Source organism: Equus caballus, chromosome 1 (genome assembly GCF_041296265.1).
Source record: "Equus caballus isolate H_3958 breed thoroughbred chromosome 1, TB-T2T, whole genome shotgun sequence".
Lineage (NCBI taxonomy): Eukaryota > Metazoa > Chordata > Mammalia > Perissodactyla > Equidae > Equus > Equus caballus.
Genome location: NC_091684.1, coordinates 177,981,347 through 178,053,435, shown reverse-complemented (window position 1 = coordinate 178,053,435; position 72,089 = coordinate 177,981,347).

The following is a 72,089-nucleotide window of genomic DNA, read 5'->3' as shown; positions in this document are numbered from 1 at the left end:
TTATTGTCAAACTTCCCCAAATGAGATATTTTGAATTCAAATAATTAGTTGGTAAGTGGATCTTTGGTATTATCTGAAACCAGATGGGTTTCTTCATTCTCTTTCTTTTCTTTTCTCTTCTTTTTTGAGGAGGATTAGCCCTGAGCTAATATCTGTGCCAATCTTCCTCTATCTTATGTGAAACACCACCACAACATGGCTTGCTGAGCCGTGCTATGTCTGCTTCCAGGATCCACAGCCGTGAACCCCAGGCCGCTGAAGCAGAGCACGCAAACTTAACCGCTACACCACTGGGTGGCCCCTTGTTCCTTTTCTTATATTTTTTGCAACTAGTAAGAACCAGAGGCATACTCTCCTATTTAGAACAATAATTGGTTATATGACTGGAGAAGTATCTTTGTTTGTATCTTGGCTCAGCCCTACTTTTGTTCCAAACAAGTGTTGCTGAGAATGAAAGGTAGGGGTGGGGAGAAAGTTCTCTGTTCCTGACCTGTCAGACAGAGCCAAAAGATAGATTTCTGCTCCCTAGTACATTGCTTGGTTATTGTCCCAGACTGCTCTTAGAGGAGGGCGAAAACCACTCTCTGTCCACGGCCGTCTGTCATCATGGAGGAGTCTTCAAGATGACGAATCTATAAGTATGAGTGGAAACTGCACTGGTCAGTCATGGAGACACTCCAACTTAGATCCAAACACATTTGGACAAACAGATGAACTTCACTGCTGAACTGCCAGATTTCTTCCTTGTCCTGTACTATCTAAATCCAGACTTAAACGTCTGCATTGTATTTGATTAGAAGACATGAATGCTCTACATAAGACTCCTAGGTGAAATAGGCAAAATTCTGAGACTAATATTCAGTCCTAAGGAGATAACAAAGCAGGTTGCAAAGATCATGAAGCACAGACATTCCTCAGGATACTGTTTGTGATGCATTGTGAAATATTAATACTTTAACATATTTCAATTGGGGAGAAGAAATAAATACACTCAAGGAGCTTACAAAAATTAAGTGCAGGACTAATTAAGGCTAGCTTGACTGCTATTATTTCCTTTTACGTTGACTATAACCCCCACAGGCAGTAAGGGTGTCAGATGAATGTGCTTCTTAGGAAATGTGTGGTCATGTCTGATAAGCATAGGCAGCACAACATCATTTATTTTTATCAAAGCTCCCCGCAGGCAGGAAAAATTATGAGATAGAGATTACCATTTAATCTGGAAGAACTGGGATCTTTATTCAGCAGTACTTATAATTTACGTACTTGAATATTTTGCTATACTTACAACTTTGAAGCATAAAAATTGCTGCTGGTTTTCTTAGAGTACTGATGGTAGTAACAACTTACTCTTAAATAGACCTCTACTTTGAAACTGAATTCTTTATCTTAGTGATGAAAATATATTCTATCTCTGTACCAGTAGTGATCTGTGAAGCAACAAAATATAATGAATAGAAATGCATTCTACTTTCTCTTTTACTGGTTCATTTGCTCATTCAAAAACATCATCATCTTCTTCACACCATACATTCTGCCAGGACTTGAGGTTCTATAGCTTATATTAGTCAGCTTAAGAGAGGTTTTACCCCAATAACAAAGAACCACCAAAAATCTTAGATGCTTTTGATGACAAAGGCTTATTTGTTGCTTATATATCTTTTGAAGCTTGGCTTTGACTCTGCTCCATGTCAATCTTCATTTTGCAATTTAGGCTGAAGGAGCAGCCCCTGTCCACTCATTTTAGTATCATTGTAGTGGGAAAATAGCAATGGCAGAATCATGTGTTAGCTTTTAAAATTTCTGCTTGGGAGTGGCATATGTTATTGACTCACATTTCATTGACCAAATGAAGTCACGTCTACAAGCCAATTGCCAATGAGGTGGATAGAATAATCCTTCTGTGAAGAGCTCCTGAAAGCGAGGATCAGTGAATATTTTTGACAATAATACAGTTTACATCACTGCCTTTGGTAACTTACAATCTAGATGAAAAGCTGAGTTATGATACTTCTGTGCTAAAGGGCATGCAGCAAGCAGAGTTCTGTGTTAGCATCTATTAAGGTTCTTCTTCTTGCTCCCTTTTAAACATGGACAGTATGTGCCCTTTTGGTAAATTTGTATGTTTTTCTCATACTGAATTAAGGCATATATTTGCCAAAACAAAACCATTTTAAGCCACATTTTATGGTAAAAATACTGCATTTAGAAATGTCGATCAGATGAATAGTGACTTCTCCTTGGCCAGGCCATATTGACTGAGTGTTCAATCCAATTGGTTGTACAGATATTGACCTTGAGGATCACAGGATGAAAAAGGTCTGATTTAATGAAAAAATGACTGATTCAATAGTCACGTATCAATAAGGCCTCATGGTCATCCAATAACTGTAGATTTCCTTAAAAACCAAATGAAAAGGACAAAGAAATGGAAGGATATTGCAATTCTCATGAGGTCCTGCCCAGATCGTCATCAGGCCAGAGCTGGTTTGCTCTGGGTTCAGGCCTTTGTACCAGTCCATCCAATTCCAGGTGGATGGATACTTATCACACCTTCCAGCCTAAACCTCATCTGAGAATTCTCATGTAATTTCACTCAATATGAAATGCCTCTAACATCTGACAATATTTAACAATATTCAGTTGCCCAAAGGGGCCTGATTGTTAACTTGTCTGAAAACTTGCGATTCAGTTTAGTCATCTTCAGAATTTATACTGTCAGTAAGTGTATCAGATAAATAATTCAACTGCCAAGCAAAGATAGAATCTGAGAAAATGGTGGAATCTGCAAAACTTTCATTATCATGTTTAACATTTGATGAGCTCTAAAAACTGAATACAAAGTACAAAGATTCATTGGTTAATAAAGGCTATTTTTAAAACGAAGCATCATATAGTGCTTATACTTTGCTTGAAACTAAAATTTCAAGTGAAGTTCAGATTTTCTCTAGGAGGGGAAATTGAATGGACATTTTGATAAATGAAATGGATTAAATAGATTTAAAAAGTAATATTATATAGAGTGACCTGTGTTATAAATGAAGGAACTATGGACTGAAAGACAGGGGGCATGAACTATACTCAGGTTTTCCTTCAGTGAAATGTGCCATCAGAACAAATAAGTTGCTGAGACCAGGTATTCCTAATTTTGAAACTGAATGATTTGGATCAAGCTCCAGCAAATTTGCTGAAAATCATTTTCCTTCCTTCCTTCATTATTGAAATATAATTATTGAACTATTAAATATTTCAGACACAAAAGTAGGCATAGGTTAATGTATTAATGAATAAAACAATCATTGTCCCTCCTCTCAGCAGCTTGATATCAACTAATGGAAACAAAATAAATAAATTGTTGCAATGGGCACCGTGACAGAAAGAAAGCCCTGATATCTAGAAATCTATGTAGGTGGTGAGAGACGTCTTCTCTGAGGAAGTGTCAACCACCCAGCTCTAAAGAATGGGAATTGGGGACAAAGAGTGTTGCAGGTAGAAAAAGCAGCTGTGGCCATGTAAAGGGTTTGGATTTACTCAAGTGCAATGGAAATTCATTGATGAGTTTATAGGCAAGGGAGTGAGAGGTGGTAATTTATGTTTAAAATAATTGGATTGTCGGAAGAAGGAATTGTAGAAGGATCAGAGCACAGGCAGGGTGATACAATGAGGGCAATTGCACTGGTCCCAGAAAGACATGATGGGAAATTGGACTAGGGGTAGTGAAAGTAGAGGTCAAGGCAGGCAAATGGGTTTTAAATACATTTTGGAGGAAGAAGTGTCAGTACTTGCTGATGATTGGATGTGCGGAATGATGCAGAGGAAGGCATCAGGAGTGATTCTTAGCCCTCTGGCTTGAACTGGATGATTGTCAGAAGCCCAGGAAAGAAATCAGTGGGAGAGTATATAGTAATCAAGGAATCCATTTCAACCTGTTTCACGGAGATGATGGTGAGCCTTCCAATTGGAGATGCCAAGATGTAGTTGGATATTTGAGTTTGGAGCCCAGAAGAAAGCTCTGGGCTGGAGATAAAACATGATATTTAAAGCCGTAGGAATGAATCAGGTCATTAATGAAAGAAACACTAGCGAGTGAAGTGTGGAGAGTCTGGAACCATGCTCTGCAGTCATCAGGAAAACAAACAACTGAAAAAAGGAAGTCAAAAAAGTCACAGACAAATCGGGAGAGAGTACTGTCCTGGGAGCCAAAGGAAGATAGTATTTCAAGATAGAGGTAAACATTAATGAGGGGCAGATGAAATTAGAACAGAAAAGAAGCCTTCTTCTTAACAGCATAGACATCATTAGTAACCTTGGAATAAGTAGCTTTTCCATGGATGGGGAAAGGGAGTTACAGCCCAAACTGGAGTGGAATGACGAGTAAATGTAAGGCGAGGTAGTGGACATAGCAGGCATAAATAATTCTTGAAAAGTTGTTCTATAAAGGGACATAGGAAAAAGGGGCTATCTGGAAGGGAATATGAGACTCTAGGAGGATTCTTTTTGAGTAGGAAAGACAAGCACATCCATTGCTAATGGGAACAGTAAGGCAGAAGAGTTTGATGATGCGATTAACAAAGGGATGCTAAGCCTGTGAGAACTAGAGCAGATGGGGAGTTTGGTCTTCAGTAGATGGAAGACATTTCTTCAATAATAGGGAATGAGGGAAAGATGGAACAGATGTAGGGAAGTGGAGAATGAGAACATTTAGATTTTAACATTTAAGTATGATGCAGAATCATGACCTGAGAGGTAGGGCAGGTGTGGGACACAAATTTTGAGAGAGGAGAAATGTCTAGCAAGCTGCAGGAAGCATTTATATACGGATGTTCCTAGCATTTGGCAGAGGCTTGGTACACACTGTTGAACAAATAGATTAAAGCATGACATTTTAGTTATAAAAACAGATTCACAATTAATTTTCAGATGGAAAACTAAGAGAAATTTTTGCATATACCAGACAGTTCAAAAATACCTTTTGCAAAAATCTCTTAAAAATGCAACTACAAGAACCACACTTGCCAATTTGTTCCAGCCATGGCCTAGAGAATATATCATCAAGTCCTTAGGCAAGAAGAAAACAGTCAGCTTCTTCTAATAGCCAAAATCCTCTAATTCGTGTGACAAAAGCTGGTAAAGTCAAAAGTTTTGCTCAGTAGAAGTTTTGGATATTTGCACATCAGAAATGCCATAATTTTATGCAGATAACCATGGTAACCATATTTTATATGGATAAATGAGATGCTTATAACACTGGTCATTTTGTGTTTTTTAAATATATTTTTCCATTATCACCTTTAAGAAGTCCCTTTTACTGGTTCTGCTTGAGGCTGTTTTCCGAAACCATTTCCTCAGAAAGGCACTCTGAGTAAAAATGCTCTAAACCTCCTGGTAAGCCTCAGAGTATTGATTATCTTCTAATCTAGTTTTGACTTTGCCTTGAAACTTCAGCCGTAAAAGATTTAAAAGATTTTGCCCTTCACTAAAAGCCATCATCTGTAATCCTTGCACTCGCCCATTTCAGAATCCAGATGACTGAAAGTCACATTCAGTTACCTTTATAAACCCCCAAATCAAAGTTTCTAATATCAACACCTGCCTCCCTCATCACTCTTGCTTCTCAACTCCCAATTTATTGGTCATTCTTTACCAACCCTTTGCCACTTCCTGTCTGCAGGGTTTGAGTGGTCAGAGCAGCTAAGCAGGCTTCTGGAGTCAAACAGCTTTAAAAGTTCCACAAATTTCACACAGAAAATGGGAAAACGTAAAAACAGTGCATGTCAAAATGTCAGCCCATGTTGACAGTAAATCACTTAGCTAACATTTAGTTTGTCTTTGGCGCACTATGAGGAAGCACTAGCAGCTGCTGTGTGTGTGCGCGTGTGTGTGTGCGTGTGTGCATGTGGGTTTCAAAGTAATTTCTTAAGCCCTCAGAAAATGATGCGGTTTTCGCCTCCATTCTTCTTTTTTAACCTTTTACAAATAGCCCAAATAATGTATGGATGTACGATTTCACTGTCCTTTTCTCTCAAATGCAGGCAATAAAAGTTGATTTGCACTAACAAGCTAAAAGCTCTGAGTGCTACCAGACTGTGATGCATTCCAGGAGGGAGGGCAGCTATCAAATTCTATGATGGTAGAAAGCATTTTCCCAGTAGACGCCACAGAGATTTAGAATCCACGGCTGGGATCCAATCTATTGTTCAGAAGGCAGCCAGTGTGGAAGAAGATTCGACTGAAAATTGGTCCGAGTAGGGACAATCCTTTCTCTTGCTTTTGATCTCAGGGTGGTCCAGATGTACTGCAGCACCCACAATTCAAGCCCTCCCCACTGTCTTACATACTGTCTGCAAGGATTCTGGTTATGGTAGGTTCACAGCGTTAGGAGCAAGGCATAACAATGTTTGTGAGAAAATACATGCTAGACATATATATCCTAGAAATATCCTTTGTATATGCCACTGGCCGGGAGTTGGAATTTCTACCAGTTACAGAGAAAAGTTGAAAATATAGTCAAAGAGTATGGTAAAAATGAAAATATTTCCCTGATAATATGTATCTACCCTTCTCATTTATTTCACTGACAAATTAACTACATTTGAAAAGATGTTAATTTGAAAAGATGTTACTGCGGTCCTGCGTGGAATTGCAGTCTAGAAACACAAAGCTGCCAATTTGCTAAGGTAGATTTAGCCTCAAATAAGTATTTGCAATGCTTATTAAAAGGTGCAAGTATAACTGGGTAGTTTCAAATGTCAACCGATATATAGAATAGATATAGAACCACTATGTAACCATTGTGATTGTGCTGTTCAGGCAAACAAGAAGATTTCACAAGAAAGGATGGAGCTTTCGTGAAGAAAGGAATGTGTCTAGAAGGATGAACATAGTCCATATTGACAAACAGCCTACCCCATTTTTGCATCTTGGCCTTTCTCTCATCAAACAAAACCAGATGGACACAAGTGGACTATCACAATAAGTTTCAAAAAAGATGTTTGCCAAACCGTGAAGTCACTTCATACACTACAGGCAGGAAGCAGAGTGGTAGTGGTCTAAGAGCTTCGGCTTTGGAACCAAACGGTCCGCATGTTGAAATACCAGCTGCCATTTACATCTTGTGTAATTTGGGGGAAATTTATTTAACCTTGTAATATCTCACCCTCATTTTCTGTATTAAGGGACTGTTAATAGAATCCTTCCATGGACTTGTGAGGATTATATGATTTAAGGTACGCAAAGTTCTGGCTGGCGCAACTTTAGCACTCGATAGATGTTAGATGTTACTATTAAGTAATCACAAACACACATAAAAAAGAACAGCACATATGGTTTGGAAAATTTTTAGCTCCACAAATAAATATCATATTTTCATAATTGGTAAGCATTTACTAGTGGTAGCAGTAGTAGGGGTGAGAGTGGTGGCGGTGGGAATACTGGGTACCCTAGTGGGATTAGCAATGTCTTGGTATTGAGATGGAGATTTGTCTGCAGAGATTTACTGGAAAGTGCTTCCAGAAACACCACCTGTAATGGAGAGAGGGAGCCAGGATTTGGCAGAAGGAAATGTTGAGCTGTGATGGGCTGCAAGAGAGAATTCAGTCATCTCAGGGAGCTCTCTGAAGCTGCAAGGGCCCTTGAGAAACACCTCAGATTGCCTTGTATTGATGCAAGGGGGCTGGGGGCCTTTGAAGTTCCCCATCAGTGAGTCAGTGGATGCAGGCTGCTCCTGGGGAGGCACATAATCCTAGGCAAGGCAGCTCTCTTCAGCTTTAGCAATTTGGGGGGGTGGAAGTTCCTGGTGGCACACAACACAGCTTTGAATACAGTTCACTGTTGTTTTATAGAAGTTCAACAAATTTGGAAATGGCTTCTCCAGGATTCTGATTGGCCTCTTTTTCTGGGGAAAATTACAAAAAGAAAAAAGTTAGTACAGTCCCTGTCATAACAGTTGGTCTTGGGGCTACAGGTGATATTCATCATTCTTCCTATTCTGCCCGTTCTAGATTTCCTTTTCCCTTGACTAGCAACTCTTGATCTGATTCGTTTACCTGGTGATATGACCCTGGCCCTCAGCCCTCAGGTTTTTGGGACTAGTCATCATGGCCTTCTCAGGCTGTGGCTGCCACACTGTTCATTTAAAGTTGAAATTGTGTGGAAGAGTAGCAATCACCTGGGGCAAACATCATCTTTCCTTCTCTGCTAGGAAGATGGTTCTTTTCCTGCCTGCTGGCCTCTTGTCACAAAGAACCTAAAAGAATTGCTGGCAGAGTAGCTTCAAGCTTAATGGGACTTCTGCAATATTCCTTGGTGGAAGTGCCCCCACTCTAGAAAATAGGACTTCTGGTTCCTCTCAGCGTAGAAGTGTGGGGATGAGATAAAAGAAACCTTACAAGTGGATCATAGGGAGCGATGGTTAGTGAAGTCTTTGCTTTCTGGTACCTAATATTCCAGTCTTCTCCTTTCAGGCTTGTGATTAACCAGCCAGGCTATTTGTTACTACCCGTGGGTCCATGTGTTCTCACCTCAGGTGACTCATCTTTCCACAGAGAGTGGATAATCAGGAGGAGCTTCTCCCTTTCCACTGTCTTTCAGGAATATTCCTGACTGGGGCTAATGTACAGCAGCAGTAGCTCTTTTCAAACTTTCACATGTTCTTCCTTGTCAGCTAGCCATAAGTGTCCCCCTATGTAGCCTCAGGTGTGATCTGAGAAAGGGGCCACAGTGCAAAGTGGGTGGATAACATAGGGGGCTGGGCAAAATTGCTCTTGAATTCTGAGTCTGCTCAAGCTCATATGTGGTACTACTGAGTTACTCGGTGGAATAGGTACCCTTCTTGCCAGCACATGCATTATCACTTTGGTAAAAGGAGTGTCCTCTAGGCGCTTCCCTGGAATATAGTTGGCTGATGAGTTTTTCAGCTTTGCATAGTGTTACGGGCTAAATTGTGTTCACCCTGAAATCATATATGGAAGCCCTAATCCCAGTATCTCTGAATGTGACTGTATTTGGAGACAGGGTCTTTAAAGAGGTGATTGAGTTAAAAATGATGCCATTAGGGTGGGCCTTAATCCTATCTGACTGGTGTCCTTATAAAAAGAAAAGGTCGAGTGAAGACCCAGTGAGAAGGCAGCTGTCTGCAAGTCCAGGAGAGAGGTCCCAGGAGAAACCAAATCTGCCAACCTTGATCTTGGTCTTGTAGACTCTGGAACTGTGAGAAAATAAATTTGCTGTTTACACCACCCAGCCTGTGGCATTTTGTTGTGGCAAACTGATACAATGGTGCATCCATTCTACCATTTTCACCTCCTTCAGTCTTTTAACCCCAACTTCTCCTGTCTGGCATTTCTGCATTGGTGTAAGACATTGCTTTCCCCAAGATTTTAACAGCCAACCTTGCCGTGGGTTAGCATTATCTTCCAGGGTCCTTGCCGGAGTGTTGATTTCTGTATCACGAGAAAGTACTTCCATATCAACAAGCTCTTCTTTATTTAACTTTATGTTTTATCTTACATACTTTCCCATTTCCTTCCAGGACCTGTTGGCTTGACCCTGAAGCTCCTTTGGGTTGTCTTTCCTTTCCTAGAACAGCCCTGATTAAGTTTTGTTGTGACTTGACCTTAGTTGTTGATCTGCTGTCTAGGAGGGAAGGTGGGGTAGACAGCGGGCTGAGGGGGCATGCAGTTCAGGGGAAAGTAGGATATCTTGCAAGGCAGAGGACGCTAGATATCTTTAAGCAATGGAGGAGTACCCACCTTTAACCAGAAGGAGTTGTCCAGTTCGCAGGCTCACAGGGTTCAGAGGACTTTCAGATTTCAAGGTTTTCAAGTTCATTGATCACGTGTCTCCATCCCGATCTCGGGGTGTAGTTCCATATAACTACCTGATGACCTGTTGTAGCAGACTTGCCAGTGTTGCAAATTCAATATTTTCTGGAGCTCTGCTATATTAATAAATGTTATTAAATAAGTATTTATAAATAAAATGAATAAGCCTGATTTTTAACTAAAAAGGTCCTCTACTTTCACAATTTAAATTGGTGATTAGTCACCCTCAGTCTTTTGTGTCTTTCTCCAACACATCAATAGATGTCATATGAAAAATCCTTGTAATTTCTAGCTTTCTGAAACCTCTAAAACTACTGAGATCTTGCACCCGCCAGTGTATTCCATTCCTGTAAATCCCATTCCAGTTCGCCACCAATGGTTCTTTTAACAGTTATTCCCACTTCATGCCATGGGCCGTAAGCACTATACATATGAGTTGTGATTGTTCTTTATTGCCAGCTTGCTGGTAGGGGATCCAATTGCAAACTCTTATTTTAGATTGTCCTTAATAGAATCATTCAAGGCACCACTAGTTTCAGTCTGGGTTCCCTAGAAACAGTCTCTGAGATGGAGATTTGCATTCAGCAATATATTAAGGAGTACCCGTTGGAATGACACCTGCAAAAGAGTGAGAGGGGTAGGACTGGGTAGAGGGAAAATTTGAACTGGGATGAAATTACAAATTGAGATGAAATGAAAAATTGAATTGGGATGAATAAGGGTCTCAGCTAATCCCATGGGGAAATTTAAAATTGGAATTGGCTTTCTTCAGAATTGCTCCAAACTGAAATAAGTTCACTAGTCATTGAATGAGGGTTAACCCTGGAAGGGCATAATGAGGCCTTCAGTAGTGGGCTATTTCTTGGGGGTGGGGTTGGGGAAGGGCTCAGTCGTGAGCTGTCAGCAGGTAACCCGCCCAGAAGCTGGGGGAATGAGCAGCTCAGTCCCGAAAGGGGATCTTGGAGGTGTACTGCAGCATCCACTACAAGAAATAATTACTAAGTCATCCTTGTCGTCTGAATATTCATCGGTCCTATTTCAATCTCTCCAGTTACAGAAGTTGCATAAAGAAGTAAAAGTTATTTTAAGAGAATTTTCTTTCACTAATGATGTATCTTATAAAATGTTTTCACTCAAACAACCCTCCCTACACTAGCATCTATCCTTGCCTACCAAGACTTTGCTTATCAACCTTTTGGTGAACATACAGAAAGTCAATGCAAATCATTTGTACCAATGAGTCAAAAATAATTTAATTATCAAAGGTTTTATAAAGATTTTGAGAAAACTGATGGTATCCTGGAATATTCTCTCAAAAATAATTTTTTTGTGATCATCTTGCAAGAGGATATATGAAGTAAAAACAGTGGAGTAATACGATTTTAGCCTTTTGTGGGGAAAAAAAAGACAGCATTTCATTCACTCTTTGCTCAAAATGCTAGTACATACTTACAATTTAAACTTAGATGTTGTAAAACCAAATAATTTTATTTAAGAATTTCTATATCAAAATTAAAGTTCCCAAGCCCTTTTTTAAAGCAATTCACTGAATTTTTTAAATAAATTTTGCTTAACTATCAATGACTTCCAGTTATGATTCTATACATAGAAAGGAATACAGTCAGATACCACATGCATGAAGTATTTTTTTATATAATTTTAGTAGTTCTCTAGTGTTCCTCTATTATAGAATGGATAAAAAGTTCATTCAGATTTTATTCTTAGAAAAAAATTTTAAGCAAGTCTAAGTAAGCTGCAAGTCCATTAAAAGTAATAGAAAAAGATAAAGATCAGCTCTAAGTAAATCCTGTGCAAAGGATTTATCTCTCAAGTATTCACCTCTTCTGGAAGATAAGGAAGGTTTTCTTAACCAATTAATAGATACTGTTAAGTAAATGTCACTGCAAACAAATTCTGATTTTATATCAGGAAGCCACTTTTTATTGCAAATTTGGCAAGAACACCATAAACTTGCGTAAAGTGATGACATAGCACTTCCAGGATCCGTGCTGTGTTTCATGATTAACAGATTTAAATATATGGCTTATTGGAAAAAAATGGTGACTGGGAATCAAGGGCAAAACAGCCACCGATTCGGATTCTAAAACAGCCATTCCCCAGTCTTCTGATGAAAGGTGAGACTGGTATTTAACTGTGTGTCATCGTTACTACTAGATAGATTAGTAGAGCTGACAATAGGGGGCCAAGCATTTGTCAGTAGTTTTTTCTGGACACGTTCGGCCAACTTGAGATCAGGATAGCAACATCCTGGAAGGAATCTGGAATTTACCTAGTTTGTTATTCCAATGCCACTCAGCTATTAACTGACTTCACTTCAGTTATCAGTATACATATCTGTTTAGACCTCTGGATATTAAGCTCTTAGTAAGGAGATATTTATTCATCTTTCCACACACGGACTAGTAAGATGCTTCACACATGGCCAGCATTGATTTATTTGATAAAAATAGCATTCTGAGTTTATATGGCAAATTTTGGTCACAACATTTTTTTATCCCACTAAAAATATCTGTATATTTCAATCAGTCAAAATAGTATTTGTTGAACATTGACGGTGTAGTCACTGTGCTTCATATATGTATGCTGATGTTGTGTAGTGTGTGTAGGTAAATTCTCAATGCTTTTTCAATGAATGAATATGCAAAAAGATTCAAGGAGAGTTTATCATAGGCTGAATTTGTCAAGGGATGCTCAATGGAAAAGTCAAAACTTGAGCCATCCTTTAGGAGAAAATGGGTAGAGAAATAAAGAGACAGCAACATCCTCAATATTTGGATAGGGACGATCACCCAGTGAAAGAACTTTGCCTTGATAAGGAGCTAATGTACAAAGTATTCACTATTATCTTAGTAAACAGCTTGGTCCCCAAGGCACTGAAGGAGAGTTCTGACTAATTGTGGCTCCCAGGAAAATTGGTAAATTGGGTTCAGACTCATGTTTTTGCTTATAGCTGGAATCATCCCCAATATAAAATGTGTGTGAAACCAAGGAAATCTGGTTAGTTGAATGGGGATCTCAGCCATCCCTAAGAAATTCATGCCAATATCAGAGTACAAAAACAATGACCATATGGCTGCTCTTACTACTACTACTACTAAGCCTGATGAGTTTATATTTTGCTTTAACAGACAGAGATTTTTATTGCCCATCATCCAACTCAATAACTTCATTTTTTGGGTGGACATTACTCCAGTGCTGCTGGCTATTGTGGTCCACACAAAAAATAAACATGGTTGGTTAAATCTCAACTCTTATACTTTGAACAAAAAACTATTATGGAACTTTTGCAACAAATTTTAAGGTCTGGAGTCTGATTTACCTCTAATTGGTTGAATCTGCCAATGTGTATAAGGTGCAGTAAAGACAGGAGGGCACGTAGAAGTGTATCTATAGGGTAAGCTTCATCTTAGTTTCTGTTCTAGCCACGGTAAGGGGTAATTTTGAAAAACTTTTTGTTGTGGATATTTTCAAACATACGTAAACCTAGATAGAATAGTAAAATGTATCCTCATGTGCCCATCAAAAGCTTCAACAATTATTAATACTTGGCAAGTCCTGTTTTCTCTATGTGTCCACCCACTCTCTCGTTCCCTCAAGGATTATTTTAAAGCAAATTCCAAACATCAAGTCATTTCATGTCTAATACTCGAGTATTTATCTCTAAACCAGTAGGATTCATGTTTACATAACAATACCACAGTGTGATTTTAAAGATCACAAGAAGACCTTCTGTGTCCTTAACTTGTTTCTTTATCATTGTCTGAAATTCCACAAACTCAAAGTTCTGTGTTGGAAGAGAAAATACTAACACCTCGTCAGAACTGTCACAACTAAAATCTTTTCAGTTATAATTTAGTAAAGAAAAGGTACCTGAATTTGTGAAAGACAACAATTGGTCATTTTTGCATCTAGAATAGGAACAGACATCCAAGAAAGTTTAGAAACTGACAAGTTCCCCAAAATTCTAAGGTTGTCTGTTTCCTGATGGTATAATAATAGTCAGAAATGTGCAAGATTACAGAATGGTGGGTGGTGGAGGCAGGATTCCAAGCCAGGTCTTCAAAGGCTAACATCTTTTTTCTTTTTTTGCAATTTCACTTTTTAAAATTTATTTATTTACTTATTTGAGGAAGATTAGCCCTGAGATAACATCTGCTGCCAATCCTCCTCTTTTTTGCTGAGGAAGACTGGCCCTGAGCTCACATCTGTGCCCATCTTTCTCTCCTTTTTATGTGGGATGCCTGCCACAGCTTGCTTGCCAAGTGGTACGTAGGTCTGCACCTGGGATCTGGGCCTGCGAATCCCAGGCCGCTGAAGCAGAATGTATGAACTTAACCCCTGCACCACCAGGCCAGCCCCTCCCATGGCTAACATCTTAACCTCTGGCTTCTTCTTACCCTCTATCCTTTTCTTGGATAACTTTCCCAGGACTAATGTTTAGTCTTCTTTGACCCTGCCTGGTAAATGTATTACCCAAGTGTGTTTCTCCTTTTTTAGGCATCCCTGCTCTAACCCCCCCACGTCAAATGTGTTGAATTTCTATAATGTAGCAAAGAAATAAAGCAGATAGATATACTTATATCGCATATGAAAAGGATTGAAGTTTAATTCTTGCTTCAATTACAACATGATTACCTGCTGTAGGACATTGGAATTCCGAAAATTCCTTCCAAATTCAATGGCTTCTTCAAGACTCCCTGAGTTCATTTCCAGTGTGTAGTGATAACTGACCTTGAAGGAAATAAACTAGAAGACAAGCAAATTATTATAGATGGGGGCAGCCTGAGGGGTACTATGGAAGATGAAATTTGATGTTCCAATGCCAAGCTGAGCAGCCCGTCCATCCTGACGGCTTAAGACAAAACTTATTCTTAATTTTTATGGGGAGGACTTCCTCTGCTCTTCATGCAAAATTTTTCATCTACTGCAGGAGGATAAGACCGTGCCAGTGAGGCTTATGAGTTGTTGGCACGTGGAGGATAGAGGATTCTGAAAAAAATACCAGCCACTCCAGGTCACCCATCCCTCCTTGTCACAATCGGGAGGCAGTCGGAGGCAAAGAGGGGGATGCAAATTCTGACCCATGGTTGGTGAAAGGAGAACCTGAGATAAATTAGGTAAGTATAAAATGAGGAGTTTTCTGCTAACTCAACACAAATAAGGAGCGTGGATTAAGATAGTCAGTGTCCTCCTGGAGGTATAATTCTAGTGCCTCATCGAACTTACAGTGGTGATTGCTCCCCAGTGCCCCCTTCTCTCTGCTTAACTAAATCCCTTCCTCCCTTACAAGTCTAGCTCAAGTTCCCCTTCCCTCACAAGCTTTGCTCAACTCCCATGGCCCTCAAGGATTGTTCCCTTCTCTTCATTGTTGTATAACTTAATTGTCTTTTTCACTGTGCTGGGAAATTAGGAGATGCCTTAAAATTAATTTCTAAGAAGGCACCAAGTCAGAGAGCTGCTTACGCATCAATCTCAAAAATATGTCTTGTGTGTCTTTGTTTACAGCTATTTCTTAGTATATATGCTATAAGAATTATTGATAGTGTATAAAGAGTTGAATGTAATAGGAATTCCTAGAAGAAATGGCTGCAAGTGGGCAGCATTTCAGAGGGATGCAGCTCTCATACTCAGTGGGACCACCCTCCAGCAAGCTACTTGCTACCTGATGCTCCATGAAAGGTGACTGAGTGAGGCAAAGAGACCACAGTGAGCTGCCCCAGGCACCGAACAAGAGAACTCAGCTGCCTACTCTTGTATCTGTATCCTTACACAATAAGTGATAGCTACAAATTCTGTTGCATTGAAGACAAGCTTTAGTCATAAATGAGTAGCCTAATCATTGTTTTCAAGTAAGAGAAAATTGTGGCTGTCATTCATTTGACATTTAGCTTATATATTTAGCATATTTTTCCATTAACATTCTATCTTATGGGTGTACACCCTTTCTCCTTAACTAGGCTGTAAACCCTGCTGAAAAAAAAGACTTCCCATTTTTGTTATTCTCAGTGCACAACTCATTGCTCCAGGCAAAATAGACAGTCAATACTGTCTTCAGTTGCCATTGCTGATAATAGTCTAAGGAAACACTGTGCTAAAATATTTGCAAAGCCTCTTCTTGAGGAAAACTTTGGTTTTACTTGATAATTTCTTTGTAGCTCACAATCACACATAGAGGTAAAACAGATTTCTAGATGAGCAAGAATACTGAATTAAAATGCCCGCTGTGAATAATAGAATATGAAGTCTATCGCTTATTCAAAGTATTTGGATCTATTCTAAGATATTACAAGTTATCACTACCCTAGACTTTTTCTAGAGGTAATAATCTTAGATTATCTCTTAGGTGTTTATAGTCAGTAGCCTGAATGGCTGGAAGATAATTCAAATCTTATATAATCTTTTACTACTTCCAGGTTTTCTACAACCTATTCTTGAGCTAATTGAGAAAATGAGAGTTAAATCATTGAGCGTTTGTTTTTTTCAACATAACATTTACTGAATTGTTATGTCTTCGATTTTTGGAAGGTGGGTATAGACAAACAGTTGCATAATTTTTGCATTTACTATGAAACTTCTATGAATGATGTTGTATATCATACCCTTTGATGCCTGCTGTACAGTGTCCTAACATCAGACATTTCTTTAAAAGTTTGGGACTAGAACAATCTTTGTTTTCCCTAAAGAAATTATATGCTTTCTAATCTTGTGTGAAATTCTTTCCTTGACTTGGATTCCAGGAAGCCTACGTGGTTTTTATGCTCAATCCCAAAACCATATTGAACTTTCTTAACGGTGCATTTATTCCTTCTTCTTAGCTATGCTTCCTTGTTCTTTAATTTGTATTTTACTCCTTCTTATATATTATATTGGTAATTTTAGAAGCTGACTTAACATCCTTTCTGAAAGGATGTAGTGTACAAAAATATTCAAGTTGACATCACATTTAGCATTAAATGGGCAGGCAAGCTCTCTGTGAAGGCTGTACTGGTGTCTATATGAGCAATGGAGTGATGCTTGCCCTGCCTGAACTCCACTGGGCAGGGCTTATGAAAAGTTGGATGATAAGAAGCTACTTAAGAAAGCTCACTTAAGCAAGGTAGATAAGGAGTTGTTTGTGGGGCTAGTAAAGTAAATGTTTTAAGAAAATGCTGAACTTATTTCACTTTGCATGATACCCTCAAGGCCCATCCATGTTGTTGCAAATGACAGGACTTCCTTCTTTTTTTTATGGTTGAATAATATACCATTGTACATATATACTACATTTTATTTATCCATTCTCACACTAATGGAAACTTAGGTTATTTCTATATCTTGACTATAGCGAATAATGCTGTAATGAATGTGGGAGCACAGATATATTTTGAAACAGTGGTTTCATCATCTTTGGATATATAGCAAAGTGGGATTGCTGGATCACCTGGTAGTTCTATTTTGATCTTTTTGAGGAACCTCCATAGTGTTTTCCATAGTGGCTGTGCCAATTTACATTTCCACCAACAGTGCACCACGGTTCTCTTTTCCCCACATCCTCACTAGCATTTGTTATCTCTTATCTTTTTGATAACAGCCATCCTAATAGGTGTGAGATGGTATATCACTGTGGTTTTGATTTGCATTTCCCTGATGTTAGTAATGTTAAGCATCTTTTCATGTACCTGTTGGATGTGTGTATCAAATCGTCATACTGTCCACCTTAAACTTACACAATGTTATGTGTCAATTATATCAATAAAGCTGGGAGGAAAAAAGGAAAATTCTGAACCTCTGAGAGCTGCCAAATGAAGGAAAATAGCCTCTGAAAGGAATCTTGGAGATTGAAACTTAGACAAGGAAATGTGGCTTGCTCAAGAGAGCCCAGGTAGTTAAAGCAGCACTGAGAGTGGAAAGAGTGTCTTGAATACCAGCGTGGTTTCCCTTGACTTACTCCTGGCTGAATTTTAAACATCCTTTGACTTCTTAGGTAATGCTGCCTGAAGGGCTGGGCCAAGACAGAGTAGGCACAAGTTCAAGATTTGCTGGAGCCAAGGAGAACCTGTTTGTTCCCTGGATAGCGGAGAAAGCATCAGGCCTCACTATTTCTGGGTCAGAGACCTGGATAATAATAATTCTTTCTACATGTTCAGTGACATCTCTGGGTGCCCAGTAACATGAGTGTCAAAAAGGCAGCAGCATGGAGCATACTTACTTGTCATCATTTTTAGGTATAGCAAAATGGTCATGACTATTCATCATCCAGACAAGTTTGGACAGGAAATCCCAAGACCAAGACTGATGTTTGGCCAGGTGGGAAAGGACTGGAAAGTCCCCCAGGCTGTCAAGCAAAATATCCATTTCTGTAGGAGTCAGTACATAAAGAAAGGTCAAGGTTGTCAAGGACAGAATTTGGGAAGTCAGAACTGGAGGTTAATTTTTACTGCAAGTGGACATCTGATCTTAGGGAAAAAAAACTCTTCCCTATTTTTAAAATAAATTTAGTTTTTAGAGCGATTTTACATATACAGAGAAGTTGTGCAGCAAATACAGAGAGTTCTCGTATACCCCTTTCCCCCATAGTGTCTCCTATTTTTAACATCTTGCATTAATGTGATGTATTTGTACAATTGGTAAACCAATATTGATACTATTAACTAATGACTCCAGCTCATATTAGGGTTCACTTTTTGTCTTGTACAATTCTCTGGATTTTGATGAATGTATAATATCACGTATCCACCATTACAGTATTATGTAGAATAGTTTCACTGCACTAAAAATGTCCTAAGATCAACCTATTCATCCCTTGCCTCCTCCCCCTTAATTCCTGGCAACCACTGATCTTCGTACTGTTTCTATAGTTTTGCCTTTTGCAGAACGTCATATATAGTTGGAATCATACACTTTGTAGATTTTTCAGATTAATTTCTTTTACTTAGCAATATGCATTTAAGTTTCCTCCATGTCTTTTCATACTTTGACAGTTTATTTCTTTTTGTTGCTGAACAATGCTCCTCGTGTGGATATACCACCATTTGTTTATCCATTTACCTATTGAAGGCCATCTTGATTGTTTCTGAGTTTTGGTAGTTATGAATAAAGTTGCTACAAACATTGTTTGCAGGTTTTTATGTGGATTTAAGTCTTCAATTCGTTTGGGTAAATACCAAGGAGTATGAGCGTTGGATTAGATGGTAAATCCACGTTTGACCTTGTAGAAACTATCAGACTGTCTTCCAAAGTGGCTGTATCATTTTGCATTCCCACCAGTGATGAATGAGAGCTCCTATTGCTCCACATCCTCATCAGTATTCGGTGTGTCAGTGCTTTGATTTTGGCCATTCTAATAGACATGTAGTGGTATCTCACTTTAATTTACAATTACCTAAGGATATATGATCTCAATTTTTCATTTGCTTATTTGTAATCTGTATATTTTCTTTGGTGAGGTTCCCATTCAGATCTTTGGCCCATTTTCTACTTGGGTCTTTTGTTTTCTTGTTGTTGAATTGTTAGGAGTTCTTTGTCAATTTTGAATACAAGTCCTTTGTCAGACATGTGTTTTGCAAATATTTTCTCTCAGTCTGTGGCTTGTCTTTTCATTCTGTCAACAATTGTCTTTCACAGAGCAGAATTTTTAAATTTTGATGGAGTCCAATTTATCAATTTTCTCTTTCTTGAATCATGATTTTTGTGTTATATGTAAAAAGCCATTACCAAACTCATCTAAATATTCTCCTATTTTTTCTTTTAGAAATTTTATATTTTTGCGTATTACCTTGAAGTTTTTGATCCATTTTGAGCTAATTTTTGTAGAATGTGTAAGCTCTGTATGTAGATTTTTTTTTTTTTCATGTACTTGTGCAGCTGTTCCAGCACCATTTGTTGAAGACTATTCTTTCTCTATTGAATTGCCTTTGCTCCTAGTCAAAGACCAAAGACTATATTTATGTGTGTTTATTTCTAGACTTTCTGTTCTGTTCCATTGATGTGTTTGTCAATTCTTTTGCGAAGACTACACTATCTTGATCAATGTAGCTTTACAGCAAGTCTTGAAGTCAGGTAAAGTCAGTCTCCTGACTTTATTAGTCTTCAGTATTATGTTGGCTTTTCTGGGTTTTGCCCTTTATATAAACTTTTGAACCACTGTGTTGATATCCACAAAATAACATGTTGAGATTTTGGTTGAGATCCCATTGAATTTATAAATCAGTTGGGGAAAATTGATATCTTAATAATGTCATTCTATTCATGAATTTGGAACATCTCTTAATTTATTTAGATCTTTGATTTCTTTCATCAAAGTTTTATAGTTTTCTCCATAAACATCTCATATTTATTCTGTTAGATTTACATGTAAGTATTTCATTTTTTGATGCTAATATAAGTGATATTTTGTTTTAAATTTCAAACCACAACTTATCATTGCTAGTATATAGGAAAGCAATTGACTTCTATGTTGACTCTGTATTCTGTAACCCTGCTATAATTGCCTATTAGTTCCTGTTTGGGTTTTTTTTTTTTTTTTTGGTCTATTCTTTCGGATTCTCTACATAAACAATCATAGCTCTGAATTAAAACAGTTTTATTTCTTCCTTCCTAATCTATATACATTTTATGTCATTTTCTTGTCTTATTCCATCAGCTAGGACTTTCAGCGTGATGGTAAATCGCAGTGGTGAGAGACTATATCCTTGTCTTGCTCCCCATCTTAGGGGGAAAGTATTTATTTTCTCACCATTAAGTATATGGTTAGCTTTAGGTTTTCTGTAGATGTTCTTTATCAAATTGAGAAAATTCTCCTTTACTCCTAATATTCAGAGAATTTTTTATCACAAAAGGGTGTTTGATTTTGTCAAAACTTTTTCCTTTTTTGTCAAATCCTTTCTATTTATATTACATATGATTTTTTGTCTTTAATCCATTGATGTAGTAGATTACATTAATAGATTTTCAAATGTTGAACCAGGCTTACATACCCCAAGTAAATCCCACTTGGCCAAGGTGTATAATTCTTTTTATACATTATTGGATTTGATTTGTTAATATTTTGCTGAGGATTTTTTCCCTCTATGGTCATGATAAATATTAGTCTTTAATTTTCAGTCTTAGTAACGTCTTTTTTTATTTTATTATTAAGGTAATACTAGTCTCATAGAATTAGTTAGAAAGTATTCTAACTGCTTTTATTTTTTGGAAGAGATTTTAGAGAATTAGTCTCTATCTTTATTTAACTTCCTTTCTAGGCATGCTTTTCCCTGAGCCCAAAGGTGCTGATGAGGTGTAGGCTGGGGAAGAAGATGAGAAGGTGAGACTTGTAGGGACAGCTGACCCTCAGATGGGAAGATAGCATTACTGAGAAGATCTCATAGTTTCTATGTTGCTGCTGTTATAGGCTATTGATAACTAATCATTACTAGTAATGGCTCAACATGCAACATGCTTGTTCTAAAGAGTCTAACTAGTTTATGAATAGATAGAGACAGAGAAAGGCCTTGAAAACAACTATTGCAGCTACAAACCAAAGAAATAGAGTCCAGGTACATAGTAGGTAATGAAATATTGATTACACATTGACTTGGTAAGCTCTGATTGCAGATGTAAAGTATGACACCACCAACAAATTGTCTTAAAATATAAAATGTTGTGTTCAATGATGTTGGAAAACAATGTAAAAATACATACTCTTTAATATATTTGAAAAGCATTTTAAAATCAGCTACACGTTATAATAAGACAAACTACCACTTTATTTTACTTCATGTCCAGATCTGAAAATGAGGATTGTAATCTTATAGGATTTTTTTAAGAGAATCAAATCAGACAAATTAATTTATTAATATTTTTCATCATCTACTATTTTAAGTATTTCAGTGAATACAAAAAAGAGTCAAACACAGCTTTTGCCTTCGAGTAGCTCGTACTTTAGAAAATGATAGTATAATTACAAATATCATTATAAAACACAGGCCAGTAAGATAAAGGACTTAAAGAGGGTACGGATACAGAGCTGCAGGGAAGGCGCAGCTAACATTTACTATAAAGGGCCAGATAGTAAATATTTTAGCCTTTGTAAGGTATACAGTCTCTGCTATAACTACTCAGCTCTGCTTTTGTAGCACAAAAGCAGCCACAAACAATACATAAAAGAATCAGTGTGGCTGTGTCCTGATAAATATGTATAAAAACAAGTGGCTGGTTGGATTTGGCTCATGGGCTATAATTTGCCAACCCCTTCTCCAGGGTCTCAAAGGAAAGGGTAAGAATATTGTGAAAAACAGTTTTCAAATTATAAAGCTCCGTTCAAATGTAAAATCATTATTCATTGAGTTTATTGAAGACATACGGTGTCTAACATGATGTCAATATGCAACTAATAGTCCCTGGCTGATAAGCCAAGTTGTTGCCAGGTGACAGGTGAAGCAAGAGAGTCTGACTGCAATAATTAAGGGTAATAAACCACACTCATTGTTTTCTTAAGGAAAGGGAAGAGGAAATATATCTGTCATCTTTCTTTTCTCTTTTTTAAAGGGCTTTATCTTCCCAAGAGTTTAGCAAATCTTAAACACATCTTTGTCACTTCTCCCTAGTGAACTTGGAAATTTAATCAAATTCCCTACTTAATATGAGAAGCTGCTGTCACCTCCTCTTTGCCTGCCTCAGTTAATTGCACCTGAATCCCAACTCTTCCTGAGGCTTAGTCAGGAGTCAGGAGTTCCGAAAGCTCAGCCAACAGCTCCGCAGTTTGGCACATCTCCCCGTTTTCTAACTCTGCTTCTTTTCTCTTCCTCTTAGCTCCTTCAAGTCTGCCTCTCTTCAAAACTAAATTCCCATTTTTCAGAGTTCAGCAAGTAGGTCTTTTGTCTCTCACATTTGGACCCAACTAGATGGCTTTTAGCTGCTCAGTGGAACATTATATTTTACCATCGAGAGACTAAACAGCTGCAGGGTTTTGAACTTGAGGGGGATTTGCCCACCAGAGTGGTGTCTGTGGCAATCTACCATCGTAGTCTCACATTTGGCCCCTTGAACCACAAATCTGTCCTAACAGCTTAGACATCTTGATAATTATTTTCTGTAACGTATGCAGAGTAGATGTGCAGAATGGTAGCCACCTATTTACCCCATAGTGGAAATCATTAACACTCAAGTGGTTTCAACTGGAGTTACGCATGTCTTTTACTCATTATAATCGGTTAACATTATTTAATTGTTTCTGTCCCTTTTGGTGCAGCTCATTTGAAAGTATGATTACTACTGTTCCAAAACAACAAAAGCTTTGCAAGGAATTCCTATGTGAACAGTAGCAGAAACTCTCCTTGCTATAGTAATTACTCCTATGCAGAATTTCAGGGTTTATCAAATCTTTTTCCTGTTCTTAAAAGCACCATATAATTAAGAATAGGTGTGTTTCACCTAACTTTAAGAAGGTCCATCTGCATGCATCTTCTGTTCATTACTTCTCTCTTTACATTTTCCAAGGTTTATTTTAAATATCAAATGTCTCTTAACTAATGTAGACTAAAAATCAGTAACCCATTTTACAATTATTTACTTGGTGATTTTCCACCAACATTTTCCATTATCTTAAGAGCTTTATTTCTGCCAGACAGCTAGGTGAAGTCCTGTAATCCATACCCCTTACTTGACATTCCAATTCTGCAGAGTGAATTTAATGCCTACTCTCATATCAGTAACTGATTATAATCTCTTAGTGGGTAGGAACCAGAGCTGTTTAATTTTCTATGTGCAGCTCTTAGATAGCAACAAGTTCAGGGATTCACCAAATGCATATATTTGCAGAATGATAAATAGTTTTTGCAGCAAAATACCGAGTAAAGTGAAAAATTATCAATTTTATCCCATCTTAAATTCAGAGAGAGAAGAAACTAACAGAAGATGCATGTGTAGTTGTCTTGGTCCTGAGGCAAAAGGAGCCTCCTTGCCTGCACTAATTATAAAAAATAATCACGTGGGCATCACCTTGGTATATGCACCATCCTGATAATACAATTTACAATCATTTTCCACAAGGAACTCTAGCTGACGACTCTAGCATAGGAACATTGACTTCATAACTGGAAAGTAGGCTCAAAAAGGCTGTTAAAAGCTTTTTAAGTTTTAGCTAACGAGCCACTTTTAATTCAAAGATACTCTTATCCTCACTGTAAAGACTAGAAGATACTCTGAATGGTTAAACTTGTGACAGAGGGCATGTTAACCAGTTCCCTAAAACAGAAACATTCCAAACGCATATGGTGAAAACCAACCGAAGTATCAGAACCAGCAAGAGGGACCAGGGGCTGTGAGGGGGGAAACGGCCGGAGGACTTGACTTCATAACTTAAAAGATAAAGGGAGATCTTTGGGGGGCTTGCTTTTCACCTTTTCCCTGTTGTCTTTTTCTTTATATAAGAATTTACACCTTTTCATTGAACATCTCCAAAGAGGAAAACAGTGTGAAGAATAGAATTTCATCATCATAAAATTATAGAATTTGGGGGAGAAATAGACCAGAGAAGCATCCATTAATAATTTCTTATTTTTGATGAATACGAATTTGTGTGTATTAAGATTTTAGCAAACGACAGAGTGACTTAGTCATGTCATTTGACTTTGGGAATTTTTATCTCAGTACTGTGATTAGAGAGGTAATTTGGTTTTACTTTGTCAGAATTGGTTAGTTATTAACAAGTTATGTACTTTTTGGGTTTTTTTGGTGAGGAAGACTGGCCCTGAACTAACATCCATTGCCAATCTTCCTCTTTTTGCTTGAGGAAGATTGTCGCTGAGCTAACATCTGTGCCAATTTTCCTCTATTTTGTATGTGGGATGCTGCCACAACATGGCTTGACCAGCAGTGTGTGTGTCCATGCCCAGGATTGAAACTGTGAAGCCTGGGCTGCTGAAGCGGAGCACACAAACTTAACCATGACACCACTGGGCCAGCCCCTAAGTTATGTACTTTTTACCATTCAGTTTCATAAATATTTATCAAACTTGCTACTAATAAGGATAATGAGCTGAGTTAGAGTTAGATACGACCCCTAAGGAAGGAGCTTATAAGTAGTATGTGTGAGTCCCAGTTGCTCCATATTCTTGTCCAACACTTGGTATGGTCAGCTTTTTAAATTTTAAATATAGTAATAGGTATGTAGAGGTATCCCACTATGTTTTTTGTTTTAGGGGGCTTTTTTGGTGAGGAAGATTGGCTCTAAGCTAACATCTGTTTCCAATCTTCCTCTTCTTGCTTGAGGAAGATTGTCGCTGAGCTAACATCTGTGCCAGTCTTCCTCTATATTGTATGTGGGACACCACCACAGCATGGCTTGATGAGCAGTGTGTGGGTCTGCACCTGGGATCTGAACCCACAAACCCTGGGATGCTGAAGTGGAACATATGAATATAACCACTACACCACCGGGCTGGCCCTTCATTATGGTTTTTAATTTGGATTTCCCTAATGAGTAATGCTGATGAGTAATTTTTGTGTGCTTATTTGCAATTAATTTACCCTCTTTGGTCTATTCATATCATTTGTCTATTTTCTCTTGGTCTGTTCACATCATTTGTCTGTTTTCTATTGAGTTGTTTGTTCCTTACTACTGAGCTTTGCAAGTGCTTTATGTATTACCTATGTAAGTCCTTTATCATATATGTGGTTTTCAAATATATTCCCTGGTTTAGAAGTTGCCTTTTCACTCTCTTACTGGTGTCTCTTGAAAGCGGAAGTCCTTAATTTTGATGAAGTTCATTTTCTAATTTTTTTATGGGTTATGCTGTTTTGTTGTATCTAAGAAATCATTTTCTAACTCAAGTTCACAAAGGTTTTCTCCTGTGTTTTATTCTATGAATGCTATAATTTTAGGTCTTTAATGTATGTCTATGATCTGTTTTAAATTATTTTTTCTATATGATGTGAGGTAGTAATCAAAGTTCAGTTTTGTATATGGATACCCAATTATTCTAGCACCGTTCGATGAAAAGACTATCCTTTTTCACTGAAAGACCTTTGCAGCTTTTTCACAAGTGAATTGACAATAGAAGTGTGGGTCTACTTTTGAATGTTCTATTCAGTCTCCTTTATCTATTTTCTTTATTGATGTCAGTACTATTCTGTCTTGATATTGTAATTTTATAGTAATTTATGGAGTCTGAGTGTAAATTCTTCCACTTTGCTTTTCTTCCTCAGAGTTGTCCTGGCTATTTTAGTTTCTTCGTCTTTCTGTATGAATTTTAGAGAAGCTTGTCTGTGTCTAGGAAAAAGGCTGCTGTAATTTTATTGGGGTAGCTTTGAATCTATAGATCAAATTGGGGAGAATTAACATCTTAACAATATTGTTTTCTAATTAATGAACACATTTATTTAGGTCTACTTCAATTTCTTCCAACAGGGTTTTGTCTTTTTTGGCATACAAGTCTTTTACATCTTTTATTAGATTTTTACACGAATATTGAATATTTTAACACTATTGTAAATGGGTTTAAAATTTTAATTTCTCATTTCTCATTAATTTTGGTACACAGATCTTGTATTGTACAGGTTTGTTAAAATCTCTTCTTAGTTCCAGTAGCTTTTTTTTAATAAATTCAATTGGATTTCCTGTGTAGATGATCATGTCATCTGAGAAAAAAGGTTGGTATATTTCTTTCTTTCAAAACTTGATACCTTCTCTTCATTTGGCTTGCCTTGTTACACTGACTAGAACCCCTAGTACAGTGTTGAATAGAAGTGATGAGAACAGATATCCCTGCCTTATCCCTCATCTCAGGGTGAAAGCATTCAGTCTTTCACCTTTAAGTATGATATTACCTGCAGGTTTTTCATAGATATCTTTTATAAGGTTGAGCAAGTTCTTCTCTCTTCCTGGTTTGCTGAGAGTTTTTATTAGGAATAGATTTGGAATATTGTCAAAAGCTTATTTTGCATCTATTGAGATGATCATATGGTTTTACTTTTTTAACCTGTTAATATGATCAATTACATTGATTGATTTTCTAATGTAAAATCAAGCTTTCACTCCTGGGATAAATCACATTTGGCCATGATATATTACCTTTTTATATATTGTATTGATTTGCTAATTTTTTTATAGAATTTTTGCATCTGTGTTTATGAGAGAAATTTTCTTTTCTTGAAATATTTTTGTGTGTTTGATATCAGAATAATGTTGGTCTCATAGAATTAGTTGAGAAGTATTCCTTCAGCTTTGAATTTCTGAGAGAGCTTGTGTAGAACCATAGAAAAATCAATGAAATCAAAGTTGATTTTTTGATATCAACAAAATTGACAAACTTTTAGCTGGACTGACCAAGAAAATGCAGAGATGACCCAAATAATTAAAATCAGGGATGAAAGAGAGGACTTCATGAGCAACTTTTCAGAAATAAAAAGGATTATAAGTGATTACTGCATACCACTGTATGCCGACAAATTAGATAACTTGGATGAAACAGAAAAAATACCAAAAAGACATAAATTACTGAAACTGACTCAAAAGAAGTAGCAAATCTAAATAGACCTGTAACATGATTGAATTAGTAATTCAAAAACTTTCCAGAAGAAGAGCTCAAGCCCAGATGGCTTTTTTAGTGAATTCTACTTAGTATTTAAAGAATTAATACTAATCCTTCACCAATGCTTTCAAAAAATAAAAGGAGGGAACATTTACCAACTCATTCTATTAGTCTGTTACTTCCTTAATACAAAACCAGACCACAATATTACAATGAAAGAAAACTACAGATCAACATTTCTTATGAATGTAGAAGCAAAAATCCTCAACAACATAGGCTAGCGAGTCACATTCAACAATATACAAAAGACTATATACCAAGAGCAAGAGGGATTTATCCCAGGAATACAAGATTGACTTAACATCTGATAACCTATCAATGTAATATACCATATTACTAGAAAAAGGGCAGAAACCATATGATCAAAGATTTAACAAAATCTAGCACTCTTGCATGATAAAAATGCTCAATACAGCCAGCCCTGATGGCCTAGTGGTTAAAGTTCAGAGTGCTCTGCTTCAGCAGCCCAGGTTTGGTTCCCATGCATGGAACCACATCACTCACGTGTCAGTAGGCATGCTGTGGCAGTGGCTCACATACAAGAAATAGGAAGACTTACAAGTAGAATATATACAGCTACGTACTGGGGCTTTGAAGAGGAAAAAGAAAAAAAACTTCCACAAACTGTGAATAGTGGAAACTTCAACCAGATAAAGAGCATGTATGAAAAACCCATAGCTAACAACATAGCTGATGGTGAAAGAATGAACGGCTTTCCCCAAGGATCCGGAAATGACAGGTATGTCTGCTCTCGCCACTTCTATTCAACATTGTACGTCCATTGTGTGCATATACTACATTTTATTCATTTATTCATCAATTGACGGAAACTTGGGTTGTTTACACTTTTTGGCTATTAGGATCATTTGTTCAAGGTTTTGGGTGGACCTGTTTTCATTTCTCTTGGGTTTATAGTTAGCAGTGGAATTGTTGGGTCATATGGTAAATTTATGATTAACCCACTGAGGAACCAACAAACTGTTTTCCAAAGTGGCTGCACCTTTCTACACTGCCACCAACGAAGTATGAGGGCTCCAATTTCTCCATATCCTCACAATCCTAGTGAGAGTAAAGTGGAATCTCATTGGGATTTTATTTGTATTTCCCTAATGGCCAATGGTGTTGAGCATCGTTTCATGTGCTTATGGACCGTGTGTGTGTCTTCTTTGGAGAAACATCTCTTCAAATTCTTTATCTATTTTTTAACTGAAATATTTGTCTATTTATTATTGGTTGTAGAAATTCTTGATACATTGTTATATATTCTCGATTCAAATCCCTTATCAGATATATAGATTTACAAATATTTTCTCTCAATCTGCAAGCTCTCTTTCCACTTTCTTATTGGTATCATTTGCAGCCCCCCAATTTTTACCTTGTGTGAAATCCAGTTTATTTTTTTTCTATTATCACTTTCGCTGTCATATCTGAGAAACCATCACCTAACTCAAGGTAGTGAATATTTAGGCATATTTTCTTCTAAATACTGATAAATGAAATAATAACAATTTGCATCAAACTGTTATTTGTTGGCTTGGAGGTACTGAATGATTTCTTTTCAGTAACTAAGTAGAAAGTAAATGTAACACTCAAAAGTAATGTGACACTTATGGGAACTAAGTGAGTCAAAGAGAAGCCCAAGGGAAAAGTCAAATAAAATTAAAATATATAAATATAAATATATATTGGAAGAGAATTATCCCTACAAGCTGGGCCAAATTTAATGGTTAAAAATTAGAAGTAGCAAAATTAAAGCTATATCATTAAAAGGAAATAATTTCTTTAAAAATAGTTTTTTAAACGAATTTAGACAAAGAAACCAATTAATAGATATGTTTTACTTATCAGCTGGTCATTTAATACATAAAGTTGTGGTTATACTCCCCAAAATATTTAGGGGGAGGAGAATATAATAGTTAGTTAGTAGGTACCTGAAACTGACATGGATGATTATATTTCCCCAAAGATTATTTTATGAAATTAGTTGACCAAATTGACCAGTTGTTTTATAATCTGAAAAACAAAACTAAAAGCAATTAATAGGTCTCAGGAATATAGACATCTAATTAATTGATGTTATTATTCTTGTTTTATTCTTCTTAATGTATTGAGAAAAGAAAGCAAAAATTGACTTGGGAATATGAAAAATATAACATGTTAATTTAATTCATTTTTTTATAATATAAGAGGCATGTAGTAAATACTATATATAATTTCTAATACTGGAGAAGGAATGAGAATCAATTAGAGTTGTGAATATTTAGACTCATCTTATTTGGGCTTAGTGAAAATTTTCACACATACACAAAAAAATACTACACTCATATAATTAGGAAATCTCTGAAATGGAGATTTAAAAGGTAGAGGCAAAAAAAAATTCGGAAGCTATTTTGAATTCCATAATGGAACAAATTGCCATGGTACAGTGCAAATTAATCAGAGCATGTCCAATGCTGTAAGGTTACTACTATAAATAAACACACAGATCCACACATACTCAGATTTGATGGCCTTCCTTCAAAATGATGGAGTGTGCTGAACTTTATACTCACGGGTTTCCTGAATGTCACTACCTTTTAGAGGTTCAGGCAATTTTCCTACTTCAGGATTTCTAAAAAAATAAAGACTTTCTTCCCTCTTTTCTCTGGCTGCTTAAAGTATGTAGGCATATATACGTATACTTCTATATTATTAGTACATAAAATGATAGATATAGATAATCTCCTAATTTCAAGTTACCTTGAACTCTTTCAATAGTGACACACAAGGTAATAGAATGGAAAAAAGATGCCATAAAAGGGAATGAAATCATAACATAAGCTAAAGATCTTTTATACCTGGAGGAAAACTCATTTTCTCACCTAGAACACAGGTTGTGAAATGATGATGTCCTGCCAATCTATCCTCAAGTATATTTCTTTTCCTTTTTTTTTTTCTTTTGGTGTGCTGAAGCTTTTAAAATATTTTGAGTTGGAAGGTTTTAAAACATTTGAAAAGCAGAATGTTTCACATAAAAATCCAGGTTCCTGGCATCTCTTTAAAAACTGGAAGATTTGGAAACAGAAACCTAAATCCTTTAAGGCCCCACTGACTAGCCAGCTCTTGGCAGTGGGAGCTCTTTCTTCGATAAGGCCTGAGCCTCGCTACTCAGCTCACGGCTGAAGCCATCTTGTCTGTTTCACTCATTTATATTCCCCGCCTGACCCCTGTGAGCATTCGGGTTTGCATCCATTTTTGAGACCCAAATGAACTGTTTTCCTCTGTTTTCCAGCCAGCAATTCTCTGAGCATTCAATTAAAATAAATTACAAGCCTAGAAGCAATCTGTTTTTGAGAAATGAAAAGAAATTTTTAATATTGCTTTCACAGTTAATATGTAATCACTGAGTAAATTATTACCTTGCTTAGAGCTTCTTTAGGACCCTGTTCTGGAAGGAAGGGAGAAAGTCATTCTTGTTTTCATGTGAATTGTTGAAACAAAGCCTCCGTTTAATGAGTTGGGCAAAATAAGAAAATATGTATTTTTGTTGTTCTGAACCAGATGAGAAAACAAGTGAAAACAGGTGTGTAAACAGCAGTAAGAAGTAATGAAAAACAAGATTGCCAAGATCACAAAGGCCAGTGGTATTTAATGAGGGCCTGGAGCAACAACTGAACAACTTCTCTTGTAGTCATTGTATCTACAGGCTTCAGTATTCATTTTCCCCTATGAATTAAAATTTTTTAAAAAGTATGAAAGACTTTCTCCTTTCCCATGGATGCTTTGAAATAGCTTGCACAGAGTTTGTGCACAGAGTTTGTGCCTAATAGACAGCAGTGATCTTTGTTGAAATGTAAAACCAAAATCAAAACATGCTTTTGAACGTCATGTAGTTGTAAAGGAACTGAAAGCCATGAAGTTGAAAACTCCTCTGTTTATGGAATATATCTTTCACATTGAAGGGAAATTCTAGATCCCAGGAAAATCTTTGAAAGTTACCAACTTTAAAGACCTTAAGCTCTCCTCAGAAGCTTTACAACATCAACCTTTTTCAACATTTTGATCCTAAATCAGGTAAACCTCTTAAGGTAGAAATTTCATTGAAACTGAAAAAGACAAGCAAAATGAAATGCAGGTAGGCGCTAATGGAGCATGAGTGTAATTCAAGCTAACTGACCTTTACTCCTGAAATTCCCAAGGATGTACAGCTGTGGGCATAACCACCTACAAGGCTTTCACTACGTGAACACGTATCATGGGGTTAGATTGCCTTGGAAAAGCACACAGAAAAAACCCAAGGAAAGGATCATGAGAATGGGTTTTAATAGATTCTTCTCCTTTGGCATTACAAACATATATGTCTGCTTGTTTCGTTCTTTTGTCACTTAACTTTTAGGCTTCCAAAAATTCCTTTATTAAACCAACATAATGATAATAAGATTCTTTTACATGAACTGGAAATTTCAAAGGATGTGGACAATTGACAGAAAAACTTGCGACCAAGGGCACAAACAAAAAAAGCCTGGAACTATCAGAATAAAGTCCATTTAGCTAAAATTCCAAATGATGTGTTTAATGCCTACACATAAAAGAGTGTTTTTAATTTTATCTTCTAGCCAAGAAGGTCAATAAGGAAAGAATAGGGTTATTGTTGGGAAAGATGATAAAAGATAACAGAGAGACAAACAACTCATCTTCTTCTTTCATCTAAGAAAAAGACCTCAAATTTTTTGGCCAGATAATGCCATCATATAGGAAGAAGGTATTGTTGACCAGATAAAGCCAGGATACAGGACGGAAGAACAAAACTCAGATTAATTCATGCCAGGAAATTGCGTATTATTTCACAGCCACTACAGTTAATCATGGAGAGAGATGAAAAATGGGATTGGTGTCACAAGACTGGAAATGGATAAATATCCAAATCTTCTAAAAAGCAAAAATGTAGAAACTAAATCACATAAATTTAATATCAATCGGTAGTAAATAGCTTTCAGGGAAGTATGTGATGATCATTAGTAATAAACACATATAATCTAAGTCTAAGACATAATAGAAGAATCTCAAAGTTGATAGTTTGAGTTAAAATAACTACAGTTTCTCTTCAAGAGATAATTAGCAGGTTGATGTTTCAGGGGAAAAAATGTAGAATAATTGATTTCTTCAACATTTGACAAAATTTGAACTGAATTCCCTGAAGCAACTCTATAATTCAATAGTATTATATGATAAAGGTATAATGATAACAGAAAGTGATCATAAGAGGAAATAATTGACATGAGGACTGAAAATAATATTTAGCAACTCTAATGTCTATAAATTATAGCACAAAGTATAGCCAATAAAGGAAGTGAACTTGAGATTGTAAAGTAATAAACTGAATATGACAGCATTGGTAAGATCAAATCTTGGTACCATTCTGTAACAGAAATAACACAAGCAGAAGAGGTACTAAATCCCAAAGAAGCTGAACTGTATCTGGGCAAATTCTGAGTGAGAATAAGAGGATAGGGAAACAAAACTACTGATACAGCTGTGTAAGGACTCCCAGATAGAGCGAGGAAATGGATGATGTGGCCCTGTGCAGCCCCTCAAACTGTTATAGCATTGAGGGTCCTCATCGCTCTGGACAGCTGTGAAAAATTTTTAAGCAAAAACAGAGCATCCAGGGGCTGGCCCCACGGCCTAGTGGTTAAGTTTGTGCATTCCGCTTCGGCACACTGGTGGGGTTCACTGGCTCCGATGTTGAGGTTAGACCTAGCACCACTCATCAAGCCGTGGTGTGGTGGTGTCCCGCATAGAAGAACTAGAAGGACTTACAACTAAGATATACAACTACATATTGGGGCTTTGGGGAGAAAAAAAGAATAGAGCATTCAAACATTATTTTTCACCTTTCAGAAGAATAGAAATGACAAGGGAAACCATTACTCTAAATTTCACCTTTAGGAACATGGAAAGATCAGTTAGTTTAATTGAAATGACAGGAAGATCCTGGGGGAAAATGTAGTTACTCCAGAGTGTATGAGACCTACTCTGTGTCTAAGCCTGTAGGAAACTTTTTTTAAAACTATAATGAATGTAGTAGAGGTCCTATTTCTGCATGACCTCATTCTCTATCAATATTAAATTCTCTTAAGAATTTAATATTTAAATATCCTAGGCACTCATAATAAAGTCTAACCAAAACATAACCTTTTGCTTTTAACAAATGTGCACCTATGTCAAGATCTGTGGGAGGAAAAAGAAAACGTTCTTAAAATGTCTACAGAGAATAGCTCTTTTTGTTGTGATTTGTTTGGAAGAAACAGTGCAAGCTCAGTTGTACTGGCTACAATAGGAGTAGCTCCTATATAACTAATAAACTCCCAAATACCACTGGCTTACAAAATGGAAGCATATTTCAGACTCTTGTAAATCGCAGTCATTAGTGGTTGGGGTGGGGTAGGTTCATGCAGTGGGAAGGAAGCTCTGCTCCGTGCAGTTATTCAGGGCTCCAGGTGGATGGAGACTCTGTTATCTTCATTGTGCGGTTTCTGGAATTGCTCTGAGCATCATGAAAGTAGGCATGAAGGATTTGGGGGAGTTTTGTATGGGCTAGTCCTGCAAATGATATGTATCTTAGTGCTCAAATTCCATTGGCACAGTTGTCTGGTCATGTTGCATGGCCACATAGATGCAAGGAGAAAGGGGACTTGGAAACACCGTGTGGGCAATCAGTTCCCAGCAACAGCTCTAAAATCATAGATGGGACATGAGTCTTTGGCGGAAAACCAATTGCCTGTGCCACACTTACATGCAGCTATTTTAATATAGACCATTCAAAATCTGTTAGTGTAAAGATAATGCTTTTCTTTGCCAACGCTTATACTGTTTATTCCCTGAACAGTGGCGACCTTTTGAGAAACACTGACTCTTGTTATTTTTGATGGGGAAAATTGCTCTTAATGCTCTCAGGGCCACTCTTATCAAACAATATCAAACATTTAAAATATTACTCGTTGAACTGTAGAATTTTCGAACTAGAAGAAACTTTGGAGAATGTCTAGTCCAACACCATATTCTAACAATCAGAATCACATGTTGTATTTTATGCAGTTAGGTTATAAATTTACTGTTGAGCGTAGAAATATATGAAACCAGTCTTTTTCTTGTGCCTAAATGAAACCAATATTAAAAGCTCGGCACTTAACGAGCCATGTTAACCGTTTCTAGCTTCTAAACTATTAGATCTATCCTCACTCTGACATTGTGAAGTGTGCAAAGGAACAATGATAATTTTGCGGCTTGTCCCATGTGCCTATGTTATTTGATTTATGTGCTGTACCTGCCTCCTATGATGCTGTCTGAATTCATAAATCTGAGTAAAAGAACAGGGACCCATAACTCAAAGAGGATGAGATGGGCTAAACCCTGAGGCTGAGGCTGTACTGTGGAGTTGGAGCTCTGTTCCCTCATGAATACCCATGGGTATCAAAGTTGCTAAAGGTTAGGCATTCATCACACAGGGTCCCAGGCAAGATACATGGCAGGGTTCCAAGAATAGATTTTTTTTGTCTTCAAACTTTTGCGTAGTCCACATAGCAATTTTTTGTTGTCTTTGTTTTTTTCATAATATGGTAAACTTGATGCAATCTAGTGTTCTAGTAATGTATACCTCTGTTTCATACATACCTATTTTTCAGTGCCTACCAATGCAGGATGTTGTCCTTTATAGGTATTATGGGGAGAGAAAAAATTATAAGGCACAGGGTATAAGTTCTCAAACTTATTATCTAGTAAAGGGTATGATGGAGCTCATGAAAAAGTATGACCGTATATGGGTAATATATGAAAGGGGTCTTAGGGATATAAAGCACTCAGTGTTCAGAAATTTAGATGAGGGAGTTCACTGAGGGTGAGATACTGAAGGACCACGTAATATAAGTAAGCCAAATAATATGTGCATGCCACAACCAAGCTGCTTTTTATTCATAAAAAGCTTTTGGAGGAACCCAAGTCTCATCATTTTTCCAATCTTTGGTCTGCCTTTACTTTGTCCTTGAAATCATTAGGTCTGTATCTCAGCATTTAGTGCAGTTTATTCTAGAATTAGGAGATTTACATCAGACACTGAATTGTATTCGTCACAGACAGTAGCCTCATCTCTCTTCTATCAATCACAAACAGATGCCCTGGCTTTTGGGATATGAAGGTTAGGCATATCTTTCATTGGTTCACTAAACAAGTAATTTGAACATGAAATATTTATTAAGCTTTCATTCTGTGTCAGACACTATTCTCGTGGTAAGAACACAACATTGAGAAGGATAGGTTGGGAAGTCAGGATGGCTGAGTGGTCTAAGGCTCTCAGAAGGATAGAGACCCAGTCCTCACCATCTTGAGACTTATGGGCTGTGAAGTAGACAGATATTTCCATCAGCAATGACATGAAGTTACAGTAAGTACTATGAGGAAGAAAGTACAGTGCTCCTTCTAAACAAATAGCAAAACCTCTGGCCTAGTCTCCTGGAGGTCAGGGAAGAATTTCTGTAGGAAATTACATTAAAGTTAAAACATGAACGATATAAAGGAAGTGACCAACTGAAGATGAAGGGGGGGGGTGTGTTCTAGGGAGAGAAAACAACAAGAATAGGCATGTGTGGTTTCGTCAGTTCTAGGAAGTTCTGTGAAGAAGCCTCCTTCTGCCCGTAAGTAAGGAGAAAATATATCCCAGCAGTTCCCAAAGTGTAGTCAGGGTCTGCAAGGTCAAAATGATTTTCATTATAATACAAAGATGTTATTTGCTTTTTGCACTCTCATTTTCTCATGAGGGTTTTCCAGAAGCTACATAACGTGATATCACAACAGATTGGATCTTGAAGTAAACACGAGAATCCAGCTGTCTTCTATTAGGCCAGACATTAAAGAGATTTCCAAAAATGTAAAACAATGTCACCTTCTCACTGATTGGTTGTGGAAAATAAAGTGTGTAAAGATATGTTATTTATGTAATCATACATTTATTTTTGTTTCGAAATGCATTAATAAATACATATTTTTTAAATGTCAGTTTTAATTTATAACATGTAAATGCTGAGAGATGTAATCTACATAACAAAAGCTATTTTGGATCCTAGTTAATTTTTACTAGGCTAAAGCAGTCTTGAGACCAAAAAGCTTGAGAAGCACTAACATAATCTATTGCCCCAAATAAGGACACTGAGAGTGAAAGCAGATACTATTAATAATTATACCAGACAACAAAGTGACAGTACATCCCAGCTTACCTAGGACAATCTCGTGTTTTCCTAGCATATATTATTAATAGCTTTCAGTTTCACTGTCAAAACGTCCTGGTTTGGAGATCAGCTGTGTGATCACCCTACCTTCAGTTCTAATTAATTTAACCTTGTCCTATGCCCTTCTAGGTTTGCTATCAAAGAGAACTCCAGAAGTGAACTTCCGTGGGGCAATGGAGATGTGGGGTCTGGTGGGGGCAGATATACCTGACCATCACAAATAGGCAGATTGAAAGAAGTAAGGGCAAACTTTATTTACCCTCCTTTTGTGTTGTTTTGTTTTCTTTTGTTTTTGTCTCAGGGTACAGCATCATGGGTTCATACATCTCGGATATGAGAAGAGCACTGCCAAACTGTGTTTTAAAAGAATAGATTTTTAGAGGATGCTGCATCAACTCTAGTAGGTACCAGGACATCTGAAGAATAAAATCTTTCCTTTTAAGTAACTTCAGCCTTTGAGAGAATGTTGAGAGGAATGAATAATTCCTGTGCTGCATTTTAGAGAAGGTCATTCCAAAGTATGGATGCTTGTTATGAAAACTGGAGGAATTTGTATACTCAAATTGAAATAAGGTCATTGTCTAAACAGAATCCTTCGAGCATTAAAAACATAAACAAACAAACTACCTCCCTAAAGCACCAGAAGGAAAAAGCATTGTGTTGAATATTTCCCCCTTTCCCAAAGGTTCAGATAGCTAACATTTACAGAACAACGATGCACAAGTCTGTAATGAAATACATAACTCAATTGCAACGGAAGATTTTGAGATCCAATGCATCCTTTTGGAATATCTGCCAACAAATAACATGGATATGTTATGGATTTACTTGGAATGTGTTTTAAGAAACAATAGAAACATTACAAGCAGAAAACAATTAAAAGAAAGAAAACAAACAGCCAGGTAGACGGAGAACAAGAATGAGAGAGCAAGAGAGAAAGCAATAGGCTTAGGAGAGCAGGCACCTTCTTTCTTGAGCATGTCAAGGGCATCTAGCCAAGGGCCGTGATGTTATTCTAGACAATTTTACTGACATAAAATGAGGAGTCTAAATTACGATGAAATCAGAACCAGAAGCCAACCACAAGGGAAGCCATTAACAATTTAACATGAGGGAGTGTGGATTCTACTTGTCAAAGAGAATATTAGAGAACTATTTGATATAAAATGCAACTATCACAGCACTGAGGGTTGGATACCTCAGCTGGGTTTTCCTTGAACTCATTGCCTTACAAAGTTAAACACAGACCTGGGTGTTTGACAAGGACAGCAGATTTTATGCCAAAGCAAAAAATCACAGCAACTGAGTAGAATGAGGTTTTGATGGGATAGTTGTCTATCAAATCGTTGTATGGCAAAAGCAAAGACCACAGGGAGCAGAAAGACGTGAAAGTGGACCTGAGGAAAAACTCAGAGAATTCTTTTTTTTTTTTTAATTTTATTGAAGTATAATTGACGCACAACGTTATATTAGAAGAGAATTCTAAATCTAGGACACATTGAGTCAAATTCTAGCGTGGCTGCTTCCTGTCTGTGTGATCTTGATACATTTCTATCCTCTAGAATCCTAATGTGCTTTATCTTAAAATGAGACTCATAATATCCACCTCATAAGAATGGTGTCAGAATTAATGCACAAAAAACACGTGAGGCCCCTAGTCAGTGTCTGACTGGGAGTGGGAACTCATGGAAAGTTACTTGTCTTTCCTGACTTTTCATCCAGCCTTAATACCATGGCCTCTCTTTCCCTTTCTCTTACTTCTTCTCCATCTTCTTTCTCTTTTCTGTTATTTTAAGAAACTTTTTATTTTGACATAATTTTAGATTTACAGAGAAGTTGCAAGGACAGTACAGAGAGTTACCGTATACCCCTCACCCAGTTTCCCACCTTTTCTTTTTCAAAAGCATTTTTCGCTAGTTGTTGTATTACAATGCATGTCCCCAACTATCTTGAAAAGGAATAGATTGTATTCTAGTATAATGTTGCACGACTCACTTCAACGGCACCTTCTTCATCCCTTCAATACACAATTGATGAAAGTTAAATGATTACCCTAGAGCAGAATGTTATTAAATTATCTGGGGCTGAGTGTGATTATTGACTTACTTTCTGGCTGCAGAAATGGAATGATCTAGCCTCATCTTGGGGGAAGCCAGTCAGGTGGTAGTAAAAAAAAAAAGTTGATAAAACCCCCATGCCAGTCTGATGATGCTGTTATTATATATATTCGTATATACATTTATATATGTACATACATATATTACATAAATTTTTTTATGTACCCTGAGACCCAACAATAGATCTGGTGATTTCAATAATTTGGAAATCATTTCAAAGTCTTGATGATTAAGTTATGGAGTTTAAAAGGCACAGGGTAGAAGATTTAGTTTAACTGTACATCCCCTGGGGCTTTATGTAGTGTCCTGATGTACTCCATGGACCCAGGTAATAGAATGAAGAAGTGAGTTTCTTTAATTCCATCTTCCGTCTCATTTCCTTTCTGGGCCTCTTTTCTCTTTGCTTGCAAACATTATCTCCATAATCCCTCTGTGGTTCTCAAGGAGGTTTTCCATGTAGCCACGCCTTCCCATGAATGGCCCCGTGCAATAATCGCCATAGCCTTTCTAATTTTTTCCAATAACAAACACTATTCCCTTGATACTCTGTTTAAGCTACATGTCAGGGGAAGAACATAAGTTCAGATGCAAGAAGTCACGTAGACCCTTGTAGATAACTAATTTCATGCCTTTTTCCTCTATGGGCAGTTACATTTTAAGAGAGGAAGCCTTACAGTGCAAAATACTGTCATACCCAAGAAGGGACCTCCAACGTTGGAAGTTTACGGCAGGAAGAAGGAAAGGAGATGTGAAAATACAACTTTCTTGGTATCTCTCCAAGTGAGGTCTGCTGGAGACACTATGGAAAAGAGTCCAACATCTCCTGATACTTTTAAATGTCTTCAGTGAACTACATTCCAGGGAGCTGAAGTAATAATATTTATGAATAAAGAAAAACACGCTATGAGGAGGTGAGGGAGGGCTAGGAGGTAGCAAGAAAGAGGATTGGGTGCCAGCCAAAGGAACTTTGGGGTCATTTTGGGAAGGTGCTGTTATCAGACCATCTCATCTCAACATGAAGATTAAAACCGTGTAGGTTGGTGTCATGAATTCAGTGCCATTTAAGCTTCACAGATCCAAATGGATGCAAAAAGCTCGCCTACAGCAATTTTGAGAAAGAATCTTGTTTATCCACTGCAAGCTTTCCCTCTGGCTGTAGACCTTAGCACAACAGTTTTTGGGAAAAAGAAATAATGAAGTGCAATTTTAAAGGCTGGAAACTGAAGAACGATTTGAAGGTGTGAAAGGATTGGGAGAAAAGATAAAAAGTAGTGACAGAAGTTTATTTCATTCCCATCGTGAGATCCGGCAATGGTTATATTGCTTCTTGCCTTCAGTTACTGAGGCCACAAACCATTATTTTCAGAGGCTCATTGCCCTGTATGAGCATCAAAATTTGATGGGAAGATAAAGGGGTTGTGAGGGAAAAATTGCCTGGCTATTCCTCTTATTAGGTTTTCTTTTACTTCACGAGAGAATACCTAGAAGAAGGAAATGTTCACAAAACAATACAGTAATAATAATAACATTAATGATGACCATCAAATGTTTGTTAGAATACTACGCTCAAATCAGATACCTCCATCCTTTACCTTACCTTTCTCCACCTTCATCGACGTGAAGAACATGCACTAAATAATTCTCTGAAACTACTGCTGGCTTGCCTACTAGTGAAACTTTTATTAAAATTTTAACAGACACACAAAAAAGTAATCTTACAGACAGAACAAATTCACGAGATGTGCTATACAGTTCACAGACAATACAATTTAAATTATATAATGAAATTGCAAACAATGGAGTAAAATAAATGAGAAAAAATATATTCTGAGATATTAACCAAGGAGGCTCATGAATCAAGCTTAGGTTTACTCAGAGACAAGATGAATGCGCTTGTGTGTGGACAGTATAATTTTCCATTTTTTCCTCCAATCTCACTCTAACTGGTTTTTCAAATATAACAACAGAATGTAGTTTTTACAGGAGAGGAGTGTAGAATGCAAATTCCTTCTTCAAACCACTAATAAGCAATGCTAGCAAGAATATCCAATATTTTTAAAGATTTTGTGCATAGTCTATTAGATTAGCTGAGAGTTCATTATTCTAATGTGGATGTGCAAACCCAATTCAGTGTTTGTTCAGTGGGAATTGTACTTTTCTAGGAGCGATGTATTTGCACCTATTAAACTGCACGTGCAGCAAATGTTTCAGGCTTTGATTTGGCTCTTGCATTTAGTACTGCAGGCAAAACACCGCTAGGCAGTGAGGCAAGAGGAAAAAAACAGAGAGAAGGCATGAGACCTGGTTCAGCCTCCAACTTCTGCTCATGAGGTACAGTTGCAGCCAAATGACGCTATCAAGATTGTTCATTTCCTACACGATCTGGGTTTTATGCTACACGAGCAAACAAAGAGGAGATTCTGAATGGCTCGCAGTACAGCCTCCCCATTGATGGCACACTGACTGAGCTACTCATCACTCATACCCTCATCTCAGAGCTGAGATGTGTGACAGTGCTGTCTATGTCTCAGCCAAATGTTATTTCAAACGCCATAGTTGGCTTGTACTCCTTTAAATGAGATTAGATTACTATTAAATGTATTATTTCTCATTCGATTTGTTTCCATCTCTTCCGATGCCTCCATTGACAAAGTTTCTTATCTGTTTTGACAAGAAGGTTAAACCGAATTGACTGTGCCATAGAAAAATGGACACTGAATCTTGAAGGGTTAAATAAGCTTCAGAAATGCTGAGATTTTTTCTCCCTAGAAACTGCATGCTTGAACGATTCCTAAGCTGTTAGGGTTACCATGGTAATTATTATTCTTAAATGGAGAGCTTTATTTGTGAAGCAAAAAGACCAACAAACTTGTTGCCTGTATCTCTAAATCAGAACTACCCAGAGCCATCTTTCAGGAGGAGCGAACTTTTGAAAGAATTGAATGCTGCAGACAAACCTTTATCAGGGTGTCTAATGGGCTTATAAATAGGAAAGGGATAACTTGAATATATTAGGGATGTTTACAGAAGCCACATATAGTGGGTGGGCTTTGCAGTTTTTGCCTTTCGAAGGTAGGCTGAGATTATAAAAACCCTAGAATCGACTGTATTTTAGGGGGATCAGTCTGTTGGAGCTTCTGAGGGATCATTTTCTATATGGCTGATCATCATGGTCTTAAAGTCGACTCATTTTAATGTGAAAGTGACTCCCAGAATTTAAATAACCATTAAAAAAAATTTTTAATCCTAATCTCATGGCCTAATGAGCCTGTTTCTCCTGATTTTAGGGGAAAGAGACCTGGTTTAACATAACGAGTGTCATAGCAGATGTTTGCACCGTAATGTGCTTTTGCAAAATACAGGAAAGGTGTTAGGCTATTGTATAAATTTGGGATAAACTGCATTAGCCAAAAATCAACTCTGTTTGTGCTATTCCTGTTGTATACGGTTTGACATTAAAATGAGATGTAAAGATTTATAAGCAACCTGGAAATTCCTGCTAGACAGGTGTATCCCTGTAGTTTGGGTACACCTTTACTCTTGCCCTTGTCACAGTGTCATTGTTGCTTTCCCAGTTGGTTGCCCTGGTAGACTGCCGGGCCTCTCAGAGCTTAGGGAAGAGGAAGCAAGATATGGAGCAGGAACTTCGGAGTCAGCGTGCCTGCCTTTGAGGCCTTTCTCATTTGCTCTCTAGGTGACTTGGGCAAGCTTCTTAATCTCCCTGGCCTCAGTTTATCATCAATAAAATAAGTAGGATGATGAGACCACCTTCATAGGGTTGTTGTGCGAATTAAATGAGATAATAGCTGTAAAGTTAAGAACTGCTCAGAGCAACTCCTGGCACAGAGAAAGTGTTACGGGAGGGTTGGCAGCTTCTCAGGGGATATTGTCTTTTTTATTTGTTTTCTCAGTGCCTATCCTCAGATTAGTTACTTAACAAAGCTTTTTTCAAGTAATGAATAAACGAGCCTTTGATTCATTTAAGGAACCCTTTTATACCCTCTACTGTGATTGGTCACGTAGCTTCTAGGTACAAACTTCCAGGGGCCAGGACTCACAACGTAGCAGCCCATTCTATTGTTGGAAAGCTCTGCTCAGGGACTCTGTTGTTTTCTGGTAACTATTCTATGGGCAAAGGAAACTTGAGCAAGCTGCCTTCTGGAGAAAATATGTCTTCTTTAATCCTGCATGTCCTGCTTCTAATAAGGCTGTGGGATTGGAACAGGAGAAAGTACTGCTTCCTCTCTTCCACATATCAATGGGCAAGTTGCATCTGACTATCTGAATTCAACAATACGTTAGTTATTTTTTTGAAAGAGAGATGCTTATTTCTCTTGGCAATTTGATCTCTAAACAAATCATCTTGCCTATTTTGTGGGGTTATTTTTCACTATCCCATTTTACAAGAGGCATTCAGAGAAAAGATGACTTACTTGACATTTCTAAGCCACTGGAATGCTTTTTAATTTGTTTCTAGAGTATTTAATCTATAAGACATACCAGGCTGAATAATTTATGTAACAAAACAATGACAACAAGGTCAAAGCAGAAGTATGACTTTACAATGGGGAATATTCATGACATTGATGCTATTTCAGATATACCTCTTGAATATTAAAGAGTTTTTCCTAATGTCATGTTACAATTAAACAAATGGAAAGGTATGAGAAAGAAAATTGGATTCTTTTCGAATTGGAGCAATTAAGGAAATCCTAGAATGACAGTTATCATATCACTAATTAAAGAATGTCAGCCACTGTCTGACCACATAGAGTTTGGAAATGGTAGCCGGAAATGTTTTCTCTTGTGACTTAGCTGTGATATAAACCTTAGAGTGCCAGAGATTCTGCATCAATAGATCAGATACTCATGATCTGATTTATTCAGTGATACATAACCTCAATTATTTATTTTCCGTTACATTTCAACTTAAAAGGAGAGAGCCAAAGCAACAGAGTTTGCTGCTTAAGGTAAGTATAACATGGCTTATAGGCTGAGTTCTGATGAGATCTAACTCTGCTCTTCGTTTTCTAGAATAGTCGGGTTTATGCTCTGAAAGGGATAATTGGTTCTAATGCACAATGGACAAAAATTAGATCATCTAGATATTGGAGAGCATCAGACAAGGGATGAGGAAACTGAGTGTTGGCTGACCTCCATCATCAATTAACATTGTGATCTGAGGCTAACCACATTAATATTGATATTTAACATTTGTTAAGGACTTACTGCATTAGTTAATTAATTCTTGCACCTCTAATAAATAAACTGAGAATCTTAGCTGTTTAATGTAATAAAGGTTTATTTCTTGCTCACATCAAATCAGAAGGGACCCATTTTCTTTACAATTAGTGGCTCTGCCATCTTCTAGGGCCTCAAAATCCTCCAATGTACCCCTTGCTGGCAGAATGACGAGGGAAGCAGAAGAATGTGATAGAAGTTAGCTGGGCCAGGCACGGAACTGAGGTTTATCACTTTGCACGTATTCATATGGACAGAACTCAGTCATATGGCGCTACCTCTCTGTAACCACAGCTGAGAAGTTTGGTAAAACATTGTGCCAAGGAAGAGAGGACATGGATAGTGTTGAGCAACTGAAACTAGGCTCTCTCTCACCTCCCTCTGATTAGCTTTCTCAATATGTCACCCAATTCTCACAATGACTTTTTGAAGATTGAGAAACTTGAACTTACAATGGCAGAGCTGGATTCATCCCTTCGACTTAGTCTGTGCTCTAAGCCACTATGCTACAGTGCCTCTTTGGCCTCTGAAAATCACTTTGTGTAAGTTTCTTCACCTTTCTAACTAAAATGACAGTGTCTCCAATCCCTGCTATATCTCCTGAGATATTGGGAAATTGTGAGCATGTCAGGACTTACCTTTCCTCTGTTACATACATTAACTGTCTGGGCATCTTTTTACGGCTAATCCCTATACTTATACAATATATGCCATCTTCTCTTAACCTGTCCGGCAATTCTCCCCTCTCTTTTCTGCATCATAAAATCTTTCCTCTCTACTGGGTTATTCTCACTAACATAGAATAAGCTATCATTTGTCTGATCTTGAAGGTAAAAGATGTCTTGACTCCACATATCTAACCAGCTATTGCCTCATTTCTCTACTCTTTAAAGCAGAATATCTTGAGTGAGATATACTTGCCATTTCTGATTCTTCTCCTCCATTTCCTCTTGAATCCCTTCATTGGGCATCTCTTACTGCATTAAAATTGATCTTGGGAAGTTCACCAATGGCTGCTATGTAGCTAAGTTCAATCCACATAAAGTCTTCATTTTATTAGACCTATCAATATCATTTGACATCATACTATCTTTCTCCTCCTTGAAAATCTCTTTTTACTTGGTTTCCAAGACGCCAACACTTACCTGGTTTTCTTCACTTTCCTGGATACCACTCATGTGTCTGTTTCCTAGACTTCTCTTCATCTCCCTGGTCTCTACATAGAGAATTGCTTCAGGGCTAAATCCTTAGACGTCCTATTTTCTCACTTTACCCTCACTCTCTTGTTGACTTCATCCAGTCATATGGCTTCAAATACCATCTAGAAGCTGAAGATTTCTAGATCTTATTCCCTGATACAGATTTCTCCAGATTTGTAGAACAACCTGAATGCAGGATCAGCACTTCAAGCTTAAAATGACCCAAATTAAAGTTCTTACTCTTCCATCATAACCATTCTGGTTCAAGCTACCACCATCATCTCTCATTTGGATTATCATAGTATCTTCCTAAGTAATCTCTTTGCTTTTTCTATTACTTAACTCCTACAATCTAAAGTGATCCTCTTAAAATTGAAGTCAGCTCATGTCACTTATATGGGCCAGCCATCTAATGTTCTTCCTTCTCATTCAGAATAAAAGCCAATGTCCTTATAATGGCCCAAAATGGTTTTCAAGATTTAATTTCCTCATTATTTCTATGACTTTATCTCTTATTATTTACTATCTCCCTTCAGGCTGCTTTAGTCACCCTTGCCTCCTTGCTATTTCTAAACCATTAGTTATTTTCCCCACCTCAGGGTCTTTGCGCTTGCTCTTCTGTCTCCTTGGAATGCTTCTCCCATACATATCCTCATGTCTCAGTCCCTCAGCTTGCTTAGATCTTTGCTCAAATGAATCTTGTCACAAAGGCTGATTAGCAACATCTCCTATGCTGGTTTAAACAAGCCTCTATTCATTTCAGTGTTTACCCTATTTAAGGTTTAACTGCCTATCAAGACCACTGCAATGTATCTCTTTTGGATAACTCAGTTTCTTTAGGCAAAATGCTCAGTGACTGCCTCAGATATGAACCTCCTTCTTTTTGCTCAAATAGTATCTGAGTTCAGGGGGAAGAGGATGACATGACCTTGCAGAAGTAGTAGAAGTTGACCCCTTGAACTCCTGGTACATGGTATTGGCTGCGCCTACTGCAGTGTCACCCCAAAATATATCTCTTTGGCATAAGGATTATTTTGAGCCAGTTATTTTGAGAAACAGCAGACACCGGAGAAACTCTGAGAAAAGAGTAGAACTTACCCTGTTGTAAGGGACATTTACATTTATAAAAGAAATCTCTGTTTGGAAGTCTGTCTCCTTCTCTGTACCAGAAAGAGGAGGACTAAATCACAAGAGAATCTTATCAATCAAGGAGGTACTGACTTAAACTTGCATGACAGACCTTACTCTTGTTTACCATACTTTTCATGGTCACTTCCCCATAACTGACCTTCCCAACATCTTTCTTTCCTTTAGCTTTCTGTTTTCAGCTGAAGATGGTATTCAAACTGGTCATTTCGGCTACCTTGAGGATTTACTCATTTTTCCCTAGGTTTCTCCTTTATATTCATGAGGTATACATGTTGACAAACTTCCGTTTGCTTTCCTCTTGTTAATCTGTCTTTTGTTACAAGGGTTTCAGCCAAGAACTCAGAAGGGTAAAGGGAACATTATTTCTCCTCACCTATAGTTGCCATCCACTACTGATGTCTGAGGACAGTTAACTCTTGTCCTTCTTAGCTTAGTCAGGGCCTAATGACCCCACCATGCTGATTTAGCCTTTCCTATTCTCTTGTGGCCTCTAAAAACCCCTCCAAGTCTTTCCCATGTCATCTCTCTGGCACAAGGCCTACCCTGTCCACCTCACAGACTGCCACAAGGTTACCTCACCACTTTTCCCCCACACACTCATCACATTGGTCCCAAAACAGGTCTCCTGGCTCTCGACTTTGAAGAAGTTCAGAACTAGCCTCCTCAAAATGTGCCACTTTGACATGCGGATTACTTTGAGATATCAATCAAGACCCGGTGGACTCAACAAAAACTTCTACTTCTCCCTTAATTACCTAAAAGAATGTAGATGGGGGGCTGGGGCAGAAAGAGAGCTATTGCCAGAGATGACTTTTATCTGAATGACCTATCTGTATGGGAAGACAAATATCTAATTACCACACATCTGCCCTTCTTATCTTCCTGTGAATTACTCTCCTCCCCTCAGAAGCTCCAGGCCCCTGTCCCATTCCTTAGCTCATACTCTTACAGGGGTTCCTGTACATACGTAATTAAATCTGTTTTTATCCTGTTAATCTGTCTTATATCAATTTGATTATTAGACCAGCCAAAGAACAAAGAAGGCTAGCAGGGAAGTTTTTCTGTGCCTGCAACTTAAATCCATACCACATAGAAGCTATGTTTGACACAGGTATGTAAATTTAACTATGTCTCTTTCTATCTTACCTCTATTCTCTTCTGTTTTTGTTATACTGGGATATATCAGACTACCATCTACAGTAGTCGTGTTCACAAGTCCCAAAAAGCAAGCAAGGCAAGAAGCTCTCTTTCCTCTTTCCAAAGAAAAACTGAAACGGGAAAATCAGGACATATATGACTATACCTTTCCTTTCTTCTATATCCATTTTTGTCCCATAACCATTGAGCTAGAAATGATGGTCTGCCCACTTCCTTTTTCCTTCTGCTGTATGGCAGGGATATTTCCCTAACATCCTACTGCTTATTAAGATGGCATCTGCCTCTCCCCTGTCCCTGAGACTGTAATTGTAGCTGGGGAGTGTGGAGAGAATCTGGCTTACCAAATAATAACGACAATCACAACAAATCATCTGGTACTTCAAATATACCCAGGATAAAGACTGCATTTTTTAAAGCAAGCTTCATTAATTTACATGATCCAGGTTCAAAGAAAACTTAGTTCATGATTTGAGATTCTCTGATGAACTTTAAGTTTAGGAGAGGATGAACCAGTTTTTCACTGAGGAGATAATAACAAAAGGGTTGGAAGAGAGCATATGAGGGGCTGTTCTTAGAGTAACTGGAAGAGCTCTTAATGCAGAAATTGGGGCATGCAGGGCTGGGGATTCAGTGTGCTACCTGTGCAGACACACAGGGCCCAGCACTCAGAAGAAGCTTGGTTTAATCCTCTGAGGTAGTGGTCCTAAGTTGCTAATATGTTTCTAAGAAGACATCTCGCATTTTCATTTTGCACTGGGCTTTTGGGCACTGGGCATATACTTTTGGAGTTTGGGGTACTTGAACAGAGAGATTAGTGCCTGCTTCTTGTCTGAAGGCTGAAGACTCACTAGTGTGCTCAAATGAGCAGGACACAAAGAGCCTGAGGTTCTGTACGCATAGAAGAATGGAGGGCGATGCCTGCTCCAGTTACTCCTTGGCTCTCAGAATAGAAGAGGAGGTAGGTAAATAGGAAAAAGTCTCATGGCTGGCTTACTGGAGTTTTCTCACATCATAAGATGTACAAATAAAGATGGGAATGGGGCATGCCTCACCTTTGAGAGGTAGCAGTCATGAAATGGAACCAGACCTAGACAGAGATGCCTTTCCACAACCAATGAGCTGTTAGTCATGGAGTAGATTCTCCCCTCCCTGCTGCCCTTGCTTCTGAAGGGATGGGAGCAAGCAAGGCTTCCTGAGGTTTTAGGGGGCAGACAGAGACAAGAGGGGAAATTCAGAAAAAGATAGGGTCACAGATTGAGACTGTTGACTGATAACTGATTATGATTTAATTTGACTGAATACTTACTCAGAGAAACCTAGATATTCAGAACTAAATTGTATTACAGAAATCATTGACCTAGATGAGTATTTATTTGGGAACTCACCAAATAAATAAAATATTTCATCTCAGCAATTTGTGTGCTCAGGGGTCATAACAGTATTGTATAGTTTTGAGAATAAATTCAGTTCATGTTACACATATAGGTGTAGAAAACTCAGTCTCACCAATTGCAAATACACATGAATAGTAGTTCAACTAGTTTACATAAACACAAATAGTATATACTTTTTTTCTATTGAAACTTTGAAACGCATTGGCAGATCCACACTCTCCATGAATACTGGAGATTTGAAATTAATAACAATAAAGTTGATCAATACCTGATTTCTCTGTTGGCAGACACTGCCTGCCAGGGATAGGAGCCCCACAGAGAATGAGAGCAATCTCACCGGGACGTTTCAGTCAACTACTGTTTATTTAGTATCATTCTGGCCCCTGACATCCTAAATATATGAAATCATCTCCAGGTTGATGGATGGCAGCACTTTAGGTCTGCTGGAAAAGCAGAAGACAATTCATCCTTCTTGTCACAATGAGGCAAATAGCCCACGGAACAAACTGAAGACCACCGTAGCTTTAAACAAGCAAGCCATTGATTAGAGGGAAAGCAAAAGCTGAAAGAGAATTCTAGAGATACTGAGATGGAGTCAAATAAGCTACCAGTCAAACATAGAAAACAAAGAAAACTACAGCTGAGAACCTGTGGGACTAGAGATAATAAGAACAGCGGGAGGAGAGAGAGGAAAAACACATAAAGAAGAAGAAAAAAAACAATAAAAAGAAGATACATAAAAGGGAATGAAAAACCAATAGAAGATGCCAGAATTTTTGACAGTGAGGGGTAGGATCTGAAAGAACTTCTGAAGGAAGCGACCGAACTTCCCTATGGGGCACCATTCTTGGCAGTGAGATATTAACCTAGAGGGATATCTGTGCAGCCCCCAGTCCAACAGAAATAAAAGACACAGAATAACCAAAATGCGTGCACTAGATTGCGCGTGTATGCTCAGAAACACTCTACGACAGCTATTTCAAAGAGAAGGTAGTTGAAAAAGCTGTATGTTTTAGAAAATGTAATCAAAAGTAATTTTTGTATGTTTTTGCTGTTATCGTTATTTTTCTTCCATTTTTTCTTTCTTTTGGTATGGCAGTCAGGCCCCATTAGGTAAAGCTGCATTTAAGAACCACTTCAAAACAGAATTGGCTCGTCTATTTCTCCATTTATTTTCTTCTCTCCATCCTCTTCTCTCTTGTTCTTTCAAAAGCTTTTGGCCTTGGAAGGATTGCTGCCTTCGATTATTGATGACTCGGCAGCGCTCAGAGACCAAGCTGCAACACTTGGTTTGGGGAAAATAGAACAGTTTCTTTCGGAGAACAGATACTCGGTTTAATTCAGCTTCATGTTTTCCCCTGCATTTTGATTTCACCTTTCCATTCCCATTCATTAAAAATCACCAGGCCTGTGATAAAACCGAGGCCTGTTGCCTAGCTGAGGATCAAGTTCACCATTTACTTCGTATTGTGTAAATTCTAATCAGATACGGGGGTCTTGGTTCTGTCCTCCATTGTCTCCTCAGGCACCTTCCCCTATAGTTTTTAACACCACAGAACAGCTCCACAATAGAGCTGATTGTCTCGGATTCTTTCTCAGCAGATGCAGAGGACATTTTGAACAAGAAATGGCTCCATTTATTTTTAGCGGTTTGCTTATTTATTTATTTTAGTGGTGGAGCCAGATAAGAGACTAATTGAGTTCACACCTCAATGAGGAGCATGTTGGGTGACCCGTTAACGCTGGTGACTAAGCTGTAGCTCGGGCCCACAGGCAGTTCTGTTCTGATTTGTGGCGAGACAGGGTGGTGGATAAGTATCAACTCTTATTTATAGGAAAGCAAATGAGTGCTTCTTATGTAAAACATAAATTTCAGAGAAGCTAATTTAAGACTAATCAGAAACAGTCCTTCACTCTGGGTGGGAATAATGCCCAAGAAGGGCCCCATCATAAGTCTCTGATCCTTGGGCATATAGATAACACAACAGAGGTGGAGAGAAGCGTGCTTCTCACCCATAAATAACCCCCTGATGCGACGCCTAATGCATTGTGAATTCATTGTGGGTTTTTAGGCAGCTGGAAGACACTAATCAATGCAAAAGAAACTTTGCAGTGGTTTTCAGTTGGAAGGCAGTATCAATCAAGTCTCAACTGTGTTTTAGCTCAGATGGTCTGGATAAAACCCGCTAAGACAAAGTTTGCCAGAAGGAAAAAAACCTTGTACTTGTGGAGGACAGCTCTTCTTAGGGGATTTCAAAACACACTGAATCAGATCATCTTCTGATATAATATTTTTCTTTAGTTCGGGATAGCTTTCAAAGCAGCCAGTTCCTACATCTAGGAGAAGTCATATGTTTGGGAGATGTCTATGTAGGCCCACTTATCCAGATATTCTGGTCCCCTTGAGGTGACTGTTGGAATTCATGACATGGTGTCTGCCTCCAGAAAGGCAAGAAAGTAATTTCAAACACAAATGGTAGGTGGGTGGCTCATTCTACATTCTGAAATCATTTATTCGGGGATTCCTACCTCCTGGGCTTCTCGGTAATTTGCGAAATTAGTCGATACACAGAATCATGCTATTTCAAGAATCTGTGATTCACAAGATATTATTTCATTTTTATTCTTTGAGTGCCTACTATCTGAGTTTGCTAGGGCTGCTATAACAAAATACCACAGAGTGGGGAGCTTAAACAACAGAAATTTATTTTCTTACAGTTCTGGAAGCTGCAGTTCCAAAATCAAGGTATTGGTAGGTTTAGTTTCTTCTGAGGCCTCTTGCCTTGGCTTGCAGGTGGCTGCCTTCGCCCTGTGTCTTCACATGGCCTTTTCCCTGTGTTTGTGCATTGCTTGGTGCCTTCCTTTTACAGGCACATCAGTCATATTGGATTAGTGCCCCACACTAATAGCCTCATTTTAACTTAATTACCCCTTTAAAGACCTTGTCCCCAAATATGGTTACATTCTGAAGTACTGGGGTCTGGGACTCCAACATACGAATTTGGGAGGGACATCCTTCAGCAATAGCATTCTGCTCTCTGTAGCCCCCAAATTCATGTTCTTCTTGTAGGCAAAATATATTTAAAAATAAACACATGAAGAGAGTTTGAATTGGCCAACATTTAGAAGTTCAGGATGACTCTGCATTCCCAAAGGGATCTATGGTTTGAATTCTTTGGTCATGTAATAAAATGAGGATGCTTTAGCTGGGGAGGAAGAGGAACACAGAAGTGAAGAAGACACAATTTGGGTGTCACTCCTAGGACTAGTTGCCTCTGTCTTTAGGATAACATCAGAATTGAAAGTCATTTTACTGATCATTTAGGCCAATCTTCTCATTTTTAGACCGGGAAACAAAAAGATATGAAATGGCGAAAGGCAGTCAATTTGGAACTGGTTTGGTCTTGAATGTGGATTTCCTGATCCCTAAACTCAGATTCCTCCCCTATACTTATGGACACTAAAGGGAAAATTATTTTCTCTTAGAGTGGTGTATATGGCTGCAGAGACAGCATAGATCTTCAGAGAGACATTACTGAGAGAATGTGGCCTCTTGGTGGTCACAGGATATACATAATGAATACACAGCATGTAATAGTGGATCTTTTTTTCTATTTACCTTTTTATTTGCTACTTGGTGGTAACAGTGCTTGCAAGTGGAGAACACTGGGATATCCTATAATATATTTCCCAACTTTCTTGTTAGTAGCTTGAGCTAAAGACAGTTTGACAAATGCCCCCCATTTTCCCCTTTGTGCTAGCAGTACCTGTGCCATGCCAATATCTTTAACGACATTGCAAACTTCTTATGGGCAAGTGTCTCATGCTTGTTCTTATCCTTTGAGCCCTAACAAAGAGCGTCCCACTCAGATGCTTAATATGTATATGTATATGTACTTAATTTATATTGCTTACTTAATATACATATATGTCTGCATACAAATATGCATGCATGTATACACTTCTGTGCATGTGTGTGTTTATACCTAAGTAGTTGGCTCCTTGTGGCTCTGATGACCGACTGCTCACTGCTCAACAGAGGAGGAAGGCTGCTTTGAAAGCAATAGTCCTGGAAAGGTGCTTTAACTCCTCAAATGTTGATGACAAAAGCAAGGCAAAGGGTTGGTTCAGGTAGGGAAGATACATATGTATAGGTAACCTCATACAGGGGGAATATACCAGGAGAGGAGTCATCCAGAGGCATACAGTATCTGGACCTCAGTCAGCTTGTCCTTGACTTTACTCCCAGAGGCTTCTGGATGTGTATTGAAATTGCAGGGCAGCACAGGTTCCTCATGAATCTTTCCCTAAACCCTCAGGGAGAATTAATTACTTCTTCCTCTGTACTCCCAAAGCAATTAGTATCTGACTCTACCACAGCCATTATAATGTATTATAAGTGTTTGTCTCCCATTAAACTTTGAGTTGCCTAAGTACATGGATTATGTCTTAGCTATCTTTGTGTCCTTAGCGGATTTCATGTAGGAGATGAATGAATGAAGGATAAATGCTAGACTTTGACCACACTGTCTATTTGTCTATCTCTATGTATCTATCTGTCTATCTATCTATTATCTATCACCTATTTATCTATCTATCTATCTATCTATCTATCGGCAATGTTTAAATGCTTTAGAGATGTTAACTAATTTGATCCTTCTAAGGACGTTCTTTTGCAGAGGGGGAACCTGAAGTTCAGAGAGATTAAATAAGTCACTCAAGGTCACACACACGAAAAGGAAGGGCAAAGAATTCACACCCAGGAAATGTGACTGCAGAGTCTCTACTATAATTAATCTTATATTCCTGGCCTGGGCATTCCGCACTGGGGCAATCTTCCTTTAGGATGATAAGAGATTAGGATCCCAAAATAGTGGGGAACAGGACAAATCATTTTGACTACAAATAATTGGAATGTATGGCAAGAGGTTTCTGTTGGCAATTGGGAGGTCACGGGGCTTCACCTTGGAAAGATACAGGAAAGGGACAGATTGATGCAAAAACTGTGTCTTTGAAGTGGAGGTACAGAAGAGAAGGGTGGAAGAGGTTTCAGGTTGGTTCTCCTTACAGCAATGTCTGGGGATAATAGGGGTGGGTTTCTCTGTCTTCATAGAGTGTTTGTACTTTGACTGTTCTCCCCTCCGAGGAAGTGCCTAAGATGTAGGCTCATTAATTCTAAGGGATTATAAATGAAACTTACATTTTTATTATTGTTGTTTATTCATAGGATAAGCCTACATTCCACAAACGTCTTCTGCAAATATTTTCTGAGGCTGTCAGAAGTTTTGCTCTGGATTGGTCCTGTAGTTCACCACATTAAATAGAGGTCGAACTCTGAAATCTCTGAGGTGTCACTGATTCACGTCTTACAAACCTCTCATTGAATTATAAACAGATATCCCAGTCAGGCCACACAACAGCCCCAATATTGTCTGCTTCTCACTGCAAACTTAGAAAGGCAGAGAACAAATTTACGGTTCCTATTTTTGAATCCATTGTTAAACTTGCAGGAATGTGTGGCTTAAAAGCCCACTTGGTGCCTTGGAGAAGCATGGGTGAAGTGTTACATGTGACATTACTCATGTCGTTCGGGGAAATACTCTTGTTCTTGTTGGAGTAAAGTTCCTGCAGGGAGCACTTTGCATTCTGCATCCTTTTCTACTCACTCTGATTACTTTTCTTGAAGTTCCCTGGGGTTCTTCCAAACTAGACACAGTCTCTAAATTCTCAGTGATGCTCTTCACTTCTAATACATGTGCTGTTCCAGTCCCATGGCCATAGTCATTCCCCGATTCAGAGGAAAGAGCAGGTGGGGGAGTGATACATAATGCTCGCTGGTAGGCTGCAAGAAAACTTCTAAATGAAAATGGGTAGATTCAGGTCAAAGCAACTAATTGGCTGTAAGGACTCTAACCTCCCATGTAGGTGAGTCTCCATACTCATTTTGCTTAGACCCAAGACGGTCTCCGAAATTAAGTGCTTAGGAAAGTGTGCTCCTCTTAACATATTATTCACATGACTCTCAGTGTCTAGAGCCTGGAGGAGAAAGTCTCCATCTCAGACCTGCAGTTTTACTCTCTTTCAGTTATCATTTTTCTTTCCCCTTTATCTTTTTCTTAATCTGTCTTTGTCTCCTTGCTTCCTCTCTCTTCCTTCCCTCTGTCTTTCTTTGCCTCTCTCTCTCTTTCTCTGCATCTGCAAAGCCTTTCCAGGGCTGCCCAATAGAAGTTTCTGTGGTGCTGGAAATGTTCTCTATTTGTGCCATCCGAAGCAGTAGCCACCAGGTACATGTGGCTACTGAGAACTTGAAATGTAGCTATTGTGCCTGAGAAATAGAACTTTAATTTAACTTATATTAAGTTTGAATAACCACATCTGACTAATGGGTATCAAACTGACCACTGCAGCTTTAGACCAACTATGTATCTCTGACCTTATTGATGTTATTCATGTGTCGATGACTGTGTTGATATCCTCTTTGGCTCCTCTCTTCTTTTCTCTTTTAAAAATCACTTATCACCAGGGAAATTTGGTCCAGCTTACAAAATTTGCTTTGAATATCTTTCAGACCCTTCCCCTCAACTTTAGAAGGCTTTCAGGGCAAGAGAGCACTTTGTATCTTTTCTGAAGACAGAATTCTCCTTTCTCGTTGCCTGGAGATCAGATGTTCTCCAGATAGGGATGTAACCGCCCCCCCACCCAGCCCCCCAACCCCGCTGGTGTGATTGGAGGTTCAGATAGGGCTCATTTGCAAGGCACCAGAGCAGGTGTGTTTGAAAATTTCATGAGCTAAGGCAGAGGTCGGCAACCTCTTTGGCCACCTGCAGAAATAAACAATGTTGGTACAATGGTCTTGAGCCAGGGAGGCGTGAAGAGAAGGGAAAGGTGGAGTGAAAAAAGGATGGTGGAGAAGGAGAAGGAAGATGAAAAGGAAAAGGGCAGAGTCAGAATACCCATGTGAAGGGTGAGAATGTTACTCACAGTGATCTGAGCCACAGCTCCACACCCCCTCTCTGGTAAGCCAGGCCCCCTTATCAGAAAACCTGTACTTGAATCAGCCACAGATGCTGTGTCTCAGGATTCGGCTTGGGCCTGAGGACAACTGGGGGACAGTCTGTGAATTCTATGTATACTATTAGAGTCTATCTGAATTCACCTCCAAGTGAGTTTGATGACACCCCAGGTGGACTGCTACTATTTTGTGCCCTTATGCTTATCTTTTTCCCCTTATTTCTGGTTACATTTTTTTTTGTTAGCTTGACAAATCTGACCTCAGGGCCTAGTGACCCTTTGTTTTTGGTCAGCATCTGTCCTGATTAGCAAAAGTGAAATAGAAAATGACATTTCAAGACCAGGACACTAATAAAAGCAAAGACATTTCTTTTAAGTTAAAGTTCTGCTAAATCACAGATTTTTTTCCTGAGCAGTTTGCTTACAATCCTGGAACCATGTTTCTCATATCTGGGAAATCTATTTTACATTGACTTCTTGTATTTGCTACATTTTATATTGACTGGCTTTGCTGTATTTCAAATGTATTTGTGTCTAGACTTGTGGGACTTTAGCTACAGCCAGTTTCTACATTATTAAGAGGGTTATTTTGAGTGGCCCCTGTGAATAAACCTAATTTTCCCTTCTGATTAGTGCTTAATTTGAAATTGTTTGTGTAATGATGAAATCTTTCTTGAGTTTCACTTCCAGATTCCAGTTTCCATTCCCAGAGGTTGCTTTTGATTACATAAATGCTTTTAGGGTGATTATGTGGGCAAAATTGTATATTAGGTAGTTTTTGTGCTTTCTGTAAGAACTTGTGTTGTTTAGAAAGAAGGGTTGTGAGTTAGGTTTTAAGGTTTTAGATACTTTATAATTACATGATCACTCCTTCTATTCAATGCAGAAATATACCCTGCCTCGACAATCCCCCATAATTTTGTCATCTAGCCCTTGATTGGAGAGTCACTTCTATTTGAGACTCCACATTCCATTACAAGAAGATTTTTCTAGATATACAATCAGGCTTTTCAGTATATAGTTTCCTGTAGCTCTCTTTTTTCCTCCTATCTTCGATTTTTGTAACAAATATCTTGAGAGGAAAAAAGTAAGATCCACATTATCCTCAAAATCTAACCTAGAAATCAGACCACATGACTTCCTTATGGGCCAATGGTTGAACCTATTAATCTTAGTACATATACTGTCTGACCCCTGACAATATAACTTGGTGTCTGTCTCCCAGGTTCACAGCTGGAGAAGAATTTTGCCTCAGCATGAATCATACCTCTTATTTCATCCATACCTGATTTAGATGATATTAAGTGAGATTTTGGACTTAGAGTTGACGCTGGAATGAGATAAGATTTGGGGAGAAGTTGGGGTGGGGTGAGTATATTCTGCACGTGGGAACATGGAAGGCCATGGGCAAAGTGTTATGGGTTGAATTGTATCCTCATTCAAATTAATATTTTGAAGTTGTAACCTACAGTACTTGAAAATATAACCTTATTTGGAGATAGAGTCTTTATAGAGATAATCAAATTAAAATGAGGTCATTAGGGTTGATCCTAACAATATGACAGTGTTCTTATGAAAAGGGAAAATTTGGACGCAGAGACATGCAGAGGAGAAAGGCAATGTGTAGCCACAGAGGGAACGCCATGTGAATGTGAAGACAGTCATCCATGTGCCAAGGAGAGGGGCCTGGAATAGAACTCTCCCTCACAGCCCTCGCAAGGAACCAAGCCTGCCAACACCTTGATTTTGCCCTTCTAGCCTCCATAGCTGTGAGGCAATAAATTTCTGTTGTTTAAGACACAGAGTTTTGGTACTTTGTTACCGCAGCCCACAGCAAACTAATACAAGAGGCCAGGGCCCCAGCCTGGTCAGACTGGAACATGGAACACACAAAAGGCAAGTAAGACCCGGTTACTGCTACCAACATGTTCTGGATATACACATCCAGCTTGCTCAAATAAGGTTTTCTGTGTCCCTCTTTTTCATTATCTTCAGTTTAGTTTTCATCATTTCTCTCATTCTCCGTAACTCTCAAAGAATTACCTACAGCCAGTCCAAGGATTATATCCATAAATTTTCATTAATGTGAGATGTTTTCATCACATCCAAGAAATAGTAAAAGTTATTTTTACTGCTACTTCTAGTATCAGCTAATATTTACTGACCACCTGTCATGTTCCAGGTAACATATTAAGATATTAACTTCTTTAATCATTACAACATTACATAAGGTCAGTAGGTATTATTGTTTCCTTCATTTTAGAAAGGACAGGACTGAGGCAGGACCATTTAATAACTTGACCAGGACCACACAACTAGTGAGAGGCCAAGCCAAGAATCATCTGCACCTGAGTGGTCTTAATTGCGTCTCTGCTCAGAGAGTCAAATTCTAAGATTGAGAAGAAAGAATCAAGGTCAGATTTAAGCAGGAAAGCTACAGAGAGGCCATCACTTCTACGTACTTGGAAGACATCCTTTAAGAAACAATCCACTTTTCTTTAAGCATTTCCAGTTTTTCCCACTGAAGACTTTTCCAATAGCAAAACCTAACATGGATAGTCATTGATTCAACTCACATTTCAAGCTACAAACAGACCAAAAACAGTTGCTTCATCAGCTCAAAGGAACACTCTTCTGTAATCAATTAAATTCATTGCACTTGATTATTCAATTCCTGCCAAGAAACAATTTAAAAAGCCTGTTCCCAACAATTTGTTTTACAATTTCCAGGACCACTAAAATGACCTCCTGAGGACCTGGAATTTTAAAAGAATTTTCCAGTGTTGCCTGAGGACAGCACGGCAGTAAAACAAACAAACAAAAGCTCACTTAGATCTTAATGATATCCACGTGAAATATACCCTCTTCATTCATGAAGCTTTAGTCTACACGCCCTAGCTGAGACATAGTTTTTGCTGGAAGTAAGTAAAGGACTTTGGAGACCACAGAATAGGACTAACACTGTGGCTCCACCATGCTCTGCTGTGTGTACCTTAGCAAGTTACCTCCCTCCCTGAATGTCAGTGACCTAATTTTTAAATGGAGAAGGCAGTGCTTATCCCACAGGTGGGTGTGAGAATTAAATAGAATAGCGAGCATAGAGCATCTGGCACATCACTGAGATCATTAATTTTTACTTCCACTCCACCTTTTCTTCGCTCTTATCCTTTCAGGTCCTCAGTATGCTTCTTTGCCCCTATCTCAGCTTGCCAAGGGTTGACATGCAGAACCATGATAGCAGCTACATCTAAAGCTTGACTAAAGCTTGACTCAGAACCACTTTAAAGTTGATTTCTAGTTTGTGTCTTTATTGGGTGGGGGTAGGTGAGGAATATACAGGTGGTGTGATTTCTGGCCTCCACCTGCACAAGAGTGTTTAGGAAATCTCAGAGGAGACAAATTTTTTTTTACCATTTTGCCTAGAGTCAAGGTAAATGTAGAATTATCCCCATGGTCTCCATTTGTGTGTGTGTGTGTGTGTGTGTTTGTCTGTGCATGTGTGTGTATGTATGTTTTAAATTTAGCCTCTGAAGCTATTTTATTTCTGGGGCCTTGGCTTTATTTTTGAGTCTCTGATCTGACCTTCCTCCTTGGATGGTCCCTGGTCTACACTTCAACTTTTTCAGTAGGTTAAAATTCTTCACTAGGCCATCAAGGATTAACAGATGCTTGAGGTCAAAAGCCTACTTCTGTGCTTTTGCACCTCTCTGAATCCTCCCTTTCAGATTTTTGGTGTCTAAGGATTTTCCTTAATTTTCTGGCATCAAATCAATGAATTTAAAAACAGGTTACATAAAAAATTTTTCTTCCACATTTTTTAGCTACTCTCTACCATCTTCCGTATTTTGAGGAATAGAATTCCCGTATCATAGAGTATTTCCAACTCTTTCTGAATAATGTTAAGGAAATCCCCTGTCTTAGTTGGCTCAGTTTGCCAAAACAAAATGCTATAGACTGGGTGGCTTAAACAAAAGAAATTTATTTTCTTACAGTTCTGGAGGCTGAAATTCCAGGATCAGGACACCAGCATGGTTGGTTCTTGGTGAGGTCTCTCTCCTTGAGTTGCAGATAGTGCCTTCTCACTGTGAGCTCACATGATCACTTCTTTGTGGGAACACAGAATCGAGGAGTCAGGAGGAGAGGGAGAGAGGGCAAGCTTTTGGTGTCTCTTCTTAATAGGGTACTAATCGCATCATGAGGGCACCAACTTCATGACCTCATCTAACCTGAATTGCCTCTCAAAGGCCCCACCTCCAGATATCATCAAACTGGGGATTAGGGCTTCAATCCATGAATTTCAGGAGGACACGTTCAGTCCATACCATCCTCTTTCTGAGCCTGAAATAATGGCTTCATGCTATATGCTTTGGTATCACACAGACCCGTCTGATTTTGAATTTCATCATTTCTAACGTAAGGATAATCTAACTTGAAGTATTGTTATGAAAAGACTAACTACAATTCCTGGTATAAACAATGATCACAAAGCCTAGCACATATCTTTCCCTTTCCCCCTTCCTTCTATACCCCCTGCCCCCAGACTGGCGTGTGTAGCTAACTGGTCTATGATGACCAGCTCCAATGTTAGTCCAGAGATGTAAGAGGTGGTACAGCCGTAATCCCGAATGCATCCTGCTGTCAAGAGTTTTCATTATTTGTGTCACTAGAAAAGGATATGGTGGGGGACAATAGCAGGAAATAAAGGCAATTATACATTTTTTTGAGGAAACAAGGAAAAACAAGACCAAACAAAAACAAAGATGACACCTGTGTACTTTCTTTTTTAAACTCACGCTGGAGCCAAAAGTTGTAAGCCATCCAGATGGTGAGCTTGAGAAAACAGAAATTAATCACCTATTTGTACTACAGTTTGAGGATTTAAAGATCTTTGGGGAAGATGTTCAAAGGCTTCAGTCCAATTAACCTTAGCCTATTAAGTATACCCATCCACAGATCAGAAGCCAAAGAATGATTTCAAGGATGAGAGAGAGAGCTCAGGGAAGACACATAACCTCTGCAGTCATTTCCCCAGAATGGAGCAACCTCCAGAGAGAAAAATGAAGCAGCTTTAACAGATAGGATGGACCTACATGCATCTGGGATGCAATATAATTCTTCTCAGAAAGTGTTAGATAGGGACGACTTTGTGATTTAATTTTAAAGGCTATTTTGAACTGTGTGACCCCTTTCTGATTTTGATCTGAAAACTGAAATGGATTAGCATGTGTCCATGTTTGTGGTCTCCACAGAATCCTAACCTAGACCATTTAGAAGCCATTTCTTCCCTCTGACATTTTTCTCCCTTGCATCAAAAGAGGGAGAAAGACAATGCTATTTGGTATTTCTTCTTGTGGATAGTCATCTAGTAAAAAGTGTGGATTCTGGTGGAACCTCTGAGAATTAAGAGATTTTTAACAGCCCTAAAATATTGCCGAGAAGTACTATTTTAAAATGTCTTTGTGACCTTTCTAGCTAAATTGGAAATGAAAAATAAGAGACAGGCGCATTTTTTCTTATTCAAGAGAAGTGCAAAACTCTCATTAACAGACTAAGAAAATGAGAAAGAAGGAAAGAAAAGAGGAAGCGAAAATGGAAACATAAACCACCAAGACCACGCGTATACTCAAATTGTTGTTTCGTAGGCTTTTTGTCAACAACTCTGGAGATTTCACTCTGCTTCATGGAACCCTTTCTTAAATGCTGATCCTTTTTTTTATTCTTTAAATTTTAGTCTTAAGCAGTATCTTTTGCCAAAATTAATAATTATTGGGAAAGAAAGTGAAAGGACGTGGCTCTTCTCAATCTCCCATTTTAGCAGTGGTTTCCCAGCTGAGATTGTGAGTACTAAAATCTACAGAATTTATAACTAGTCGCCAACAAAATCTGTCCTTGGAGGCTGTATGTGCCTCCTCCTGGGTTTGCTATGTGGCTTCTAGGGAGGGATGTCATCACACCTGCTGTCTTTGAAATTTCCAGTGGGTTTGACCCGGTAGTAATACACACCCACACACACATGTAAGGGTGGTGGAACTAGGTGGAATTAGGCAAATAATTATCTCCACTTATACAGCTCCTCTAGTAATAATTTAGGGTGTTTCTTGGGTGCAGGGCAGCTATTCTACTTACACTTATTGCAAATAAATAATTTATGTTATTGTGGAACTAAGTGGATTTAACAATTATGACAGAGAAGAATAGCCTTATAACAGATCTGCTTAAGAGAGCAAAAGAAATTTCAAGGTGGCCGGTGGGTAATACTGCAATGGTAGGAAAGGGAATCGCTCACCATGGCAGTGAGGGTCGTTCAACGTGCAACTGATTTTCCATGTAGACAGTTACTTTAGCTTCTTTGGTGTGTGGATGGAAGAGCTATATTGCTGAACCACTCTCCACTCCCATGAAAGTTTTATAGAAAAACCAATATTAATAAAGTTCAGAAATTAACCTGCTTAAGTGCAAGTTGATCAGTACAAAGAGGTGTGTAGAGCATGTCCCTTCTTCTGAAATTACTTTAAAATTTATTCCTCCTTATCGTAATCCTGTGGAGTAGATTGAAAGAGAAAACGTGGAAAGAGAATGACATCATTGAAAGGAAAAATGGTAATGATCTTCTACAAATGAAACAGAATTATTCTTGGGCTATTTTTAGAATTCACTAAAATTTCTTTCATGAGAATGTATTATGCCCTCAAGTTTGTTTTATCTATAGATGCCTCTGACAAGAGTTATTCAAGTCCATATTGCCGATATTTTTCTCTCCTACATTAGCTGGAGGGCATAAGAGGTGGCCCATGTATTTGACAATGGAGCTTAACAGCATTCTAAGAGAAGAAAGGAATCTTATAGTTGGTTTATGTGCTATGTGATTGAATACACTAAGCCTTTTATAAAAAAGTCAAGAACATTTATAACTATGCATCAGAGTGTTCTCTTGAAAGCTGGAGTGTCAAATCACCAGGAGTTGATACGAGTAGGGAGGAGCACAAAATTAACCACGTATTTGCTCAGAAAGAAAATGTTTTTCTTTTTGGTCTTTAAAACTGTTGCTTTAACGAATGTCTTACACATGAAAATATTCTGCTTAATGTTCAGAAGTTATTCACGAAACGTGGCTTCAAGGTTTGGGTATTCTCTGCCAGAGGGATGTATAGACTTTTTACTAAAACTATTTAAGTTTCATAAAGAATATTAATATGGAAAAGGATACAACGGTAAGCCCCTTCAGCGGTTTCATATACTTTTCTACTTGAGCTTATATTTTTTTCTGCAGAAAAGTGAAGCCAAGCCGGAAGCCATTTTGGAAGATGCTCCTTAAGTTGCAAGAAAGGAAAATACCCAGCTTAGCAGATTTTTCTTCTCAGCTCTAAACAAAGAAACCCAACCAAATTCTCTTTTCATTTCTACCCTGAAGATATAATTAGGCCCCATGGCCAATTCATGTACCTCTGGATATCTTCCTGTATTGTGCAAAATGTAAAATGTCTGGGGTACTGTAAAGCTCACTGGATTGGGAGGTAGAAAATGTGCATTCTCTTCACGATTCTTCTAACGGTAGTTATGAGATTTGAGGGAAATCACTTTATTTTCTGCGTCTCATTGAATTTGGAAAAAGGGGAGGTTATTGTGGAACATCTCCAGCGTCATTTCTAGCTCTAGCACTGTGGATTCTATGAATCAAAAGAAAAAAGAAAAAGGAAAACAGAAGGATATTTGCATTTGTCTCTCAGTCTATCATGCTCTATATAATCCTAAATGGAGAATAGGAAATTCCGGTTTTTACCTCTCTGATTTGGTTTCCCTGAATATTTTTCATATTCACTTTAGGATCTTTTTTTCTTAACTTTTAAGTTTTTATAATCACACAGAATTAAGGCCAAACAAGGTGATGCCGTCTACTCTATCACACAGGTCCATTTTCCTCGTGGAAAACAACAAGTGTATAACTTTTAAAAGTTATTCATTCATTCATTTGCTCTCAGAAAGAAGTGAGTTAACAAGCCATGCAGATATTTGGGGAGGCAGAGAGAATTGCAAGTCCAAGACACAGAGATGGGCACATGCCCAGTATGTTTGAGGAAAAGCAAGGAGGCAAATCTTGGAAGAAATGTTGATGGGGATAAAGTTGGGAGGGGGCAAGGCCTGAATCGTGTATGTACTTGTAGGCCATGATGGGGTATTGATTTTAACTCTAAGTCATAAGAGGGTCAGACTAGATCTGACTGACTTCTTAAAGGAACAACTCTGGTTGCTGTGTCAAGAATAGATGCTAGGGAGCAATGATGAAAGTCCAGAAACCTATGAAGAGACTATTACTGTAGTATTTAGAAAAATGATGATGGCTTGGCCTAGAACCGTAGTGATGGAGTTAGCAAGAAATCATTAGAGTCAGGATATATGTTGAAGGTCAATCCTTCAGAGAAGAAGAGAAAAACAAATCTTAAGCTGCTCTGAACTGGAAAATGTCTCAAACTAGGCCTGAGCGGAAGTCTGTTGAATGACTTCTGGGACAGCATCATGGTGACCTAGCCATTTTGGACACTCTTAGCCAGAACTCTCCCCTGATGCACTTTGGACCACTTCCTTTTACTGTTCCTCAGTCCCTTTCTGTCTCCTACAGTTCACAGTGTTCTTACCATGTCTGTTGGGACCCCCAAAACCAAACAGAAACTCGCAAAATGGAAATGTTGTTTGAAATAATAAAGATGTACTTGGACCAGCATATTCCAGAATAATCAGTCCTCGGATGCAAGGATCCTGGTAAACGGCTGGAGAAGACGGGAAACAGCATCCTTTTTGAGACACAGAGTGAATCTTACTCTATGCTTCTGCATTCTTATTCTATTATTCCTTTAGTAGCTCCCAGAAGTACAATAAGTAAAAAAACACGTAATTTGCTAAAGTTAGTTTTACGCTAATTCATGGAGTCAAAAATCCCTATTCCATTAAATTCCCTTTATAATCCTAAGGAAGCAGAGTTACATAGAACAGGTATTAATAAAATTGGGCTTAGACAATGTTATTGTGTATTTAATCTTTACTAACAAATTTTTTGGTGGTGTTGGTTTCCTTGGACATCAACAAATGGCTCTTAGTGAGAAAATTTGCATATTGATGACAGGATAGAGTGAATAAACCTTACAATATTGATATTGACTCAAGTTTTATAACCACCATGAAATGCAAAGTATACTGTAATAGAGTAACAAAACTAAATGTGGTTTAGTATCTTGGCAAAAAATACTGTATTAATTTTGAAGCCATGCATATTTTGAAGTACATTAAAATAAAATTTTTATTATGCAAATATAGATGCTCCCTAAAATTAATGTAGCTCAATTGCATCATTAGGTGTCAGAAAGGCATTTGAAAGGGTAGGCTGGAAATAATTCTTTTGAATGTCACATAAATTTTCTTTGCAGCTAATCTCTGAAAAGAGGGAAAAAAAATTCTCTACTCGGGCATAGAATAGAAACATTAACAACGGAAAGGTCAGTGCATAATGATGCAAGAGAGAAAAGGCCTGAAGTGCCATATTGATGAAATAAAATGGAAAAAAGTTATATAGAAATATTAATCAATCAGTCCTTAATTTAAGACCTTTAGGTAACTTGCTAAAAATCTCCTTCTCTGTTTAATATCAAAAAACTTGCTAACCAATCAATTTCTACTGTGGGGAGAAAAACACTCAACAACTTTCTGTTTAGATTCAACATTTCTCTTTCCCTTGAACTTCTCTATATTGCAGCTCTCTGACAAACTCTAATTATCCTAGTAGGTATTAGATAGTCATATCATTCTCGATATAACTTGCCTCCATTAGCCTAGAAAATCAAGAGTTGATTATATAAACTCCACAAAGGAAAATTATGTATTCATTAACATTCATGTTTGGAAGGATATGAGGAAATGGTCACGATAAAATGGTGAGTAAAATTGCCGAGTGGAGAACTTTATGCGTAGTATGATCCACACTTTGTAAAGATAAATATACATGCAGACATGCAAAGACCAGAAGAAACTGTGTTAAGGAAAAAATTGTAGTTATCGTTGGATCACGAAATGCATTTAGAAAAGGGATTTTTGTCTGCTTTACTGAGTTTACAGTGTGGTGGTATTTAAAATTTGCAGTGATATAACTGGCATTAGCAATAAGAGTTTTCCTCTTCTTGACCTCATTCTTACTAACTAATTTACCTGTTAACTATTTCACTTGGACTATTAACTTATATATGGATTGTAAAGCCCAGTGGGAGCTGGAAGGAAAAGAAAAATGAAGAAGCAGAAAAGGTTAAGTTATTGTATAGGATCAAACCTTTAGAAAGATGTTTGGAAGGACAATATATTTGACTGCCTATGAAACTTATTCTATTTATATAGAGATTTCATGTGACACACAGAGTACATTTAGGTAAAGAGAAGAAGAAGAAAGTCACATTGACTCACTGGTTCACTCACTAATTCATTCATTTATTCAACAAACATTCATGAGCATCAAATAAATGCCAGATAACGGGGAGCCACTGATGAATAAGATATGGTACCTGTATTCAAGGAATGCGTGGTTGACCCATCGGAAATAGACAAATAAATATGAAGAATATGTTGATCAATATAAATATATACCAGATAAATTGGTAACACAATGCATAGAGTCACCCAAGCTGCTTGAGGGCGTCTTACGTTTGAACTGGGTCCTAAAGAGTCATCAAGACTTCACAGGACTGATGATGGGAGGGAAGGACTTTTCTGGTAGAGAGTTCAGCATGTGAAAAATCTCAGGACCTGTCAAAGAACAGGAAACTGTTAAGTGGTTTTAAATTCGGCTGGAACCTAGGGGCAGTTGGGAGAGTCTATGGAGATGATATTGTGAAAGGAGATAGAAACTGGATGAAGGTTTTCATGCCATGTTGAGTCATTGGAGTTTCTCTTATAGGCAATGGGGTATCACTGAACAAGTGTGAGTGGCGTACAGAGGATTTGCACTGCAGAAGAATCGCTTTGGTGGCGGCCACACTGAAACGGGTAGAGATAAGGCATCAAAAGCAGAATATCACAATATTTCAGTGAAAGATAATGAAGGTCTAATCTATGGCAGTTCTGGTGGAACGGAAGGGAGTAGATGTTTCGGAGACATAGCAGGCAGTGATTAAGAAAAAAAATAAAATTAAGCTTAAAACCTGTGTCTTTCACCTACCAAATAAATGACAGCACATGCTATGATGTGCCATCCAGATCCCCTCTGCAAAACTTTATTTCCTCAACTGGCAGAAATGTCAGTTTGTTGACAGTTCACAACTGAGTAATTTGCTGGGGGTTGACTTCAGCAGACGGAAGCTGCCTTGCCCAAGGTTATGCTACTCCTCCACCCGGGCAGCACGCCTCTAATGACTGTTGTCTATGGGGTGCCAAGGCCCATCCACCTTGGCTCAATTCAGGAAAATTAGCAGGGGCAACCCCAGCTCCAGACCTTCTCTATGAACAGTTTAGATCTTAAGTTGTGAATGTGTTTCAGTTCAATGTCTTCCACTGCCCAGAAATGCTTCCTGCACAGCTATTGTTCCAAAGATCATTACCCGGGAAACTTCGTGCATAAGCATCTCCATCTCAGAATCTGTTTCCTGGGGAACCTGACACAGGACAATTCATGGCAAAAGTGGTCCTAGGAATAGATTAAAAAATGGGACTTGGAGGATGGGTCAGCCACAGTATGGTTGGCAATGAGGTACCCATTATTAGTGGTAGGTGGAGCTCATAAAGTCCTTGGCATGCGTGTTAGTAGCTCAGGCTGCTGTAACAAAGAACCATAGACTAGGTGGCTTAGAAACAACAGAAATTTATTTCTTCCACTTCTGGAGGTAGGAAGTCTGAGATCAGGGTGCCAGTATGGTCAAGTTCTAGTGTGGGCCCTCTTCCAAGTCGCAGACTGCCAACTTCTCATTATATCCTCACATGGCAGACTCAATCTCCTAACACTGTCACATTGGGGGACAGGGTTTCAACATATGAATTCCAAGGGGATACAAACATTCATTCCATCACAGCATGCTATGGTGGTGGCACTGTTAAAGCGTACACCAGCGATGAACTGGAATGGGATACTGGTGGAGAGAAGCCATTGACAGATGCAATATCTCAAGCATTTGGGAAGTTCTAGGGTAGTAATAGTTATAAGGACACTGGAAGCCAATGAATGTTGTTTAATACTGTCGAAGCATGGAAGAAAGACAAGGAAAGGGCAAGGATGATTAATAACCAATTCAAGGCAAAGTGTGCAGGTCAAAGGGCCTCCTTGGCAGCATATAAATCCTATTTCCTGCAGCCTGAGGGGAGAAAAAGCTGAAGATTAGACTGAGGATTCAATTTTACGGGTAGAACTCCAGAGAATGTTGATTTGCAACCTCAGCAAAACTGCTCTGCTGGGTCAGGGCCCTGGTTAGAAGGAGTGAGATTCTAAAATATGAGATGGGATATCATCATTGATGCACTCAAAAACCTTAAAATCCAAGATCCTCCCAAACATCTGAACTTGCAAAGGTGACCTCCCTTGCTTGGAGATGATGGAGAGGTGTGTGTCTTGCAAGGTCACACACATCAGCTCAGGACACATCCCAGCTACAGTCCCAGCTTCAGACAAGTAACTAGGGTAAAGTCACAACATAGGCTGGCTGAGGAAGTGCTGGGCCTGCTGAAGGAGGAAGAAATTATAGAACCTAGTCAATATACACCAGCAGGAGCCAAAGCGTGTGTACGAGAGTAACAGTAACAAACTGGATGCCACCAAACATCCATCAACAGATGAATGCACAAATAAATTGTGGTATATCCAGTCAATGAACTACTGCACATAATTAAAAAGAAATAAACTATCAATACATGCTACAAAATGGATGACTCAAATAATTATGCTGAATGAAAGCAGTCAGACAAAAAGAAAGTGTACGTACTGTATGATTCCTTTCATTTATCTTTCTAGAAAATGCAAACTAATCTATAGCGACAGAAAGCTGATTGATCACTGACTAGAGATGGGGGATGAGAGGATGGGAAGGGTGAGAGAGAGAAATTACCAAGGGGTACATGAGATTTTTGTGGGTGATAAATGTGGCTGTTATATGACTGTGGTGATGGTTTTCTAAGTGACTATGCGTCAAATTTAACAAATTGTATACTTCGAACATGTTCAGTTTATCACATGTCACTTGTACCTCAATAAAGCAATTGAAATAAACAAACAAAAACCCAATCCCTCTAAATTTTACATATTTCAGGTCCAGACCATTCCTCTCCGCATCAGTCACCATACTCTGGTCATAGTAGATGATTAAAAAACAAAAACGATACAGCTCAAATCTCACCTTCACCAGGAAGCCCTGATCCCACCCAGGAGAGACTCTCTGGCTCCCTCTGACCCCTCTCTGTCATCCCTCTCATCCTGGGGAATTGGGCCTCTGGGCCACTGGCATTCTCTCTCCCAAGTCTGGGGACTCCTGGAAGGTGAGAATCACCTTAGATTCATCTTGGTATCTCCCAGACCCCACATAGAATTAGGCCCTCAGGTCTCCTTTTCAACTATTGTTTCGTCTTCTCCACAGAGAGGGAGCTCTGACCTTTCTGATAGTACAGGTGGGAAAGCCAGCTAGTGTTCCTCCTCTCTGTTCTCCTGCCTGGGAAGCAGGGAGGAGACCCACTAAGACGACCAGCACTGCTTTCTAGAGCTCCTGGGATGGAGGGGGCTGGAAGCCCAGGACTCCTCTTGGTGGGAAAGGGAAGTTGTGGAACCAATTTCCTCTTTCTCAGAAAGGTAGAGAAGTTGGGTTAACCTCCACAAGCCAGGAAGTGCTGGTGTATCCTCAGGGCCTTCTTGTTTAGTTTTAATCTGTCTAATCGCATCATCCACTGTCTCCTATTTTCTCACTCTACCCCAAGCACAAAACCTCCTGTTTCTCAAACTAGCTGTATATTCTGACTCCTCAGCACCCTTAACTTTTTTTTTTCTGACTGATGGAACTATACACACACACAGTTCCTTTGGAATGTGAATTTAAGTTCTGCAATTACTAAAAAGTCAAGGATATAAAGTTGGCTGTGAGTGGGGCCTACAGCAGACACAGATGCCATACGTCTCAGCATAACTTTTTTTTGCCTTCCAGAGTTCTTACTGGGGACACCCAGCTAGTGAAACTATCTATGCAGGGTACTCTCTATCACATGGAAAGTTTAATTATTTCTAACCACTACCCTTTATACATGATCTTATATCATCATTCTTGAAGAATCTAAACTAACATCCCCTGCATCTATATATAAAAGAATATTTATAAACCCTGGGCTTTCCTGATTATAGAACCAAACTCAACATTGGCAAAGCCTTAGAGCTCCTGAACAATACCTGGCCAGGGTGTGTGGCATTTTGGAGCCCCTTTATTCACTCAATAAAGGACTCCTTCTTTAGTCAAGACACCCTTTTTGAAAAAAGAAAGAAATAGTGACAGCCAATAGGCTATCTACTCTAAAATACACATATTATACATTCTTACACACGTATACATATACACAACACTAACTTATATGTAGTTAAAATATATTTATCACAGTGTTATAAACAGACTGGATTGAACCCTGCTTCCATTGCTTAACCTCTCTGTCCCTCGTTTTCTTTAATCTGTAAAATAAAGCCAATTATAGTACTTCCAATAAAGCTTATATGAGGATTAAACAATGTCTGGCATTTGGTAAGATTATATAAGTGTTGGTTGTCATTATAATTACTACCATTTTATCAAGTGGTGGTGCAGTGAATAGAAAAAAATCAAATGAAAATCAAATTAAGACAATAGGAAAGATTAAAGATCTCAGCAAATACATGTACCTCCTTTACTTTAACCTAATTTCTACAACAGACGCTCCTCTCTTAATCTCAACAGGGAACAGATTTCACAGCCCAGGAGCATAATTACAGAAAACACTGGCTCCTGTGGTCACAAAGTTATACTAGGGGCACACTGAGTAACTGCCAATTCAGAACTCAATGGGTGACTGGGGCATATGGTGATAAAGGATCAGTCAAGAGTACACTGTAATGCTCAATAAATGTCAGCAGCTTTGTGAAATTAAAAATAGAGGTCACCATGCTGCTCCATCAATAAAAAGCAACGGAATCTAATGGATAACCAGATAAATATGTCTCACTTCTTTTCCTCCCTTTCCTTCCATCCTTCTGTAAAACTATGTCGAGTGTACATTGAGTACCTATCCTGTGTCAGACAATGTGCTGGGTAGTGGGGATAAAATCAAGACAGACACATCCCTGCTCTCTGGAGCCCACAGTCCAGTGGGATTTTCTCTATGGAGCTTTCCTCAAAGTGTGTTCTCTTGCTGGCCAGCTGAATGATCTCACGACTTCAGACTTTACAACGCGCAGAGTTTAGTCTGCTCTTGATAACATAGCAGCCATTTGTTCTCTCTGTACAATAACATGTCTTATTCTTGAGGCTGCCAACCTCCAGGAAGTTCTACCCTCCCAAGATCTTTCACCATGTCATGGGACAGGAGAGGAGACTGCATTCCATCAGACACCTAGGCTGCTTCTGTTAAAGGCTTAGGTAGGAATTATTGACTGAAGTTGGATTTGGGAATCACCCATATGCCAATGCTCCATTTTCTTCTTGTCTCCAAGCACATAGAATTGGCTGTCTGTGAAAATAAAGCCATAAAGGTCAACAGGTTAATTCTTAGATTAAAGGAACCAATTTCTTTGTTCATTTTAGCCAGGGCACTTCTATTTGAAAAATGGTGCGCTGACTGAAGTTTCTCTTGCTTTTCTGTCTCTTTTTTGAGAAGAACAGTAAGTTATAGATTATCAGGGTGGGGGAACAGTAAGAAAAAGAGTTGAAGTGCTGACTGGAGTAAGAGAAAATAGCCAACGGTGCATTGCAGCACATTCCTGGATAGGTTAGTTAAAGAGCGGGCAATAGTTAAGTGCATGCTGCATTGTTGAAATGCATTCCAGTACAGCTCAGAGTAAGTGGTGAATGAAGGCCTCTCAGGCTGCCTCCCCAGGAAGTAGGCCCTATAAGAATAAGCTGGCCTATTCTTACTGCAGTTGCTTTAGGACATCATTGAAATTAGACGTGCACTAGAGAAGGCCAGTATGGGGAAGCCCTGGG